Raw genomic sequence first — 52,087 nt, 5'->3', positions numbered from 1 at the left:
CCAAATATTTGAAACATGCTTTGTTAGCTCCCCTGAAACTCCTCAGGCAACAGTTGACCCAACTTCACACTTAACAGTAACCCCAGACACAAAAAAACCTGCTTCAGGCAGACATCATACATTTATCGCACTGTAATCTTCTGTACAGACAGTCTGTCAACACCCTCTCAGCTTCCCCCTGGGTGTTAACAAGTTATCTGTCCCAAAAAACTTTGTTTAAACGAAAAATTTTCACCGCCCGATTGCTTACAATTGAGCGCATACATTTGTTGTAGGCTCACGCCTATAAAACCTGCATGCCAGACCCATTACACTATCAGAAAGCTTGTGAAACATTAACTAGGTTGCGTAGACACGTGTAGCCAAAGAAATACCTGACAGTATATGGGCAATCACAGCACCCTAATCATGTTTCATGGCTTATTTAACCTCTCACAAACACAAAAGAAAGTATTCAAACACAAAATTGGGAAACTCAATAAGGAATTTGCTGATGGCTGTTGCTTACATTCACAGGGATGGGCTCTAAATTTGAAGGATGGACCCCTTTTGTAGGGTCCAGTTGGCTTTATAAGTACACTAAAACCATCCCTATTATCAAAGGGAGGAGTCAACGTTTTAGACGTCTCGTTCGACGGTGACCTTCAGGATCACAACTAGGAATTCTGGGGTTTCTGTGAATCATTCATTCATTTCATCCCACTACACTTTTATCCAAATCAATACTAGATATTCTAACGACTTATATTAAATAACTGCATTTTATAAAGACAAATATAGAAAATGCCATTTCAGCCTTCGCAACTCAGTGCCAATAAAAAGATGTAAAGCTCACAAAAAGCATTGTACCCAGGCTATGAAACAATATACTTTTTGGAAAGGCTTATTTCTAAATCTTTTAGCTTTTGTCTAAAAAAATGACAACAATAACATTCTGGAGTATTTTTGGGAAAGAAGGTGTGACGTTTCTTCATGTAGCTTTAATTGCGCCCGGAGGGGGGGTTGATGAAACTGTACTTGCATGTTTAGCTGGATCACACACACATGATAAAGGTCAAAGAGTTTCTACAGAGAAAGAAATGATTATGTAACTCCTCAAGCAAGAACGGCTATTTTTGTGGAGGGCAAAGTCGGGCTAGGGACGATTTGAAATTCCTTTCTGCTTGGGGTATATGACATGACTTGAGAAGTCCCTCTGAAGAGCGCCAGAAAAGAATCGAGCGCCGCCCACTTGTGCGAGCCACAATTACGGCGCAAATAGCACAGTCACGTGGAAAGCACAGACACTGGCCAACCTACTTCTACAGTCCTCTAGCGCTTACATAATGTTTCTAATCACAACACCGCCAGAAGGCCAACATGGCCTCAGATCATTAAATGCATGCAGGCTTTAGTTCATAACAAGCGGGTTGTCCCTTTGCACCTTTTAAAAAACTAACCTTTAGAAAACTAACTTTGTTAAATCAACGAGTCCAGTGAATTTTTTTTATTTTCATTTTTTTTAAACAGAAACATTGTTTCTGGAACAGTTTTAAAAAAATCTTCTGCCAGTTTGTTCTTAGTAGAGATGCTATTGAATGGAAAAATGTTGTCACATCATACGATACATTTGCAGTCTATCCTCGAATGTTTAATATCGCTATATCATCCCTGTCCCATATCTACCTCCTATGTTCAAATTTGTTTTTCTTTTCAGGAAAAACGCTGTACTTTTTAAATGATTAAATACTGTGTTGACAAAGTTTACAAGCAATAAAAGATTTTATTGGTTAGATATTTGCAAAACCCAGTGACGAACATAACAGGTGACTTATAATAATGATTTATGATAACAACAAAAAATCATGTGGAGATACAAGGTTCCTTTTAATAGGAATTTTAATAAAAAATGGTGCACGCAAACAGTTTCCAATCAGAATAAATTGTACTTGTGAATGCTGAAAGTTGTTTATAAACACAAATTTATGTTTAATATAGAAATTAAATTATAATAATATCAAAATTCATTAAGAATTGAGCCAGTTCATGATCTGACAGAAATCAGCAATAAAATTTTGCATCCATTCCAAATTTTCATACATTTCTCACTTAATGTGCATTATTTGTCGTTCACTTTTGTTGCAATAGTTTTAAACCTTCTTAAATCTTTCAACAAATAAAAAAGATAAATACTGTACATATGAAGCTTTGCAAGTCACTTTTCACAAAACCATGACTTTCAAACTCGTAAATACCAACCCAGGAGGATTTAGGATTCACAATTGGATATTGGGTGTTGTGCATTTATACTGTAGACAGTTTTATTTTTAGTTTATTTTCAGTTTCATATGATATCTGTTACTTTACCATGTATTTTAATACCACTTGTAAACTCAATGTATCCAGCAGCCTGGACTGAATTATCCTCAAATGTATTACACGATGTTAATTAAATTCTGTGCTGTGCCAAGTTCTTTTTGCATAACTGGGAAGACATCCAAATACCCACAATGAGGAAAAAATGAAATATGAGTATTTCCAGAGCTAAACTTAGATTATGCATGCTGTGTTGCAATATATTTAAATACATATCAAAAAGACTTTGGTTGTAATTGTGTGGTTGGGCCAGTTATTGTTTGTCCTGTTTACGTGACCGACAGGTAATTTTAAGGAAATCCAATAGACAAAGAAATGTCCAAAGTGAATGTCCAAAGAATGAGTACTGGAATCATATGAGCCAATTGCTGATAACACAAAAGTTTCACTCACAAAAGAGTGAATATTAATATGGAACACTGCAGTTACATTTAACAGAAAACTTATTATATAAAGATTTGGAAACTAGAAGAAATCCCCCAAATTTGACACTTTTAAAAAGTATAAAATAATAAAAACATCTAAAAAAGGAATAGTCTGAATGTTCAACTTGAGGTCTTAATGTCTCATAGGTCTCAGGAGAAGATCAGGAACTTCTGCAGAGCTCTCCTGATCTGCGTCTTCTCCTCTGGCTTGCTGTCTGGAATCATATCTGCACTGTGCACTGCGCTCAAGTGTATTTCTGGTCTCTTCTCTCTGACCTCCTGCAGCCCTGCCTTGGTCACGTTGCGGCAGAAGTCCACCCTCACTTCTGCGAGATTGTGTCCAGGGTCCACCACAGCCTTCAGGATGGAGTCCGTCATCCGGGAGCAGTTCTCTAGACTCAGACTACGCAGACCCCTGCAGCTCCGAAGCACCTTGATGACATTGTCATCCGTTATGTGGCCGCATCCAGAAAGAGTCAGAGAGCGTAAATTTGGACACCTGAGGTAAACAGAAGAAGTGTTTGTTTTTTAATTGACAAGTAGTTATTAATAGCGACAATATTCAGTATATACATGTCTGTTTACTCTATAAAAGCCCATTTTAAACTTGCTTAAGCATAGTTAATGAGTAAATGTTAAACTTTTTAAATAAAATAATTTATATGTATATTATAAAATAATATAGTTTTATACATATTTTAAATTAACTTGTTTAATTTTATACGTTTATGCTTTTGTCATTATATTATTTATTTGTTTATTTTTATGCTGCTACACAATTTTAATAATTTTTATATCAGTTTTATTTTTAGTGCCTTAAAGTAATTTCAGATTAATCCTGAGGCAATAGATTTTTGTAAATATTTTGCCCAATAATTTATTTGCTTCTCTTACTCATTTAAATCTATAATAAAAGCCAATCATACGTTGATTCGGAAGAACAATGTCAAAAAAAAATCTGCGGCACTGTCTGCTTTGCTGTTTTTGTTTAGGTGTCATTACCAGTCCAACCCAACAACATTACTTCAACCAATGACATGAATTTAGGGGCGTGGCTATTATGAAATGAGACATTTCATCTTTAATGTCTAGACTGTCAAAACAGGATATGATTTATTCGAGTGTTGCTCCAACAAACACCAAAAATGAATTTGTTTAGGGTTTGTGGAAAACACACTTGTTTGTGTAGTTGTGAATCGACCAAGGAAGCGTCAAGTGGCAGACTTACATATCCAATCCAAGCCATGTACTCAATAGACCATAAAGATTTACATGAATTCATTTAGCAGACGACTTTATTCAAAGTGACTTTCAAATTAGATTTTAATATTTTTAAACGAAGCAAACAATGGCGAAGTCAACATCTAAAGCTACAATGAAGTATTGATATAATGATACAGTATTAAATCAAGGATAATTGCTATAAATAAAATTAAATAATACAAATAATACCTATAAATACCAATGTAATATAAAAATGTATAATACATAATTATAAGAACCTTTTTGTATTAATCAACACTAATTTTTGTTAATGTATTATTCAGTCTGTGTAAATTAATATAAATGCTCTACCCCAGTTTTGCTTTATTGTCAACATACCAACCGCTAATATCTTTATAAAACATTTACTTAATCACAAAGGGTCATAATTTGGGGTTTTATGTTTATATTTACGAGACGGACTGAATCAATTGTAATCATTCAAAATGCCGCTGGGTTTGGGGAAGGGGCGTGTCATAGGATTTAAATCTTGCACGCTAAATGGAATGATTAAAATTGCATAATTTACGATTGCATAGTTTTGCAACAGTGAGCAGTATATATTATCCACTGCACGGTAAGCTGTGGTGTGTACAAGTAAAAACCATAAATGGCTTGCATAGAAATCATATGTGTGCTAACCATAAAGATGTGGCCCCATCAGGCATGTGCATGATATTACACCTAGTGTCAGAAAAACATATTTTTCAATGTTTGCTGTATCAGCTGTTTTCACTGCATAAACACAGCAGGGGCTCTAGCTAAACAGCACCGACTGAAAGCTGAGCCGTTTCTCATGCCCACACCAGCGAGCTCGGGCAACAGGAGTCTTCTGTGCAGGCTGCTGGCGGGTCGCCTCACTGCGACTGTTTTTTTTTGTCTGCTGCAGCCAGCCGGTGGACGAACACAGGGTCAGCACTCACACACAGACAGAGCTAATGGCTGAGGCTTTGAGAAGTCATTCACGTTCACCAATGCGGATTATGTAAAGACTTACATAATCTTACCACTTAAACACGTGTGAGGCGCATTCCAGCCAGCCGTAAGTGTTACGCGCACTGTCCCAATAACCCCGGCAATGGGGCGGGTCTTAGGATGCATGTGCCGTTGCTTCAATTATCACAGACAGGCATCTGTGACAAAGCAGTGTTATAAAGTTGGTTGTAGATAAAGTGTTGTAGCAAGGAGGAGCTTTCGGAGCCGGTTAGCTGAAGTAAACATGTCTGATTAATGCGTCGCATCATGCCCTGGTTACATAAGCGAGACCTCCTCTCGCAGCTCCGCCCTTCCCATGTGCAGACGTTATGTATCATTTGGATTTGCTCGAAACGGACATATCCAGCAGTTATACAAGTTGATTTTCATAATGCAAATCAAGCAATGACTTAGGTTTTATTTTTCTTGGCCTCTGAAATGAGGCTGGAGCGGGGGGACGTCAATGCAACTAATGTTTTCCAGAGCAGAAGCTATGAGGTTTCCTGCATGGGAGTGGCCTGTATAAACATCCCACACGTGGCAGGACGTACATGTATGAAATGCCAGGCTGTAAAATATGGATTTGTACACTAACTGCTGGTCATTTACTAGGCATTTACTTTGAAGTCAGCAGTATTTCAAATGTCTGATGTCGCTCGGGGGATTTTGTCAAGGGTGTGTCTCTAATGCTGAATCACAAGATCTCTTGTAAATCAGCCTTAATAATCCGTCTGCGCCAAGAACGTCCACAGAAACAGTCCCACACAACACATGACTTTGGTGAAATGTAGTTACATTGTTTAGTTTAGTAATTTCCTCTTTCTTTTATTTTCTGAGAGCCTGTTTTGAAGAACGCCTTTATTTATATAGCACAATATCCAAAAGAGATTCACCGGTCATTTGATTCTTGGCAATGGATCCAGAAATGTACAGGATATTAAAATAGTTATAGAGCATTATTATTATTCGTAACCAGCAATCTAAGACAGATGATTAAAAATATACAATACAACCCCGAAGGTTCAGTGATTTAAGACCCATAACAGATCTGTTTTTTTCCCTTGGCAACAGTAAGTTGGCAGACGCTGTTAAAGAGAAAGTTTTATTTGAAAAAGAAAACTAGATCCACGGTTGAACTTAATGACACCCTCTGAGACTCTTCCCCAGGCGCTCAACGTTTTATAAATGTTCCTCCGCAGCTGAAATGTACCGCCACAATGGCGTCAGTGAACGCGCGTGTTTATCTTTATGGGAAAGTGAGAGAAGCACACACACGTGCACACATGCACTGACTGCGACGCACATGTCCATTCCACCCACATCAACAAAGAGCTGATTGTAAGCTACACCTGCCGATGCAAATCCTGAGAGGACGGCTCACAAGGGAGGGACTTTAACCACAGGATCTTTATTAAAAATCTTCTCTAGTTTTGTCGTAATACAATATTAAAAAACGTTTAAATCTCAAAACAACTTTAAAGACTGTACTGTATGCCCATTTGATCTTTTTCAGTCCTGTTAAGTCTGTTCAAAAAACCTGCCTCAACATTTATCCATTTAACTTGGCTGAAAAAACTTTTTTGAAGTACAAAATCCAAGAAAATCTGTCATTTTTTTATTTATTATATAACAAATAACAGTTATTATATCTAAATTTATTAATTATGTTTTTATGCATCTTTGTGTAGTCCTAATTTCATATAAAAATACTATTATCATATTTTATTGATTTTCATTATGTAATCCTAAATGTCAGTTTTCCCCTGCAGTACCCCTGGGGGTACACGTACCCCATTTTAGAAACACTGGTATAAACAACACTTTTTACTTCCCAAAAACATAGTCGAGAATCCGTAAGAATCTTTTTTAGCTTTACAGGGTTCCTAAACTGAAAACCCTTGGAGATTAAAAACGTTTTTGACTGTTGAGTTGTCAAAAGAACTACTAAATAAAAAATGTAAAAGACGGTTATTATTAAAACTGTGGTGCTGCAATAATCAAAAACAACACCAGCATTCATTCAAAAATGAATAAAAGATTATACTGTAAAAAAAACTCATTTTATAAAACGGTCAGTTCTGGTGCTCGATTCTGATTGGTTAAGCAGAGTTATAAGCCGGTATAAAATACCGTGATTCAAAACGGCTAGCCGCATTTTATAGCCTAAACATCACTTTATTTACTGAAACCTTGCTACGGATTAACCGTTTTATAAACCCCACGAAGCAGTGCATACACTGTAACCCACTGCTTCTTGGGGGCTTATTGCTTTATTATAGAATTTTACTGAATATTTTTCTAAACAAATTTGGTGTAAAATATGAGAATAGCATGTCTTTTTTCTAGCGGCAAATTTTTTTTAATGGTATTTTTACAGTGTACATTAAAATGTAAATTTCAAATCAAATAAACATTACCTTAACCTTTAAAATGACAAGAATCCTTTACTTTAAGGACTTTTCTACAGCCAAATCCCATTTTTCCCCTAAGTAAGTTTAAAGCACATAACAGCAGCGGGAGAAACCACAAAGCTCCATCATGTCTTTCGCTATTATTGGCTGCCTGTGAGAAGCTGTGCAGATCTGCCCTTGAAAACTCTAGAGGGTAATTCAGCTGTGCACTGCATGCTACTCCACAGACCTCATGTCAATCAAAACGCCAGGCAAACTACATTCCCAGCCTCAGCACGCTTCCAACGCAAGCCGCGTGTACCGATAGAAAAGTCTGATGATGCACTTCCTAGGAGGTAGAATGTGTTTCTAATGAACTTTGAAGAGATGAAGGTTTAGATCTCCATTACTTAACCCTGAGATGAGATGAATGGCTCACCCTGAAGTAATTTCAAGCTTCCTCTCATTGACGTCTGTTTCTTAAAAAATGTCTGAGACATACGCACGCGGGTTCGCCTCGTTCATCGTGATGCTGCAGAACCACAGATGTTTGTGATTGTTGATATTCTGTCCTAATGTACTTCTCGACACACAACAGAAACTGAGGTTGTGTACTGCGAAGCATCTCTTTGAAGAGATACTTAAGAAAACAGTGGGTGAGTGACAGGCGTGTCGTTCTGTTCTTCAAATGCTCATGGCAAAACAACTGCATTCTTTTCACAATGAGACGCGTGTGTTTACTGTACATACCATACTTTGTATGACAGACTCTCTGTTGACTAGTCTACAGCGGGTTCGCAGCTGTGGTGTGATGGACCAGTTGTTGCAGCCAATGCACTAAAGTCATCCTGTTTGTGTTCTTGGTATGTAGAGTATGTGCATTGTTACATGGACTGAAAAATGCAAGTTTATATGTCAGCACAGGTACACAGAACGTGTCATCCGACACTGAAAGCTGTCAAAAGTTGTCAGGTAATGTCCTTTGTGGACATTTCCTGACAAGTCAATTTGCTTTTCTGTTAAGGTGACACGAAAAATAAGTAAACGTTGTTCATTTGCATATACGATATTGTCACAATACAAAGCTTGTTGAACATCCAGTTCCAATATATGGACATGTTCACTCTTACAATCCAAGCATCTTAAGGAATTTGCTTGACGTATTTTCCTAAACCGTGCAATAAAAATGAATGCGTTCATAATTTAGTTTAGTTTTATATTATATTCACACAATTTTAATTACGATTTTGTGCTGTTCACCCAAAAAATTCAAATTTATTTACCGTCATGTCATTCTGAACCCACATGTCTTTTCTGAGCAGAACACAAGAAGAAGATATTTTGAAGAATGTCGGTGACCGACAGGATTGACCCACATTGACATCCATTGTATGGACCATAGAGACATTTCTCAAAATATTTTCTTTTGTGTTCTGCAGTAGAAAGAGTCATATACAGGTTTTGAATGACATGAGGGCAAATAAATAATAACCGATTTAAATGCTTTGTTTTTTTTGGGTTTTCCAACCAAAATATCACGCGGTCACGCATGAAGACTTGGAATGAATGAATAAATTTTCATTGTATGCTCTATCATTGACGAAAGTGAAAGTGGGATGCATTTACGTTTCCATATGTGGACAAAATGAAAGTTTGTACAAAGTAACACTCACATGTAGCAAACACGCTCCAGGAAGTCACTGACGAGGCTCTCGTGCTTGCTGCAGAGATCCTTCTGGAATGTGGTCTTCATCCAGTCCTCGATGTTACACACTTTCACCCTGCTGGAGTGCCAGCATATCGCCAGGTACCTCAGCGACGGGCCCAAAACAAAGTTGTCCCTCTTTAGCTCGCAGGGAGACCTGAAGTGTAGAAGCATCCATAGCTGAGGGTCCAGGAAGACATCTCGTAGCCGCCAGCAGGTCAAAGACAGGCTCCGGCGACTATCCTTGTCAAGATAAGAAAAAAGGTGTAATAAACACTCCTGATCCAGTTCTATGAGATGCATAGCGAGTTTGAAATGCAGATCATATAGTAACGGACCACCACTTTCACACCAAGCTGTATTCTGGCCCGCAAAGCCACAACGAGAGCGTGGTGTGTGTTACGTGGCCTGGATATGTGAATCTCCTCCAGACTATGGTCTCGCACAGGCCTTGCACAAATAAGGTCGTGAGGAATGGGGGTTATTTTAGGAGGACAACTGCCGGCACGGTCAAAAATGGAAATGTGTGAGGCACATGGTCTCTCCCGGTCCATCTGTCTCCCCGTTTGGACAGGAGGGACGTTTAGCCTCTGTTTATCACTTGTGAGAGGCTTCATTCGGCGTCTTGTGTTGTGGGGGATGGAGCTGACATGGAAATACTTGTATTGTGAATCACTTTTCTTATAAAGTCGGTGTACTCTGAATATGCGGTACACACTAAAGAGTCTTAAGGAGTTGTTGGATTTCCAATAAGGTGAAAGTTTTGGCTTAGGCCTACGCTTAAATGCAACATTTGGTTGACAAATACATATCTGTGTATCAGTATCAACTGTAATTCTGACTTTTTTATAATTGGATGAACTGTACTGAGCGTCAAATAAAGAGTGGCCAACAAGTGCCCGGCGTATGTGGGAACTTCTCGAAAAAAGCATTTCAAGAATGCAAGGAGCTAATGTGAGCTAATGACGGAGGTTTTTAAAAGCACTCGGAATAATGACATCATGTACCCGGGAAGTAGAGGGCTTTAGACCGATTCCAGCCGTTCTCTGTAGTCCTTGAAAAGCGAATTCTGTTAAAGACAATATCTTTAGGTTTCCACAAAACATGTTTCCAGAAAAAAATATTTTTTAAATAAGGCAGACTGTAGTTCTTTCCATTTATCTTCGTCAAACATTCAGAGTGGCCGCTCATATTTGTTTCTGATTTAAATTCAATGCACTGTATACTGTACAATTACTGGAATTTTGTCACACAGTCAATATGTACACTTGATATGGTACCTGTCTAACTGATAACCACCTGTTATCATTAGTTGCTCCGGCGAGAGCCATAAAAGGATTTGGAGAGCCTGCACCAAATGAGTCACTCTCAATGAGTCATGACTCACCAGTGCAACGTGAGATTATCGGCAGCTGTGACCTACGTCCTAGAAAAAAAAAAAACTTTTCTCACCTCCCTACAGACGACTTCAGTAAGACACTTGTGAGCGACAGAGAACAAACCGCGCAGATGTTCCTCCCCGCACTACGGGAGGTTCTTCCTGGAACGAAGCGCTACCACACCGGCACGTGACGTGTGGGGAGCCCCAGTGTTTGTCAGCCCCCTTGTGCTCGTGCGAGGGTGTGTGGGCGGCTGCAATTGATAGAAGCAGCGAGGAGAACAGAAAAGTAAAGCTCACAAAGAGACTCTTGGCACGCCTCTTTTGTTTCTAAGTGGTTTACGTCATCGAAGCTATTTAGCACTTACATTTCACAGCCTGTGACTTTGAAATGAGTTCTTTGAAAATAGAACAAGACGAGCGGGAACTCATAGTACACGTTGCGTCCTTAAAGAGACAGCTACATGACCTGAAGCAAATACAACGGCTGGAAAAGAGATGTACACATTTGCAGTCATGCATTGTGTGATTCTCAGAACCCTCACCCTTAGTTGAGAACATCGAGTACGCAACTGTCCAACCCGTATGATGACATACAAACAGTGCAAAATACACCCAGCAAAACCACAAGCATTTCGCAGGTGTCAGGGGCTTTTAATGCCTGGGTACACACACCCAGTATAACACTGACATGTCTAGTATACACAATGCAAGTTATTAAATAAAACACACCTCTTTAGAGGCAAACACATCTTTTAAAAGGCCTTCTATTTGTTGTTGGGAACAAGAATGAGTGTAATGCATAACAACATATTGACTAATGAGTTCATGGACTCTCATTGCACTGTTCTTGCATTGTTTATCTCAGACGGCACAACCGCAGTGCATTCAATGATCAGCTGATAGATTTCATTTGACAATAACATTGGGTAATCTGAGCTTGGAGACATTTTCAACAATCCTTTGGGAAACAAAAGCGTGTTTAGAGAGTAGCATGTTGAGTGCATCTGAGGTAAAACTCTATTAAAATGGCATGGGAAAATAAAACTGATGAACTGCCTGTTGCCATACAGAGTTTCATGTAAGTGGATTTAAATTGGCCAGTATAAGCTGCGAAGTAGAGCACTTTATGGCGTTGGTTAAATATGAGACTTGGTAATAGCTACATATGCCTTTCAACGCCAGAATAATTTCAACGAAGAAAATAAGAAAAGAAATTCTAGAGAGAAAATCACTATATGCTTTTTAAAGGGACAACATTAAGATTTAAAGGCCCAGTGTATGACATTTGGCCGCATCTAGTGGTGATGTTGCGAATTGCATCCAACAGGTCCATCCCTTTCTTTTGAAGCACTACAGTGGGTGACAAAGGACTGATTGTGGTCACGTTTTCTCTTCGCTGAAGGAGTTAATGTATTCATGAAACTCGCTCTGTAGAGCAGTTTGTCCGTTTAGGGCCACTGTAGAATCAACATGGGGAATTCCATGTAAGGGGACCCGTGGTGTATGTAGATAGAAATAGCTCATTCTTAGGTGATAAAAACGTAACGCTTCATTATGTAATGTCTTAATACCCCCTGAATATCATATTGATTTCTATCCATAGATCCTGCTTTACATTACATAAATCACCTTTAAATAGTCACGCCTAGCAAAATCTTTGTTGTTCAAATGTAAAACGAGATGAGAAAGACTTTTACATTTCAGAGTCATGAGAGGACAACTTCATGAAAACCAGATAAGAACGGTGCATATAGCAAATTGGCATGAACATTTCCTGTCATGATCCAAGAAACACAAATCATGCATTTGACAAAACTCAAATCAAACCAGAGGTGCACAAAGACTTCGGCACAACCTGCATCCCTTTAATTCATAAACGAGCAAAACTGTACAACATTTTCAAGCTTAAAATAAACAAAACACATGAGCTAGTGGACCCTTCAGACAAATGGTTTTCACATTAGTGAGGTGACAGCCGTGTTTAACTACTGCTTTGTGATACAATTTAATCACATTAAATCAAATATTTCAAGTTTTGGCTTTTAAAACCCCCCACATCAATACAGACCTATACGGCAGACTTGAGTACAAGCAAAGCACTGAAACAAGAAGGTGTTTCTGAGCGTAACAGAAATACATTTTCCTGGAATAAGCAGCTTTGGTGAACGGGAGACTGCTGTGCCCTACGCAGAAAAGTGACGGCTGTAATAATTTTAACTGACAGAAAAACAGTCAGAGAGAAATATATCCGATTTTCAATTGTAAAGCTCCTTGTTCAGTCAATTTGTGTCGCCTGTTTCCTCTACAAATGAAACTCCCCTTTTAAACAATTATATCTGGAATCATTTCTCACTTCTGTTCCCAAACCTAACACTGGTGGCGTACGAAAGCCAAAACCAGGACGAAATATTAAAGGAAAAGTCAATACATAAGCAGCGATTAGATTTGTACTGAGGTTGTGTGATGCAGAAATTATTGTGGATAGCATAAAACGGTACACAAAGGTCCATTGACTGATCGGAGATCAGTAGGGGTGTTGTACTGATCTGGAGGCCGTAAGATAAATCTTAAAGCTTGGGTGGATTCGCTGAGACTGGCTTGTCTTGATCGTTGTGCTCTGTGTAGAACAGGATGTAAGCCTTGGCTTTGAGCACGGCTTCCTCGCTGACCGTGGTGACCGTGCTGTCGTTGAAGTGATACCACTTGCCCTCGTGCAGCCCGTATGCCGTGTAATGACCAGAGCCGATGCTGCGGGAGAAGATAGACATGTGTAATTTTACCAAAGAACACAATGTAAGTCATAATCACAGGCCAACAGGTTTTGAATCCAGTGATTTGATTGGAAGGAAAGATCATGATCTACCATCTCCCCCTAGTGGATAATATGGAGAATAAACCACTGACTGATATCATAGGAGTTCTACCTCCGCTTGAAAAACCTTTCAGTTGTCAGTAGTATGAACACAATGGTGAGAGACTTTACATACCCTGATCCATGATGCACCACTACAGCAGCGAGATCATACAGGCATCTTTCAGCTAAGCTGGTTTCCGGCTGAATACAAGATGAGAATTACTTAATGCTAGATGAGCAAAAATCTTTCACAACTATCCCAATATTCTATTTATTCATTGTTGTATTACAATAACGTTATCATTCTATTACAAGTAGCTACTGTATGTATTGCATATAACTAGCACCTTTATTTATCATTACAAGTCAATAAATGGCTAAATCTCACCTCTAACAAGTAGCTTTTCATGTCTAGGCCTCGCATAGGAAACTCTACATAGGTGTCAATCTTATTCCTCAGAAATGCTGTCCAGTGAAACCTCTTGAGATGCAAACAAAGCACCTGCATAGTGGGATATGGGTCAATGATGTATAAAGATTATCAAAATGCCAAATTTACAATACAAATAAGTAATATATATTGCAGTTATTAAAATATTAAGAATGTGGTGTACACATAAATGCTTTGTGTTTTTCAACTATGAATTGGCCAAAGCCTTAAAACATGTTGTGTGGTACGACCGTGATTTATTTTTATCTTGTATTTCCTTTTAATTATTGAGATTATTGGTTGCAGCACCATACGATAAATTACACATCATAGTCATTTCAAAATGTATATATATATATATATATATATAAAATTTATATCACTGCTGTCCATCTTAAAACCTTTTACGCAGTATTTAATCATGGACAGACAGCGACAATATATGAATATGAGATTTATTTATTATTGAAGTTGTACATTTTATATAGACATTTGATAACATTTTTTACGTCTCTCACCTTGGGTAGTTTCTGGATCCAGAACTTCTTGGTGGACTTTTGTCTCTTTTTGCACTTGTGACACATGTAGAGCTCAGTCTCATCCAGTTCCTCCAAATCTGTGAAACTACGAAGGCAATCTACAGTTGGCAGAGAGACGGAACATATTAATGTTAGAGAACAAACCCAACTCAAGCTATTTAAAGCAACAGTACACTCAAATAAACATCAATTTGTTAGACGTTATAACTATGAAGTAGGGTTGCACCGATACTAAGCTCATATACTCGTAATGACACACCGATACCTCATGTGACATACATAGAGCCCAATGATTTCCGCAATGCGGAAGACGCGGACGGAATCGAGGAATCCAGGCATAACACAGAGTTTGCGGTATAACACAGAATGGCACAGAATGGAACAGCTTACAGCTACATTAAACGTAACAGCTAAATAAATATTCAGCTACTGTTTAAATATGTATGCTGCTTGTTTTGCGTGTCTGTGCGTGAGAGTGGCGCGGGGTTGTGTACTGAACGCGTGATGCTTGTAAAGAATTCAACGCCAGTGTTTCACTGTCCGAGGACACGAACACATAAACAAACACCATTTGCGGTGATCCGTGAAATGTAAAGTATGAAATATGAAAGTGTGGATTTTGAAAGTAAGACAGCTCCCACCTTTCAAGGTGCATGTTGGCCCTGGCTCTTGGTCTTTTGTGAACTTGATTCTGAACTGGCTCGGAATGTCCAATGAAAGATCTGAAAGAAGAAAGGATTTAGCATCACCATGGCAACACAGAGCGATGCTTTGATTTACGCTTGGTTGACATCTCACCTAGGAATGGGTCGAATTTTCTAGACTCCGTCCCACATATCAAGCAGTTCACCTCATTCTGGAGGATACCACCGAACACAGACGTAACGATAGTCGAGGTCCCATTTCTAAAAATATAAACAAAACATGGAGTTACATGCCATGCAGAACCATAATGTATAATTACACATGCCCATGTGAGTACAATACAGTTCCTGAGAATCTGGACTTTGTCAAGGCGAGGGTAGCCCATCTATTCAGAGCGGGATTTACACTGCCATTTTATTCATCACAATCCACTGAACACGCCACAACGCTGGTCTCCTTTTCAATAACCCCAGCAGATCCACCCTGGACCGGAGGCTTCCTCACATTGCGTTTGCTATCTGCAGCTATTAATTCAAACACAACAGGGAGGCTCTTCCTCCTGCAGCAGGGAAGTGTGAGAACAGTCGACTCCGTGTCGGAAAGACGCTTCCCTCTGCGCGGTGTAAAGAGTTATCTTTATCACCGCTTCCCACGTACTCGTTAAACTAGCAGGGGAGATATGGAAAGAAAGGTTGCCTGCCGTGATAGTTTTACACCAGTTTCGGAATTTGCCCCCAACCATATGTGTGCTCTTTTGCAAGATAATGAGAATATGAATATATTTACAGGTAAAGTGTGTCATTGTTTTTAATGTTAAAATACTAGTACAAACTAAAAGGCAAAGACAATTATAAGTAAGACTTTAATTGATTTTTCAGAGATGTGTAAACACAAAATTAGTGTTTGGAGATAAAAGGAGGAAGACCAATTTTTAGCCTTTAAAACAAAGAGTTATCTTTCAGATTTTCTAAAATGTCCTCAGTTTTCTGTGACTGGAGCCCTGCGTGGTAGCTTTAGTACTCAAGTCAAAATGAGAATAAAAGTGTTTAGATTGATGTCTTACATGCAGCATTTGCTCTCAGAAGGATGTTTGGGTCGGTCAGGAGACACGGCAGGACTGGGTGAGCCGTTCTTGCTTCCCTGCATCTCTCTGTGGAGATGATCCAGCAGGTAACGCAGGAATTCATGAGCATCTTGTTGCTGGTAACCCCTGCAAGTTTGGTTTAGGCTTACGTTATTTATCAAGGCAGCAATAAACACATTTAATTCCTACACTCTTCAAAACAAAGGTGCTTAAAAGCACAGCGATGCCATAGAAGAACCAAGAATCGTTCAGTCAAAGGTACAGTAAACGTTTTTCGCCACAAAGAACCTTTTTTTGAAACAGAACAGTTCTTCACATGTTAATGGTTCTTTATGGAACCGAAAGGTTCTTCAAAAAACCTTTTGAAACACCTCTTATATACACCTAGTATACAAGAGCATTTCTCAAAAGTGAACAGTATTGTACTGAATATAAATCACACTATTATTAGTAAAAATCTAGACTATGGTACAGAATATGAAATGTAGGACACATTTATTGACTGATTATGAGATACCTGAAACTTGGCATTATTTTCCAGATAACGTAAAAGACAGCGTCTGGGCTAAAGGCGGTCTGACTTCCCTGCCAAAGTGAACAAAGCGTTTTTCTGAACTCCTCAACCAGAGATCTGCAAAACAAAGAAATGATTTTAATTGAGAATACAGGAATCTTATATATACTGTAAAAAAATCTAAACTTCCAAAATATGCTTTAGATTAAAATGCATCAAAATGTATATTTTCAAAGTCAGATCTCATGTAATGTAGTTTGCATTATCAAAATACATGAAATCAACAGGAAATGGAATTTACAACAAATTTTACTTTATTAATATGACTGGGTCATAAAAAGTTCAAAATGTACTTGTAATTTTCTTAAAATCATTTACGATAACACCTGAGCAGGTATAAAAAGGTAAACAGGTGATTTTATTGTTGACTTTAACATCAAACAATAAATTCTGTATAATGTCTGTAAGGAATATACAAGAATAAAAGGATATATATATATTTTTTAAACTGTTCAGTCACCAGGATTTATTTGGTTAGGTAAATTGTTGCCTTGTAAGTTTCTTTAAGAAGGACACCATTTAAACCCAACCCCACCCCTCCCTTTTTGTCATCCAGTGGAGAGGACCTTACACACTGCTGTCCCCTTGACTTCTGGTGTGGTACATTCTCCGTCCTGCCGTTTTCCCGCTTCGTAAGGCCACAGAGGGCAGCTCCTTGAAATAACAACTGAACGCCTGGATGTTACTGGAGATGGGAAACAAAAAACAGCTTTTGACCACATGGAGATGTCACTAAAATACTGACAACAACTGGCAACGCTGAACCAAAATCGACCTCCAGGTTTATACTTCCTAACAAAAATCAAACATCGAAAATGTGGCGAAATATTACACAAACGCTGCCAAGGCTTATTTTCCATGGAATAATACCCGCAAAGCTGCGCAAATGGAAAGGTATTTGAAGTAGATTTAGTGTACTTCCAATCAGGCCATAAAACAAAGTCATGGTCACACAGTTGCATGAGAAACAAAATAAAGAACGAAAAATCTAAACATTTAGGCACCATTTAAATGGCAGACCAAAAATAAGGACCATTTAGTGGTGCTCTCTTTGCACATTTCTATTGTTTTGCAACTTGAAAATACCAGTTCATTCTTGACTATTCCTTTTTGTCCATCGGCTTCCAAAACAATTTGCCGTTCGAAAACCTCAGGAACCCGAAGTTCAGTGAAATAAACGCTTCCTCTGACAAGTTCAAAATAACAGTGGCTGTACGGTGGATGTGATATCTGGCACGAGCCGTTGGCTGTGGTTTATGCGTCAGCTCGGCCAGTGTAAGGTTGGCTGCGGTGAGCAGGCAGACAGCCTAATCCATCCGCTGGCTGCTCACCAAACTTTACTCCCGCCAGCACATTGGCCACAGATGCATCACTGTCTGCGGCAGGTCCCGTAGGCTCCAAGAAAAAACCAGGAGGCATTCCGCCCTCAACCACCCAGGCCACCCGCACAGTCACGCGTCACCGGCTGCCCTCGGCTCGGGGTCACGGCGGTTGCTCTTACCTTAGGGACTGGAGAATGGCGTTCATGAAGCAGGTGTTGCCCAGGTTACGCAGGCCCGTGGCACAAAAGGCGGTGGAGCCTTCCTGTGTGGGGTCATTTATCGAGAATTATGGCTCCAGAACATTTTTTATCAAAACAAATGTTTTTAGTAAATTGTTTATAATTTATAAACACCACGCAGCAGCTCAACGACCAATTACTCTACATCATCGACATAAGTTATGTCATAAGATGGTCATACAGACGTGCTCATATTTGTTGGTACCCCTCCACAAAAAACGAAGAATGCACAATTTTGACTGACTGACAAACTGACTAAAGTAATTGGCATCCACCGTTGTTTATTCCATATTTAATAGAAATCAGACTTTGTTTTTGATTTTTGATTCAAGATAAGATTGTAAATAATAAAACAAACGATAATGTCATTGACAGAAGTGATGGGACCCCTTATCTAATATTTTGTTGCACAACCTTCAAAAGGAAATCACTTCAAACAAGTGTTTTCTGTAGCTCTAAATGAGACTTCTGCACCTGTTAACAGGTGGTGTGGCTCACTCTTCCTAAACAAACGGCTCCAGCTGTCTCAGGTTTGAGGGATGAATTCTCCAGACAGCAAGTTTCAGCTCTTTCCATAGATGTTCCATAGGATTCACATCAGGACTCACAGAAGGCCACTTCAGAATAGTCCAATGTTTTGTTCTTATCCATTCTTGGGTGATTTTAGCTGTGTGTTTTGGGTGGACTGATGGTGTTCTCTCAACTCAACTCAACTCAACTCAACTTTATTTATATAGCGCTTTTTACAATTTTCATTGTTACAAAGCAGCTGTACATGAGACACATTTAATACAAGTATGAATTCTAAAGCAGCCCCCCCGGCCAGGCAGATAGTGCAAAACAATATGCAAACGGTGGTGAGGAACCCAAAACTCCCATCGAGAAAAAAAAACTCAGGGGAACCCAGGCCCAACCAGGGGATTCCAGTTCCCCTCTGGCAAAAGCTGCTGCCTCTGCACAAGCTCAACAGTGCTTGCACAACAGTGAACAGTGAACAGTGCTTGTTCCCTTCTTTAAAAGCTTGATTTTTTCATCTGTGAACATAGAGCTGATGTGAATTGCCAAAAAGCTCCCGTTTTGACTCATCTGTCCAAATGACATTCTCCCAGAAGGATTGTGGCTTGTCGATTCCAGTCTCGCTTTTCTATGTTTTTCTTTCAAAAGTGGAGTTGCTCAAAAAGCGACGGATGGTGCGATCAGAAACTGATGTACCTTCACCTTGGAGTTCAGCTTGTCTCTCTTTGGCAGTAATCCTTGGTTCTTTTTCTACCATTCGCACTATTCATATGTTCAATCTGGGGTTGATTTTCCTCTTGCGGCCGCGCCCATGCAGGTTGGCTACAATGCCTTGGACCTCAAATTTCTTAATGTTTAGAACTGTTGTCACAGGAACATCGAGCTGCTTGGAGATGGTCTTGTAGCCTTTACCTTTACCATGCTTGTCTATTATTTTCTTTCTGAATATGTGTAATTCTAATTAAGAAACTAATTACCTTGAAATCTCACTATAATCCACTGATGTTTTATCTTTCCTGAGGGGTGCCAACAAATGTGTCCAGGCCATTTTAGAATATCTTTGTAGAATAAGCAACAATTCATCTCTTTCCACAGCTTCTTTGCTTTATTCTATGACGTACCAAAGGCATCCAAGTATACATGACACAATAGCTTTAAATTTTATCACTCTTCATGAGGAATGAAGCAATATTTCAAAGAGCTGTACCAACAAAATTTGAGCACGTCTGTATAATGTTTGTCTGAACCATATCTTAACAGATTGTAAAGTTATATGGAGCAGTTTAAAGGTAAACAACGCTAGTCCAACGCTGGTCCAAAGGAACTTTCTGTTTCAGTTTTTGAACACCACACAAACATTGAAAAAAATACAACCAACTGAAAATTTGTAACTGAATCAAAATGTTAAACTAATATCTTCAAGATTTAATTATATATGTACAAACAAATAAATAAAAACACTCTTAAACCAGAAGTGCTTTTGGACCAGTGTTTACATCTTATGAGGTGGTCTAAAGATAGCATTTGACAATTGATAGACTTACACCATCTTTCTTCAGCTTGCTGTCGGGAGATGAACTGTCTGAAAGTTTTCTCTTCCTTTGCCTCTCAGTATTAGACACAGAGCTGAATGGAGTGATAGAAGAAATCATTTTTAAATCATAAATTTGCTTTCGATTCATTCGATAGAATTATGTAGAATAAACCCAGATTTATTAGGCTATTTAACATGATTTTTAAAACATTGTTCTAATTGCTATTCATTTGAGTTATTTTAGTTTAATGGCTATTTAGCCATTTCAGTCATTTCAAATTTCACCATCACGACTTACTTTTCCAAACTCTGCAGATGCTCTCTGACCCTCTGAACGTGCCCCAGTTTTGTGTCGTTCACTACAAATTCATCACATCTGTAACTGTAAAAACACAGTGTGATGGTCAACAAGGTTGCTTGCAATTAAAGTGACAGTTCACCAAAACATTTAACTTCCATCATTTACTCCATTTGTTCCAAATTTGTATCGATTTCTTTGTTCTGATCAATACTTGTAAGAATTCTTCTAACCAAACAGTTTTCGGCCACTATTGACTACCATAGTAGGAAAAATGACAACGGTAGTCAAAAGTGCCCCAGAAACTCTTTGTTTCCTACATTGTTTAAAATATCTTACTTTGTGTTTAGCAGAACAATTTTGTTCCACTATGGTAGTGAATGGTGGCCAAGAATAGTTTGATTACAAGCATTCTTCCAAATATCTTTCTCTGTGTTCATCAGAACAAAGAACTATATACAGATTTGAAACAACTCGAGGTAGAGTAAATAAAGATGTTACTTTTATTTTTGGGTGAGATTTAACTAACCAGAATGTGCTATAACTGTTACAGTCCATACACACGGAGTGCTGCTGACATTTTTCTCGCTCTGGCTTCCTTTGACTGCCAGGCGGAAGCTGTATGTCCTCGAAATGCTTTTTCGCATGTCCATTAACATACCTGCAGGATGACAACAAAGCTCTTTAATGACGTTGTCTTACTATAAACAGCTTAAATATCATTTCTCATAATTAATAACGCAACAACCTATACGATTACTTCAAAATGCATCATTTAAATCATAGAAAAGGAACGAGACCACACACAGACTGACAATATCAATTTTCTGTTGGTGTACACACACAAATGCTCACCTTCCACAATGCACGTTCAGACACGTCAGGCAAACCCAGGGACTTTTGTTTGATCTGCAAACTACAAAAATAGACACGTTTTATAGCCACGGTATGATTCAGTCTGTTTTGTTTGGCACGGCCGGTATGAATAAAACCAGACCCACATGGCCACGACTCGCTGCAGTAAACATGTTTGTTTGATTAACAGTTCTTTGTGCGGAGATAAGCATCACGTTAACCTCGTGTCAGTCTGTTTTGAATGTAATCTCTAGCTTGCCTGCTGGGAAAGTGAGCTTGGTTCTAATTGCCTTGATCACCTTCCCTGCCAGCTCACGGCTAGCATCTGAATTAGCCGTTGCTAGGGAACGCTCAATTCTCGTGAATGCTGTTCTGTGCACGACCCAGCAAATGTGGAGAAAGTCAATAGACCACGGCTCTTCATACCTGCTGACTGCTTGCACGCCTATAATAAAAGCTCCTTTATCAAATCGAATGCAGTGATATTGTAACATGCTTTATATAATACTACAGAAATGAAGCGAATAAAGGATGGTAATGATAACCATAAAGATGAAGTTTTTCTTAGTAACATGATAATCCAATGTGTTCCTAAAAAAACGTAAGGCATTGTTCAAACTAAACAGGTAAGGCCTGTGACACACTTTGAGATAAGTCATTTATATGCTTTCTTATAGGCAACTCTTTTATCCAGATCACATTGTCGTAATTACAAATAAAACATTGATTGTGTGTTTTAAATTTAGGAGATCTAAGAAAAATGACTTTTCGTCTATACTTAAAGTCTCTGTCCACAAAAGACAAAGTTGAAATGTGCTCTTCTGAAGCATGAAATGTGTTAAACAAGATATATGGGGCAGTTCTCAAGCCCGGGTTGTGCTGAGGGGCCGCTGGGTGTAACACCCTATATGTTCATATGCCTTTAGTGTAATCTGTCGATGCATGCAATCCATATCAGTGTATGTCGAGTTACAAAAGTACTTAACATAAGGTGTTGGACACCTAATTTCACATAACATGAAAACAGTATCAGGGCATCGCAATATAGTTTATATGTATATGCTGTTTGGGTGAGATTATTATCATTGCAGTAATGCTAGATCAGACACCAGATTGTGCCTTGCTTTGGTGTTGCCACGAGACCTAATGGGTTGCTCCAAACCCTTTAATGGTGTCCTTAAATGTTTCTGAGAACATTTTCTGCATGCCCTTGACAGCTGTCTCCAAAGAACCCCAAAAATGCCATTTACACGTTAAAGCAAACTATTTTTATTCTTCCCTCCTAACAACAGTCACACCAAAACAAAATATGGCAAAGCAGAGAAGATATAAAGGTAAAACTTCGTGCATTTCAGTGTTTTTTAAGGTCGTAGACATTGATACCGGTGTTGCAAAGCCTTCATGACGCATGTTTGCAAACATTATTTCCGGTTTGTTATATTATCAATGTATACCGTCATATTTTCATTTATATGCCACAGCATCAAACAATGTTGTTTATAAATTATTGTTACATATAAGATCAACACCTCAACGTAAAAGAGAGAGAGTAGAGCAAAAATACGAAGCAGATTAAAAACGAGATTAAAAGCCACGAAAACAAAGCTCCCTCACTCCTTTCGCTAAAACAAACACAGAGAGGACCATACAAAGTATTTTTACTTAGACTACTGTATTTATTGTTGAATGTTTTAAATGTTTACAAGTAACGTTTGATGAACAATGAACGTGGCGCTTTAACACTCAAATGAGCGAATTTGACTTCTTGGCGATGTGTAACGTTAACTCCTCCATGCTGGGTTTGACACAAGCACTTTTACGGTTTATTATCATAATTATAAAAGTAATGTCTTATTTTTCTCAAGTCCAACACTATAGCAGTAGCCTACATTAACTACAAAAGAAAGTGTTCTAGCCTAAACTGGTGAGCAAGATGATGGCACTAGCCGGTTAGCTAGCTCGAGCTAACTCGCAAGAAACCGACTGCGGTGTTACAAAATAATATTGAGAAATCGTCCAAATGCGAATATAACTCACCGGTACAACACCATGAAGAAGGAGAACCATTGGGAAACCGGGTCGGGTCCACCGTGATACAGACGCTGGAGTTTAGGTGAGGACACTCCATGAGTCTTGCTAAGCTAACGTTAAACGCCCGCCTGTACCTGGCCTGCGCTGGATGAATCGTTATTTTAAAAAACTACAGTTATATGGAGTCTAAGCTCCCGCTTTAGGTTACAATATGTGGCTTTTAAAATACATATAAGTAGGATTCGTAAAGTCGACCTACAGTTTAACGTTAATTTTATGAGGTTTGGACAGAAGTGCTATTTGCACTAGTCAAGCCGTGTCTCAAAACCTACTGAACTGACTACCTAGTAGCAAACATTTTTGGTTAACTTGGTCTAGCTTTGTCTGTAGTTTAAACTTAGACGAGACATAATTCATTGAGAGTACTAGTAAATATGTAAAATGCATATGTATTATAGTTTAATGTTTGAAACGTGTTTTTATAAATTGTATTTGTAGTTGTTGTTATTTATGTGCCATACATATAATACAAATCAGAGAAAACTATATTTGTTTTTGCATGGTTTTAAGATGGCCAAAATTATATATTTTGTATAAAACATGAACTTAATCTATTGTAGCATCTCCGTGATTGGCTAATTTTGTTGCAATGCATTGTGGGTACAATGGACAAGCTCCCTCTTGAGGAAGTGCCCTGATGTATGGTAAAAAGACAATTCTCTCATCATTTACTCACCCCTGGTTGTTGCAAAGCGGTCTAAATTGTGCTGTTCCACTGAACACAGAAGAGATCTAGACGAATGTTTGTATTTAAACAGTTCTGGGGCACTATCGACTTCCATAGTAGGGAAAAAACTACTATGGTAGTAAATGGTGCCACATAACTATTTAGTTTCCCATGTTCTTCAAAATCAACAGAACAAATAACCTTGTTTTTCAAACCTGTATACATTAAATTGTTCCAATGAACACAGAGGAAGATATTTGGAAGAATGTTCGCAATTTTCAGTTCTGGGACATCATCCTCTACCATGGTAGGAAAAATATAGAAAATATATATATTTTTTTTAAAATGTACAATGCAAAATGAAAATTAAAACCGCAAGATCAATACTATAGTCACTCCAAAAAAAATAAAAATCAATCTTTCCGTCAAGTGGATCTCTTTGAATGGATTATCAACATTTATGGTTTAACGATCATGTGATTGATGCTTGTACTCTACTCTACTGTACTTTTTACATTTATACATTTGGTAGACGCTTTTATCCAAAGCGACTTAAATTGCATTATCCTATACATTTATACATAGGTATGTGCAATACCCTGGTATCGAACCCACAACCTTGCGTTGTTAACGCAATGCTCTTACCATTGAGATAGAGGAAATCTTTTTAGGGCTAGGGGGGGGCCCAAGAGCCTTGACACAATTCAAACACTGGACTATACCATTTAATCCTTCCCACTATGGTAGACAATGAGGTCTCGGAAGTGAAAATGACTAGGGGTGTTGATGGGGTGTAGGAGTGCAGGAGAGTGTGGAAGTAAGCCGGTGCAGATCCAGTGATAGTCCTGTAGACAAGCATTAGTGACTTGAATCTGATACGGGTTGCAACCGGTAGCCAGTGAAGAGAGATGAAAAGGGGAGTCACGTGAGCCCTTTTGGGCTGTTGGAAGACGAGGCGTGCTCCTGCGTTCTGAACCAGCTGAAATGGTTTGATAGCCTTTGCAGGAAGACCAGCAAGGAGAGCATTGCAGTAGTCCAACCTTGAGATTACCAGGGCCTGGACAAGGAGACCTTGCTTAGTGAGATAGGGTCTGACCTTTCCAATGTTGAATAAGGCAAATCGGCATGACCGTGTTGTCTTTGCAATGTGATCATTGAAGGACAGCTGTTCATCAAAGATGAGTCGAAGGTTCCTGGCTGTTTTGGAATGGGTGATTGTGGTATTGCCAAGATGGATGCTGAGATCGTGTTGGACCATAGGGTGTGCCGGAAATACGAGTAGTTCTGTCTTGGCAGGGTTTAGCTGGAGGTGATGCCCTTTCATCCAAGCTGAGATGTCCTCGAGGCAGGCTGTAATGCGTGCAGCTACAGTGGTATCGTCTGGGTGAAACGAGATGTAGATCTGGGTGTCGTCGGCATAACAGTGATACGAGAAGCCATTTGCCTGTATGATGGGTCCCAAGGATGTCGTGTAGATGGAAAAAAGCAGCGGTCCAAGCACCGACTCCTGAGGGACCCCAGTGATCATGTGGTGAGCAGTGGACAGCGAGCCCCTCCATGACACCCTGAAGGATCTGTCGGAAAGGTAGGATTTGAACCAGCGGAGGGTAGAGCCTGAGATTCCTAGTCATGACGGGCTTGCTAGCAGTATCTGGTGATTGACAGTGTCAAACGCTGCAGATAGGTCTAGCAGAATCAGGACAGAGGATTTAGATTCCGCCTTGGCTAGCCGCAGTGCTTCTTTGACCGATAGCAGTGCCGTCTCAGTGGAGTGGTTTGTTTTGAAGCCAGACTGCTTGTCATCCAGTAGTTTATTCTGGAATAGTTAGGAAGACACCTGGTTGAAAGCTGCCCTTTCAAGTGTTTTTGCTATAAACGGGAGGAGAGAGACATGTCTGTAACTATCGGGAGTAGAAGGGTCCAATGTTGGTTTCTTCAGTAGGGGCGTGACCTAGGCCTGTTTGAATTTGGATGGAAAAGTGCCGGTGAGCAGGGAGGTGTTGATGATGTGTGTGAGTGCAGGTGTGAGCGAGCTGGATATGGCCTGAAGGAGATCGGAAGGGATAGGCTCAAGGGGACAGGTGGTGGGGTGGCTGGAGAGAAGTCTGGTGACTTCAGTGTCCGTAAGTGGGGTGAACGAGGAGAGTTCGATGGTAGGAGTGTGGGAGGTGTTTCCCGAGGTCTGAGGTACCGAGAATTGTTTGCTGATAGATGATGTTTTGTCAGTGAAAAATGTATTTATTCAGGTATGAAATTACAAGAGCGTGTGTATGACAATGATGACAGAATTTTCATTTTCACTATCTCGTTAAGCAAAGTTTCGTGTTTTCCTCTAGAGGGACCGCCTAAGTTTAGTTGATTTTCAAGTAAAAACCGATGCTGTGCAAGGCAAGAATCTGTTTTTAATGGATGTTAAGGACAATAAAATATGTTTGTGTTTGCATAGAGGCCTGTAATGGCAGATTCATCCTTACGCCCTATAATATCCCACAATCCTGTATCAATTGTAAATAGCAACCAAAGGCACATTCAAAAGGAGTACATTCATTAAAAAATCATCACTCAGTTTTTATCACAAATCATTGCACTATAGTAACTAAATATTGGTAAAACTTTTTTAGATCATTAGACCCAAATTTAGTAAGCATTTACTAAAAATACCAACAAATCTACTTTAGTTCTTTATTGTGAAACGTCAGCTTCCAGGACACACAGTATAAAAACAAATGTTACATCAAATCAAAATACAGCAGATAAAAGCATAAAGTACAAGTGACAGTCAATGAGCCTCATCATTCCCTGTACACAGTTAACATTTTAACAAAAAGTATGTGGTAAGTGACGATGTCACTTAGTGATGTTTTTTGTACATTTGTGGTGTAAAATTTGTTAAAATATGAAACGTAGTGAAAAAAAATCCTATAAAGATGATGAATTAATGTTTCACTAATGATGAGAATGATCTACTATGGCGCTGAACTTGACTGTGCGTCTACTCCGGCCATCTCAACTTTGTCTTCTTTTAAAGGCTGTTCTGACTTGCCTTTATCCTTTTTCTCACGTTTTTTTGAACTAGGCCTAGAAATGATAATGAATAGAATTGATATACAAATCCATTTGAACAACAGCAGGACCAATCACATTAGAAGACTGAAACTGCTTAACTGTAATATGAAATAAAAGGAGATGACGACAAAATTGTTTGACATATACAGACAGGAATATATCACTTACTTCTTCTTGACAGCAAAAACAATCACCACAATGAGAATAATTGCACCTATGAGGCCCAGAACAACACCCAAGATAATCCCTATAAAAGTAAATTATAGATGATTATCAATGTTTTGAATGATAGAGTTGAAAACATGTTTTCTGTGGGTAACTCGACTCTGTAACTTACCGACTGGTACATCTGTTTCATCAGAATGATCCTCAAGACCTGCATCTATTTAAACATGTGTCACACAAAAGATGTTCATTCAAATGTAGTTTTGAAATAGATCTAAGGTTAAAATGTCCAACAGCCCAATTTAAAGCACACCTACCTGTTGCTTTGTAACACGTAGCATTGCAGTCGTTAAATGAAAGGAAACGGTTTCCATTGCCCACACAGCCAGTCCAATAAAACGTCTTACATGTGTGATGGTCAGGGCTGTAGTAATATCTGAGGTAGCCGCCAGTACATAGCCCTATTTTTAATGGAAGCGCGCAAGCCTGAGTTCCTAGAAAACAAAAGCACATCAAATACAACATAAACAAATCTTTTCAATTACTGACACCTTTAATTACTGAGTTACAAATATAATTGAATTTATGGATGGTTGGGTGCAAACATACATAGACATGGTTTTGTTGTATTTACCACAGGGTGGCAGTATTTCTTAAGCCAGATGTGTTCAGTCTATTTACTGCATTATTGTATTCAAATATATGAGGATGACTTACTGTCCTCTGGGAACAGCTCTGCAGCTTTGTTAGAACAGTTTCTCATGCAGTCTCTCTCATTTGTAAAGTGGTTTCCCACGCCACCATTTCCACTGTATCGGAACGGGTAACAGTTGTCTTCCTTCTGATCATAGAACATGTAAATCTTAACATCAGTTGCTGTTCCATCATCTTTTTCAGGCGCCATGCTGCAGATATCTAGATTTTGGAAATAAAACATGCACATGTTTAAATTCTTGTCTAAGGTGTGTAAAAGTACGCAGTCAAAGATTTCAATAATAATTGCATTTTTGTCAAATCTACATTATGATAGGGTCATGTAGAAACTTTAATTAATTTTTAACTAATCTGGCACAGAACACACCTAGTTTTTATGATGGTCGTAAATGTCTTCATTTTTTACAGATACGGTATCCTTTTAGACGTTAATGAGTAACATGTTACGCCTGTGCAACCAGAACTGTCACAAACATTAGACTAGAGTGGAGTTAGTACAAAATAGTGTGTTTTTAGTCTTGTGTTTGAAAAATGTAATCAGTAACGCTTAAGGGTTATGTTTGTTAACATTAGTTAACAGCATTAGTTGACATACACTAACAATGAAGAGCACTTTTTCAACTTAGTTGATGTTAATTTCAACATTTAATCAATTCGTCTGTTCACATAAATTAATGAAATTAACATCATGAAATAACATCAACAGATAATGAATAAATGTATTGATATGAAGTCAATACATGTTGTAAAAATATGTTGCTCATGTTAATGAATGGAACCTTACTGTGATGTTTTACCGAACAATCTTCTTTTGGATCAGGTGTGTGATTATTTGAGGAAATGGTGTTCAATATACAACATCTATGTTACTTTCTGAATTGATTTTCTTAAATATAACTACATGTAATTTGAGATGCTTTTTAATCTCCTTCCATTTACCTGCCAAAGATGACTCTCCAAGGTGTGACAGGAAAAGCAAGTTCAAATAATAACCTTTGCTCATACTTGCATATTTATACTTTACCACATTGTATCACTGAAAAAATATGCTTCTGTTTAGTCTGTTCGGTTTCTTTATATTTTTAATAGTTTAATGACAGTTTACTCTTCCAAGTGGCTCACAAGGTTATACAAAATGACATACAGAACAGAGCATATCCAAGCAGATTTGTTTTTACTGATGTGTAAATAAATGACTATTTCTGTTATTACTCTAAAACAAATTCTGTAGCTTTTTTCACAAGAATTCTGCCCCATATTTTAAAAAATATATAACTTGTAAATTATTGTGGGGCCCTCTGCGCCCTGAGCATTTAAAATTGCTCCGACCTTTTACACTTATATGCTTTTTTGTATTCCATTAAATGCGTTTTAAAAGTAAATATAACACTTACCCGGTTTTCCATTTTGGGCCAGAATATTCTGATACAGAGCAAAAATGAATAAAATAATGCCAAGATCCCTCATGGTGAATCACGCAGTCTTGAGAACACTGGTGAAGATGAACGATTGAATGAAAATTATAATGAGCGAGGGGAAGATATTTTACCCTTTGTACTTTCTATAGATAAGAGCAATAAACTTCCTGTAGGCTACAACACACCCGTATCACTAGATTCACTGTGCTGTCCGTTTAAAAGAAACTCTTTACTTTTTGGTATATATTCAAAACTGTACATAATCTATAAATATATATTGTTTCTAGTATAAAAGTAGATCTGTAATTTCAGTGCAAAATGAGCTGATATACTGGAAGTCATGTTACATCATATCACACCTCACTATGGAACAATTACATTTACATTATGTTTAGTCATTAAGCAGACACTTTTATCCAAAGCGAAGAGTTTAGGGAACAATAAGCGATATAAGGGTCATACAGGAGCAATAATACAATAAGTGCCAATAAAAAGTTACTGGTTTCAATAAAAGCTAGACCACTACCTGTTGATAGAAACAGAGAAGGATCGTATATTTGTTGTCTGTCAATTATTTACAGAAGAGATGGGTTTTAAGTAGTTTGCATTTTGTGACAGATGTGAAGGAAGAATGTTCCACCAGGAAGGAGTTGTGAATGAGAATGAGCGGGAAAGCGATTAACTGCCCTTATGGGAAGGCAATACAAGACGCTGGTGGAGTGCTGAACGCAGGGATCTTGATGGGGTGTAGTAGGAAAGTGTGAAAGTATGCTGGTGCAGATCCAGTGATAGTCCTGTAGGCAAGCATTAGTGACTTGAACCTGATACGGGCTTCAACCGATAGCCAGTGGAGAGAGACGAAATGGGGTGTCACATGAGCCCTTTTGGGCTGTTGGAAGACGAGGTGTGCTACTTCGTTCTAAACCAGCTGAGCAGTTTGATAGCATTTAAAGGAAGACTAGCAAGGAGAGCATTGCAGTAGTCCAACCTTGAGATTATCAGGGTCTGGACACGGAGTTGTGCCAAGGGTCTAACCTTTCTAATGTTGAATAAGGCATATCGGCATGACCGCGTTGTCTTTGCAATGTGATCATTTATGGACAGCTGTTCATCAAAGATTACTCTGAGGTTCCTGGCTGTCAATTATTCAAAGGTTACCAATGAAAATAGTATCTGGCTCCACACAGGGAGATTCAGGTTTCAGCGATAGCATTCACTTATAATGAAGGAGAAACAGTATAGCAAAGGAGCATAAAAACTAATTTAGTCACATTAGCAAAATAGAAAGAATTTTGGTACAGACAGAAGCATTACATTTAACAAGATTATTGGGAGGATTCTCACATTACCTTTCTAAAACATCAAAATAAATTGACTGAAATGCACTCATTGGGCATCATTTATCAATCTATTTTAGAAATGAGCTCCGTGCGAAGAAATCATCTCATGACAGTGTTTACGTGTGATTCATCAAACATTCGTATATGCCGCCAATCTCATCCTACAAATCGATCGTGATTTACATATCACGCTTTAAATTCAGTGTATAGCCCCTAGATTGTGCAACATGGAGAAACGTTATGCGGCCAAAAAGAGGAACTTTTCCATTCCATTCCATTTTCTACCGCTTATCCGAACTACCTCGGGTCACGGGGAGCCTGTGCCTGTGCCTATCTCAGGAGTCATCGGGCATCAAGGCAGGATACATCCTGGATGGAGTGCCAACCCATCGCAGGGCACACACACTCACTCATTCACTCACGCACTCACACCCTACGGACAATTTTCCAGAGATGCCAATCAACCTACCATGCATGTCTTTGGACCAGGGGAGGAAACCGGAGTACCCGGAGGAAACCCCCGAGGCACGGGGAGAACATGCAGACTCCACACACACAAGTCGGAAGCGGGAATCGAACCCCCAACCCTGGAGGTGTGAGGAGAACGTAGGAACTTTTCCGATTTAGAAATTAAAGTTTAACCTTACTTCAAAGGAAGTAAAAAAACATTTTGAAAAGACATCACTGCTGCGGTCAACAGTGTTTGTTTAGTGAAACGCACTCCAGCAGAGGTTTGTATTTTTTATTAGTTATTTATTGGATATTTATGTTTAACATTTTTTTACCACCGTTTCACTATTAGTTATTAGTTCACTATTATTTTTTCTCTTTCAGATCTATCAGAGGCAGGACCAGCGGTCTTCAGAACCCACAAACAAACCGGCCTGGAGCCTGCCACCCAAAGCCAGCCAACCTCGAGCTGAGACACGGGTCTTCAACACCCAAGTGAACATTCTTTCCATTTGAATGTATATTTGTCAAATAAAGACGCTATCATCTTGCAAACAGCTAAACTTACCCATTGCTTGTTATATTGATTATACGTTTTTAAATGATTTACTTTTAATTGTGCAACATTTTTGCACAAAAACACCCTTTAGCCTTGTTATTATCAAATAATGAAATTAATTAGGCTAGAAAAAAATATTTTATTAATGTAATGAAAATAAGAAATCCCATCGGAATCTATATTTACATTTTTATACTAAACGAAAAAATGAAATCTTTCTATTTGTCAATATTTCTTTTCAGTTATAAAAAGGCTAAAACGTACAGAGACCTTCACCCTATCTCAAAACTTGCGTACATGAACTGAGTCCTGACGTGTTATTTGATCACGTCCATTGATAAATGGTAAGTTTTGCGTGGAAACGTCCGTACGACCAGTTTTTTGTATGTGTGTTAATCATTACATGGCAGATAAACGAATTACTACTTAAAACACTAAATCTGTACAATTGTCGATATCACAATAGTCAACACATTATGAGTCCGGTCTTGTCACAACAAACACTGATTTAAAAATATGTTTTTAAATACAGTAGAAAAACAACTTTTCAACATACTATTTTTTGAGCAACATTTAGGCTAAACAGTAAAACAATATCTGCTTATATGCTTTTTGGTAATTGCACTTTTCGATTTAAACTTGTGACAACTAGCCCCGGTCTCGCCTGTTGCGTTAAGTGTAGGTGGCGTTGGATATGTCTCGAAACGGTATGTGTGTGAACGCACGGACAGATTCCCGAAAATCACTGACAGTGTGAATGAACAAAATCTAACGATCCCGGGAAAAATTCCTGGACATATTTTCCATGATTTTGTGTGCAAAGGGCTCTAGAAAGCTGTCTTAGACAGCATATTTCGTGCGTGTATTTTTAGACTTGAAAGTCGCGCATGCAGTCACAGAGACGCACACAAAGCTCCGCTGAGTCAGCAGGCAATGCCCCTATGGGGGTCAATTGGCCAGAATTTGCGACACAGCAACAGTTTGTATGAAGTCAACGTGACCGGGACGAGTATTGCGATGGACTTCTCGGTCATCGCTCTGACGTCATTGTTTAACAGATCGAGCGGAGCATGAATGATAGCATATATATAAGCCGGATGGACACTCACTTCTGAGTCGACTACTGAGGGAGAAATGAAAACAAATACCCGACATCTCTTTAAAATGACTTTAACACTTGTGTTTATCATCCTCGTGGGGTGCCCATTCGCCTGCAGGGGTAAGTTTATCTTTGACATTTTTTCCGAGTTTACCTAAAAGAGCATTTAAAAAATATTGCATTGGCTATATACTTTTGTATATAAAGTGCATAAATAAATCAGTTAAGTGATTTTAAGCATTACATTTTTTGTAATAGGGCTAATATTTTAAAGTGTTCTTGGTTAGGAAAGGTGACAGTATATGTTTGCATATGAAATATGGAATATTTAAATATTTGTGAATATTTGTGTTTTGTGTAAAAGGTCAATAAAGCAAAAACCTTTAATCATTTGCGTCACTTTTAGTGGACAATATCCCTACATCCCAACTCATTATGTAAATCTCATGAGAAGGGAAATTGACTTTGCATTAAAACATAATATAAAATTAATGAAGAATGTTCACTTTGGCATGCACGTTCATTAGTATGTCTGGGTTTTTATCAGTATAATCTGTGTAGGAATTGGTTAGGTGACCTTATTCGACCCTGCTTTAAGACTGTAGGTGAAACATTTGTCACAGGATTAAGACCCGGGGGGTGATTTAATTGCACAGTTAATATCTTGTCTGTTTATTTCTTCGGACTTGTAACCCAAATGTTGCCGGTTTGAGCCTCAGTACTAGCAGGTATTGTAGGTGGGGGGACTGGATGATCAGCACTCTCCTACACCTTCTATACCATGGCTGAGGTGAGAGCCTTGAGCAAGGCACTGATCCCCCAACTGCTCCCCGGGCGCTGCAGCAATGGCCGCTCACTGCTCTGGGTGTGTGTTCACGGTGTGTGTGTTACTCATTTGGATGGGTTAACTACAGAGCACAAATTCCCATGGAACACCATACTTGGCGTCACATCACTTTAACTTTCCGCAAAGGGTCAGGTCACGAAAAACATAAGGTCCCAAATAATTCACTTTTAACAAGTTGGTATATGTCTGGAAAATATCATAATTTCCAGTTCAATAAAAAAAATGTTGCGCAATATACCTTCATAATACTGTATTGATTTACACACCGTCTGGGTACTTCATTAGCAGCCAGAAATCTCTAACAAAGACTCAGTGAGTCTTTCGGTTCATTTGACTGTCCAGAGCAGCAGGTTGTGACCAGAATGGAGTCAAGCTGCATTGGAATGAATTATCTGACAGATTAATGACCGCACTTGTGTCATTCCCTTAGAAGCGCACGATAAACCTAAAGGGATAAAAGAGCTGGTTTCCTTCTCAGATTTGACTCATCATCATTCTTTTTTAACAACATTTAATGTTTGTTTCCTTCTTTTTTTCAGGGGCAAAATGGACATACAACGGTAAGTGGATCTACTTGTGTGACACTGCTAGTCAAATTGTTTAACTTCAAAAATATGAACATATTGCAAAACTTCTTCCAAAGACGAAAGAAAGTCATACAGGTTTGAAATTACATTTGTGTGAGCAAATGATGACAGAATTTATCAATTTTGGGAGGACTCGCCCTTATAAAAGAGGGTTTGGATCGCAGCACCCTCGAGTTGGAAAGATCTTGCAGGGTTATATTGACTGTGAGAAATAGCTGGAGGAGGCGCATTTTAACGTTTCCCTTTAAAGACCAAAGCAGTAGTGTTCGTTCAATCATCTGCTACAACGAGCAGGAGAACATGCTCCTTACACTGTTAAAATAAACAAACACCTTTAAAATAAACATGCCTAATCACGACCGCTATTGCAACGTTCTGGTCTGCTGCCCGCAACCGGGTCACCGCTTCTGGTTACCGTCCTCATGAGTCAAGACTATTCCTGGACAGGTTGGACTGTTATCTCGAGCAATCCCAATATGCCATACCAAATTCGACATGGAAACCATTCGGCAGCCATGACGAAGGTATCAAAGCACACGTTCCTCCTGGTGAAAAAGGGAACTCGGGTTGTTGAAGTGACCTTCTTGTGACCCCCTTTGGCTCACTTGCCTCAACAATTATTCCCAGCATGTTTGTCATGTCATTTCTCTTAGCGTTCCTTCCACCGTCAGACGGGGTCTCAGATTGCCTGCAGGTTTGCAAGGAGACCCTGTTGAATTATATAAGGTTGATACAGCACAGTGGCATTGCGTTATGAGGGCATAAATAAGAGGCCATGGGGTTAAAATAATGTGGCGTCAAGCTGTATATTTAGGATGTAATTTGTACACCTTGTACTTCCAAAATGCAGATATTTAGTTGTCAGAACAAATTTAACTTGCAACATCTTAAAGTGAAAGTTCACCCAAAAAAGAAAATTCTGTCTTTCATTTGTTCACCCTCTTGTAATTTTAAACACGTATGACTTTCAAAAAAGAAGACATTGTGACTTTTGTATGTAAGGCCGGTGCCAAGGTGTCCACACCAAAGGGCACACATCCTGAGAAACACAGAGCTTCACCCAATACAATGAACTCCCCACAGAGTTTGCATCCCCATCTCAGACGGCATACAACAATGAATGATGATCGCAAACTCACACCTTCACATTTGTTCTCTTCTCCCCCTCTCCTCTTTCTCTCCAACTAAGCTCAGAGCACATCAAAGCTCACCTTGAAACTGGATAGGACAAATACCATATTTGATACAAACAAAGACACGTTTGGTATCCTTTGAAATGTCTCGGTGAGATTGGTACACTGGTCTTATTTCCACAGCAGTAGAGCAGATCAAAACATAGATTTGAGAGTTAAAGATATTCTGTTCACTGCCGAGGGTGTGTCCTTCCTGGGGTTTTCATGTAAATGCCCATTTGTGGCCTGATCAAATCCTTGAGAGAGTCCTTTACAATGTAAATAGTTTTTGTGTGGAGTAAGGGTATTTTGGTCTGGGTATTTAACAGAAACGGGTAAAATGTTCAGAGGGATTCTTACTGTGATGAACCCCACAGGGCTGTGGGTTCCTTTGAAGACACACAGCACTATGTATTTCTCTTCCAATATGCTTTTCTGAATTTATCATCCTAATATCATGGATGTATTAAATTGGCTGTAGGTTTACTTTTTGGTCTTACCTGACAAATATATTGTAATTGGAAGTAAATTGTTATTTGAGTTGTTATTTCTATGTGCAAATTTAATCTTAAGAAACTTATTGTCAAGACACAAAACCTATGCAACTCAATAAGTACCGCTGTTGTGAATAAAAAAAAGTTTAAATCTACAAATTTGGACATATCTAACATACAGAATATCACAGAGATTTAAGGGTTTCACTGTTTTGTCTTAGGCCACCTAGCAACCACTCTAAACATACTAGCAAAACAATCTTGCGACCACCAACAGCACTCTAATATTGTGATATAGTGCTTTTTCTTTACAAGAATGTTAAAAATGAATTGTAAAAGAAATGTTGGAATGTAAGTCAAATTTAGTTTTAATATGTAACTGGTTTGAAATAAGATATGATAAATTAAAGGAGCCTCGCCTGCAAGAGGGAGCCATATAATGGCTTTTATTTTAGGAAGGGCTTGTTATTTTAATTGCTTGCCTGTGTAACTTCACAGCTCCCCTTAGGTGAGAACAATGAGAAACTACTTTTCTATTATTCTGTCTTTATGTGTGACACATTGCAAGTTGAATCTATATCATCTTTTTTGTGAGACTGTATTTGTGAAATTAAATTTGGTACTGTGTTGAGATTTACATTGCAAAGACATCCATAATATCCAACACATTCTCACAGTAGTTTGTAACTATATTTGTTTTACAATCTGATTCGTTTATATTAATTAATACATGTGCATTTTGGTCTGGTTTTGTGCCAGTGAGCACAGTTAGCTTGGGGGTTACAGGTGAGGCTTAGTTACAGAGTAAATATTTTGTGACGTTTAAGGTCCTACTGTGGTATATGGAGTGTCCAACAACAAGTTTACGTACATGCACGGTGTAAAAAAACTTAAATTTTCTAATAATAGGCGTTTTTTATTACCTCACTTCTTGACTGACTCTCAACTGATTAGTTTGGCGATTCAATGGTTAAATCCCCTCCTTTCTGTCAGCCTACTCTGATTGGTCAGATGGTCTAGTCTGCTGTGATTGGTCGTGTGCAGTGTCGCAAATGGAACCTAAGCAATCACACGTAGTGACGCAAATCTGACCCTGAACTGAAATTAGAATGACAGACAACTCGTTCGTGTAATTTTAGAGTCGATTTCTTTATTCCCAAGCCAATAACTTTGTTATTCGTTCATTTTCGGCTTTACAACTTGGCGGAGCTTACATTCACACACAGCAACATGACACACTGCATGTGATGTAAATTTAGGGACATTGTAATATTATCTCATTAATAATCGTACGTTTTCTGGTATAATTAACTTCATACAGATTTAAACAAAATAGTCAACTCGTGAAATACAACTGTTTAGTAGATGAGGCTGGAGCATCTTGTATTGTGCTGTATCTTGTATGGTCCTACTTGACATTTTACACTGGTGCCTTAAGGGGCTGTCTAAAAATGTGTGGTACATGCGGAGCGCCCCGCTGTCTTCTTTTTTCAAACCGCTTGGGAGCTTGCGCTCTCTAGGCGCCTTCCATTGCTACGCAACCATGAAAATAAAATAACAAACTAGCGCATGCAAAAGATGCTAATTTTTTTGTGAGATGTTGCCTTGGTAGTTAAAATATTACAATGCAAATACAAAGCAATGATAATAGAGTTAAGTGGTCGAAGCAACAGAGCACTGCTTGAAATACCACAAGCGATCGCTGTACAATCTCGAAACACTGCAGTGCTTGTGTCGCCGTAGAGCACAGTGTAGATATTATCATCTCTGTCAAACAAAGCTCATATGAGTACTGTCCTCTGTGCCAGCTTATCCTGAGAACTCTTGACATTCTCGGCTGACTCGTGCTGAGAGAAGGCCTTTCTGGCTCTCTGACAGAAGCAGAATGACAGATCTCACTGCCTGAAGCTCTGGAGGACACAATATGATATCACATACGCTTATTGTCTTGAAACGTCATAACCAATTAAAACTTAAAGGTCTCATGAAGTGTGCTTGTTTATTGTTTTTATACTGTTATATGTGGTCTACTTATGACGTTTGCGTAGTTTTTACATTTAAAAACATCAAAATCTATACGTAATAGTCTATTTTCTACACGGGTCCAACTACATGCGCCCTTCTGTAAATATGGTTAGAGACGTTATGCTAGGTTACACATTAGCACCATTTACAGTTTTCGCACGGCATCAGTATTATCTGGAGGCCGCCTGTGATTTATAAATGAACTCCCCACATCAGTATGTCATGTGACGCAATCGCACGGCATGATTTTACTCAAATTTACTGACTTATTTCCCGAATGTGATGGCAAGGCTTTGCGTATAGTTAGTATAGCCTATAGTTGTTTCCGTTTAATGATATATGACCATACTTTTTATGTGACGGCATTTAAGACCCGTTAATGCAAACCGGAAGAAAGATCACCGCGATCGCGGGACTCAAATGTTACGAGAGTTTCCATGGTAAATAAACAAACGGGAGACTCCCGGTAACAAAAATGTTTTACTTGCATAAGACTGCTGCACCATTCCTATCAGATCCAATATTTAAGACACAGCACTGCTTTTAACTTTTAGTCATTTCACAAATCCAGTGTCGATCTCTGCCTTGTTCAAGAAAGAATCCTCTGAGAAATGAAACGAACATACGCTCCGTGTTTTTCCCACATGAGCTGGAACGTCTTTAAAATTATAACTTTAACCCTGCATTACTAATGTTGGAATCCTAAGGAAGGTTATGCAGCGACTGTATTCTTCCATAACCTTCCATACATCTTTAATGGCTCGCTAGCTCTATTTGGAATTGTCATGTGTGATGTGGGCAGGGCTAGATAAGTTGTTGTTGATATTTTTCTGTGGAGGCGGTGTTCAACCTATCAATGTCGTCACAGATAGGTGGATTCCAAAACCTTGCGTTTGCTGGAACAGATGTCATTTCACTAACAAGGGCGTTTTCAGTTCGAACACTTGATGTGCGGGTGAATATGATTCCCTCTTATATAACAAAAGCTCTGGTTAAAATTGTGATTTTAATTCATCACTCCTTTAAATGTGAGCCAGGTTTTTTTTTACAATTACCGTACATCAGATATGTTTTGTGAGGGTCAGCAAGATTTTTGCCGGTCTATGGGAAACAACATTGTTGATAACTGGAAATATGAATAAAATGTATAAGGTCAGAAATAAAATATTTACAGGTAGTCGTCCTTTCCTGTATCGGCTCAATCCAGTTGCAAACAATGACATTTTATATACTTATTAACTGTCATAACTTTAAAGAATTGATTATGTATTTGGAAAAATATACAGTAGATGGTTTCATCAGATGCACGCACTGGCCCACATTTTATCTCCCTTCTGTGATTAGTCATACTGTTACAATTTTTTTTTTTAATTCACATTAATATTTTTATTTTTATTTTTTAATCATCAGTTATTATTTCTTCCTGTGTTTGTTTATGAATCTGGCTAGTGTCTAATAATATAACTATTTATATTTATATTTAATTTAATTTAATTTAATTTAAGTTAAGTTCTGTTAACATTAATTAATATTATTATTTTATTGTATAATATTTTTTAAAATAAATTTGATTAAATTTAAAATTTGATAATTGGGTCCCGTTGTTTTGCCAATTTAAAGAAACCGAATGGTAAATCTAGCGGTTGAGCTTGGTATCGCAGTCTAAATTTTAAATATTGGAGAGGCAAGTTTAGCCAAGGCCATTTGTTTATCTTGTTGCTTTGAAACTGTATAGTACAATGTTATGAATATAACAGTATTACAATATATTGAATAATACGCAAGATATTGCTGTTTTTAATATATAAAAAAATACAAGCACTTGGTTTTCAAAATATGAAATGTATTATTCAATATATTCCATCATATTTTTCAGCGTATTCCCACATATCTTAGTGATAAGTAATGTCGGCCCCACATTGTGAGAGGACCCATTCCCACAGACGTATCCCATAGTCCCTATAGGGAACGTAGTCATATTTAAAGACCAAAATATCACAGACACTTGGACATGGCTCTTTTGAAGTGGACCCGTAAGAAACCACCCATACCTCCAGAATACACTAAAACCTGTATAAGAATGAAATCTGAAAACCACTCACAACACCTTAGAAAACCAAAATTCCCACAACACCCTATCAGCGTGCAGGCCAGCATTGGACTGGTCAACACTTACGTTCTGCTAAAGGAGACTTTTATGGTTTCGCTGTAATTTTGAAATCACATAGACTCAGCATCCAGCAGTTCCAAACCAGAAAGTTGCAGTTGTCTTAGCTGTGTGTTTATGCTGGTCTCATTATGACTACATAACAGGTCAGGGTGACAGCGGTTAGATGTCCATACAGCAGACCTCTGAGGGCGGACCATGAGCGTCTGTGTTATTATGATTGAGTCCTAATTAAAAGGCCTAAATGAACTGGACAGTTAGTAATTATAACCATACGGGAACAATGTGTTTCTTTGGCTGCCTTTTTTGCCCATCGTGGCGTTTCAAAAGGTACTAAAAAGACATGTTTCATTTCCAGATTTAAAACAGTACAGAGTACAGAAGCAGGACAGAAAATTATGATTCATGATTGGCATAGCAACCACAACAACCGTCTTAAGGTCAAGACTGTGTAAAGTAACAACAAACATGGCCATTAACAAACCGTAAATCTCTTTTTTACCTTTTAAAAGTTTTGAACTTGATTTAAGGGTTCTTCTTTATAATGCTGTAGTATTTTGTAGTCTTTGAAGTCGGCTTTGAGGACGAACAAAACGTTATATTTTATTGTTGGGTGTGGCATTGATGTAAGAGTATTCATTTAGTAAGGCAGTGTTTTGTGACAGCTGACCGTACCCTGCCTTACCAGAACTCATGGCTCTTCAGTCCAATTTTGGTCTGCCCAAATATGCAAAAGATGACTGAATAAGGTGGAAAATAAACTACAGAACGAAAATGTAGATTACATTGGCTTACTGACCTAAATCAAAAAAGTCCACCGTCTATTTTATATGATTTTATATATATATATATATATATTTTTTTTTTTTCATCGCAACAAACTGCACAATAAAACAATAAGCCAAAATAAGCTGTGGTTTAGGTTTACCAGGTCTTAATATTTTTATTAAATGGTTATTTCATTTACGTTTTCATAACATAAAACATAGCAAATAATTTTTAGACGTATTATAATTTTTTTTTTTTTACCACTGTAGTTCCTTAGAAACATCATAGTCTATAGTGGCGCAGTGAAACTTATGTAATGTGGTGTATGTTTTTGGGAATTTTACAATGGCATACAACACTGTTATTCTGTTTATAGATTTTCCACGTAAAAGTAAAAAATGTGAATTTGACTGTTTTTACAGATTTTTTTGAAATACGGTCAAAAACTTAAAATTACAGAGAAAAGAAAGTACAAGAAAACGGGGAAAAGATGTAATTTCACAGGGGAAAACTTTACTTTTTCTTTTGTAGCGCCCCAGCTGCCAGAAAAAATCTGTTTTTATTTAAGATATTACTTTTTACAGTTAATTTTTAAAATACGGTCAAAAACTGTAAAATTACAGAAACACGGGGAAAACAATTTATTACATATCCTCATATCCTGTCATTTTACAGGAAAAATGTTATTTCACTGTATATTTCTGTTGCCTCAGCGGACAGAAAAATGTAGCTTTTTTATCAACTTTTTTTTTACAGTACACGGCACAACCATCAGAATCAGAATCAAAGACTAGAACCATGCCTTTCATCATATGTGTTGTCTGGGTAAACCTTAAAACCCAAAGTATAAGCAAGCACCACTTATATCTGATCTGCTTCACTGATCACAATCTTTGACGTGTGTTCCAGGACCTGATGGAGAACACCACTGGCCCAGGAACTACCCGTTCTGTGGTGGAGCGTTTCAGTCACCCATTGATTTCCAAACACAGCTGCTGAGATACGATCCAAACCTACCGCCAATTCAAGTCCAGAACTACAACCTGTCAGCCCATGAACAGCTTACGCTAAGCAACAACGGACACTCTGGTTGGTAAAGCCACCTACAATATAATTGTTTTAAGCTTGTTTTGTTTTAAAACCTGAAATTATTGTAAGCCACACTTGCAAGTGTGTGCTTCACGTCCAGGAACCAAAACACCAGATGCCTTTACAGTAAAGAAGACATTACTGTAAAAACACATGGCGAAGTCATAGCCGCTATAATAAATGAAAGGATTTGTGGTTGTTAACCACGACAGGCACGGGTTAAAAAGTCTTTCTTCTCAAGCTTAATTTCTAGGTAAAGATCGAGGAAATAACAGGAGGATGTACTTGTATGTCAGCTGCAGCCATTTTCTGTCATCACCCTCTTGTTATGATAAAGCAGCAGCCTGTTTATACTCTTGTCTGGAAAATATGATCAAGTTTTGTTTATGACCCAAAGTAACATATTTAATGTCAATACTACTCTTCTTGGTAATGCTTACTTTCACTTATATTTCTAATCAAAAGCATATTATGATTATTATTACTATCCATATACCGTTTATGACTTGACGACGTGAGTGTATTTCTGACAAGCTGAGGTTTATTTACTCTTCACTTTCCAAATAACAAATACTTCACTGAAGGTAAAATGTGGTGTATTTTTCTTTTGTGTTCACAGTGCAGTTGTCTTTGCCTCCACACATGTACATTTCCAGCTTGCCTCACAGATATTCAGCGGCTCAGCTTCATTTCCATTGGGGTTCATCCAATTTGCTCACCGGTTCAGAACACACCGTTAATGGAAAACAGTTTGCTGCAGAGGTAAAGTCAATATGTACATGTCCACCTCACAGACCTCAGGCATTCATGTAAACACTTTTAGTGCCTGATCAGACCTTTTTCTGTGGCATACGCTCCCTTTGAAAAGCATTTAAACCATGTGTGATAGTAGCAGTTTGGTAGATAAATACGCAACCGAAACAGGACCTGAGGCCATGATGCAATGTTCAGTAATGTCTGTTGAGGTGTCAGAAATATAGCACTCCATCTCTGTTTATCATTTTAGGATGAGGTGTGTTGATAAGTGCAACTATTCTTATATAACCACGAACCAGACTTGCTCAAAGGGATAGTTCACCCAAAAATAAAAATCTGTCATCTTTTGCAAACCTCTTTGTCATTTCAGACCATTATGACTTTCTTGCTTCCGCAGAACACACGATATTTTGAAGAATGAAAGAACTTTCTCACTAGGCCAAATGAGAATTTATGGCTTTTGTCCAGCATTCATAGGCAAACACAGTTGGCATATGCGTTTTCATTGCATCAATGCTTTTCACATCATCAGATGCACTTTTGTTTGTAGTGTTTAGATTCTTTATAGCAGTTTTGAGATTTCACTTTTTGTTTAGTTTGTTTCGTATTCATTCATGTTAAACATGGATACTTATGATCATACAGTATAATGCAAAGTTTATTTAAAGCATCTTTAAAGGACAACTATGCAATAAGAGTTGCAGCCCTTATTCTTCATTATTTACTTGATTGAGTGCCCTGTCATTGAATTATTATGTAAATGTTGTGAATAGGTTTCTCAAAAGCCTGTATTTCTGTTGGATGTAGATGCATGTTGTGCATTTCAATTCTGAAAAGTATCCCAACATCTCCATGGCAGTGGACAAGCATGATGGACTGGCTGTGCTGGGAGTTTTTATTGAGGTAAGTCAAGATCTCAGACAACTTGGATTGGAGTAAAGCTAGGATTTAGGGACGGCTTGAAAGGTCGCTAGTTTGATCCCTGCGAAAACTGACTTATGGGCCATCATCGCCTTACACTTAAGAATAAAAAACATACCAGGTTGTTAAATATTTGTTGACATTTTGCAATACATTTCTGTGATAATGTAAGATTCTATTTTAATGCTGATAAAAAATAAATATCCCAGATGGTATACAAGAACTCGACTGAAACTTTGTTCAACTTTTTATGCCAACCATTAGATTGGAGAGTACAACCCGGCTTTCAACAAATTTTTCAAGTACATCAATGGAATAAGATATAAAGGTAAGCTTGTGAAGTTTACAAAAAAATCTGTGATTGTGATCACCAACACAAGTTAACAATGTCTCATCCCCAACACGTGAACTAATAGGTCAGAGAATACAGGTTCCTTCCTTTGACATCCGTCAGCTGTTACCAGCCGCTCTGAATGAGTATTACCGATACGACGGTTCTCTGACAACACCTCCCTGCTATCCCAGCGTGCTGTGGACCGTGTTTAAGAAACCTGTCACCGTTTCACACAAACAGGTAAATTCGTGTTCTTTCTCGTGTTCTTTTTCTGTGACTTTTTGTCTTAAATAATCTTGAGGAATGTGTTTTTAGTGAAGTTTCCAGTTTACATATTTCACACACAGCTAGACATAGAATTAAAATGGACCATGCTAAACACTCCAAAGCCACATTTTTAAAGGGCATCTTATCATTTTTCAAAATGCCTGAAAGAAAAAACCATACTGCAACATATACTATTAGTGAAACTATAACTTCTTTAATGGCTTCTATTGTTTTTTCAGCAGGTAGTGGTTTTAAAGGGATTTGTATTAGTTTTAATGGAAACTGTAGTGACGTCTACTGGTATGTGATGGAATATATTGGTCTGATGTTTAATTCTACAGGAATAATGCCCAAAACACACTAGAAAACATAATTTTTTAATGGTTTTAATGCTAAAGGTTCATAAGGGTATTTGTAATAAGGTTCCTTAAAAGGAAGGAAAATAAATAAACAATAATACGTAAGTAAAAGGCCGGCAGCCACCTCACGGTCGACTGCCGGCGACAAGAACAGAAATACAAACGTAAATATATGTCCAGTCCCGGTCCTCTCTCATCAGCAGTCCTGTCCCTTGTCCTTTTATGCTCCCGATGTCCTCCGTGAGATATGTGGGACCGGTGTGCGCACAGCTGATCCCAACTATCACTCACGCCACCGGCCCCGCCTCACGGCTCCCGTCCCGCCTTCCTCACCACAGTATTCTGTAAACCATTGGAATTTCTGTGATGGTTTCTATTGGGTTTCTATGGTTTTGTCAGAAGGGATGTCAGCCCTAAAAAGTTATGATGGTTATAATGGTTTTAAAATAATTTTGTAAAGGTTTTAATGGAAAAGGGTAATTAATAACCATTACAATTTCTGCAATGGATTCTTTTGGGTTTCTACTGTTTTTTTCAGCAGGGTACCTATTAAAGAAGTTGTAATGGTTTTAAAGGGATTTCTATTGGTTTTTTAATGAAAACTGTAATGGTTCCACTGTTATGTAATGGATTCTGTTGGTGGGATGTTAAATCCTATTGGAATGATGGCCAAAACACACTACAAAAAATAGTTTTGTAACGGTTTTTAATGGAAAAGCTAAAGGATCATATTGGTATTTTAATGGAAACCATTAGAGTTTTCAGTAGGGTTTGTGTTTTGGGCGTTATTCCAATAGGATTTAACATCTCACCAATACAATCCATCAGATACCAGTAGAACCGTAGTTTCCATTAAAACCAATACAAATCCCTTTAAAACCATTATAAGGATTTATAATGGTATTTTAATTGACACCATCAGAATTTCAGTTCATTTTCTATTGCTTTTTTTTAGCAGTTACGACACTTTTTAAGGCACTGATGCTATAAAATTGTCTATTCTAGATAAACTCATCAGCCTAATTGACTATAAGGACATTCACAATTCTATACATTGGCTAACCACCATAAACAATTGTTGTGTCTTCACAGTTTTTGGCATTGGCAACAGCTCTGTATGCCACATACTCTCAAGACTCGGCTCCCATGCCTCTCCATGGAAATTACCGGAAGCCACAACTAACAGACAGCCGAGTGGTACTGGTGTCCTTCAATGACGGTGAGTACAGCGTGGATCACAGCAAGCTTATATTAAAAACATAAAATGCTTAACCACCTAGCCACAGCATGATTTCCCATCATGGAATTGTTAGAAAGATGAACTTTCAAACTGGTCTTTTCTTGTGTCATCCGCGTATGCGAATGGCCTCCGTTTACACGCTGTTACTTTCTTTCCCTCAATGAAAGACCTTCATCACGACTGCAGTGTCCTTTAAAGCCAAAGCTGGGTTCTGAATTAAATGCTTCAACTGACATAAATCTTTCGCTCTAAACCTGGTTTTAGAGTTGGTGCACCACATTGTTCCTCTCTAAATGTCAGACAGTCTGTTGCTGTGAGATATCTTGGTTCGCTGTCATTCCCATACGCTTTAGCACTATAGTCTGCTTCAGTTTGGCTGGTATCTTTGCATGAAGGTTCAATTCGTCGATATCCTTTGCTTCCCATCTTTACTGCATGCGAGGAAAATGGCTGGTCTATTTTCCCTAGTCAAGCCTTGACACGTAGCCTGCATAGAGTTGTGCACTGTTAAACCTGAACCGCTCTCTACGTTGTGTCTGGTACAGGACTGCATGGTATTTTTTCAGTCACATCTCCCGCTGAAAGAAGACGAGTCGTTCAGAAGCTTCTGATGGGTGACCTGGCCGATCTGGCTGACGATGGCCTCCACCAGCTTCTACCAAATCTGAATCCTCAACCTGGGGCGAATAACAAATGGAAGGCCACCAAAACACACGGTCTCAATAACCAGGCCACTCAACATCAACAATGGCAAAAAGACCCGAAAGTCCCAAGCGACACCGTTCGCACTTCCTCCATTGGGAAGTACTTGCCAAGACACGGTTCTAGAGAGTTATGCTTTGAATCCCTGGAGAAAAAAGTTTTACATCAGCTCCAGAGATATAATGCAAAGGGACAGACGGTTGAGGCTTTGAGAGACGTCGTGTTCCCGGAGTTGAACCTCAGGAGCTATTTGGATTGCAAGTCTGAATTGGACCTCCAGACCGTGAGGCAACTCGTGCAAGGAAGATCCAAGGATGAGGCCACAGAGCTCGAACAATCACTGACTAAAGCCATGTTGAGACAGATGAGGAGGCAAATCTGGTTGAATGGACATCCAAACCAGAAAAGCATCATGGGGCATCCTCAAGCTACATCTGTGAAGGACTTTAGCTTGGGATCTGCTTACCACAAACCTCAGCAAGTGGAATGGGAAGATTAAATCTAAGACGTCCCCTGAAGCTTCCATTTTCGCTGTAGTCAGTCATGCACACTCAGAATATTTAGTCAGCTTGACTCTTAGGGCCAGAACGACGATTGACTAATATTAATTAAGTGTGACGGCACTTCTCTTGCGCTTTATCTCAGAGACATGGAGAGGTTTTGTTGTCAGCTAGTTTTTCTCTTGTTGCTCTCAGATGCAGGTATACAGGCAATGGGGTGGCTTTGACTTGTTTTGTTGTGCCTTTAGCTTATAAAAAGTTTAATGTGACCCTGGAGCACAAAACCAGCCATAAGTAGGACGGGTATATTTGTAGCAATAGCCAACAATAGGCTACATAGAGGTCAAAATTATCAATTTTTTATTTTATGACAAAATTCATTAGGGTATTAAGTAAAGATATTTTGTTAACTTACTACAGTAAATATATAAAAACTTTATTTTTGTGAGTGGATGCAGCAAAATGGTAAACAAAAATTGGCTACAAACACCTACAAACATCGCTTGCTGCTGCTCGCTCTTTGGAAATTAAGTTTGGTATCTATGTAAAGCTAAGAATTTTCACTTTCGGTTTCATCTACTCTTCACAATGTCATTACACCGGTAAGTTTATAGAGAGCGTTAAAACTAACCTGTTTCTTTTTAGCAACAGCCTGCTAAAGCGCCTCTGATGGGCAAGTTTAAAAGCGATCTTCTCTTTTTGTGCACCCCCAGATTTCAGATTTTCTTAAAGTTGTATCTCATCTAAATATTGTCCAATCAAAACCATATTTTCCCAAGAAACCATACATCAACAGAAAGCTTATTTATTCAGATTTGACACATTGACACAACATTTGCCAGATTAAATGAGTTTGGAGAAACCACAAAGTGGAAGTTTTTCATGTTACGTGAACATCTGGATCCGAAAGCTCGACTGGGAACTCTTGTGGGTCGGTGCAAATCTTAATAGATCATAAGCAAGGCACAAAAAAATGCGAAGTCAAAATGTTAAGGGCATATTTTTATATTTTATGGGAAAGTTAAAGAAATGTAACGTCAGAGTAATTTACATTTCGTTGGCAGAAAGAGTCATTCCAGAATTTAAAGGCACATGGGAACAAAATAAGAACTTAAGTATTTAAACACGGCTGCATTCTACAACAAAAAAGAATCTATAAATTTTAGGGTGTGATCAGAAAACTAAGTCTTCTTTGTAGGCGTACTTTATATGTATTTTGGTGTCTAGACTATGGATTGTAAAAAATAAAAGCAGATTTACTGTATATGACGTAAGTGTCGTTTCTTCACCAAGTAGAGGATGTACAGTATATTATACTGTATGATGCTGAAAAGTTATGTCTTCATATTATGGACATGTGTCTGTTTTTATCTGTATGACAAGAACAAAACTTTTAAAAATCATCGTAATTATAATACAACTAAATTACGAATCAAGGGTTAAATGTGCACTGTAAAAACATAATTTTACTATCATCTTTTTACAGATATTTCATGAATAATGTTCAATAAATGTAACTACGGAATTTTATAAAAATCGTTAAATTACAGGAAAAGTCTGCAAATTTACACATTTTTATTTTGACGGAGTATTTAAGTTTTTAACTGGAATTTTCTTTCACGGAAAATGAGCGTTTCATTACATACATTTGTACAAGATCATTTCGATGTCGTATTCAGTTCAGTAAAGTCCTGTGGTGTGACAACTACATATCGCTGCTGTCCTTCTGAAACCTCCATATTTTGTGATTATTTTTTGTCATAAATCATTATTATTAGTCACCCTTAATGTTTGTCACAGGGTTTTGCAAATATCTAACCGATAAAAAGTTTTTAAAAGTGTTTGTCGACTTTAACAACAGTGTTTAATCATTAAAAAAGTACAGTGTTTTTTCCTTTTCCTGAAAACAGGAAATGTTTGTTTGTCAAGAACCTTTTCTCACCTTTATTTCCTTTTATTTCTTTTAAACATAGATGTCTTTTCTTGGATGAGCTGGGGTATGTCGCTGTTTGTGTGTGTAATGTATGTGTGTGATGTCCGACGTTTCCTCACCTCCGGCTAACAGACGTGATGTGTTTGTGACGTGATGGTGGTCATGCAGTGAAGTGTGGCTGCAGTGTGCCGTCACCCCTCTCCACACGGCCGCAACCTAACTGCTGTTGACATAAGACTCAACATATGTGAGGGGGCATGTTTGTGCTTTTAGTCTTAAGGGACTTTATCACTGACGTATCTATGGTTTAGATCTAATTGTAGTATATGCGATGGTGCCTGAAACATAGCTTTATCTTAAACCACTGCGCCCGGCACACGTGCATGTTTGTCTCATGTAACATAACTAGATTTTGTCAACACGGGTGCAGTCATCGCCGCATGTGTGTTTGTGCATGATGTCAGTTGTGTAACTAATCCTTGATGAGTGTTTGTCAATAAGTTACTGTAAAATTACTGCAAACATATGATATACAGAGAATGAAAACAATGTATTCTACATAACACACAGTTAACTATGAGGTCAATTTCTTTACAGGTGCGCTGCTCACACTAACAATAACATCTTTGGTTGGAGCTGTATTGATTATTATAATAGCCTGGTGTCTTCTGAAGATGAGGTAAGTGTTGAATGATCTCCAGAAAAACAGTGTGATGAATTTCCCGGCAGATTTGGTTTTTATTTTGTTATCAACTTCACTGTCTAATAAATGAAAAAGTTACATAAAGCTAACATCTAAACTAAGTTAAAATTGTTAAAACGTTTTTTGCAAAAACTGCATTTACAAGACACCATCTTATCATCTTATGTATACGGATGCCATGCTGCTACCTTATTTATGCATACAATTATTTATAAACAAACAATGCTCAAACCAGAATAAGACTAGAGGAAAACAGATAGGATTTGATTGACCAATGCAGTGGTTCTCAAGCTGGGGACCCCAAAATGGATATGGGGGGCACAGATTTTGTGGCATTTTATGAAATATAGAATTCTAGCATTGATTTAATACAATCAAGCATCAGTAAAATAAGCCCAGCAATTGAAAGAATTGATGTTCCAGCATTGTGTAAATGAATATGTTTTTGGTTTAATTAAAATTCTAAGTTTAAGATTATAAGTCTTTATTTGAGGGGGGGGTGCAAAGCAATGCACTCTACACAAAGGGGGCCTTATAATGAAAATGTTTGAGAACCGCTGGACTAATGTTTTTTTAAAAGTGTGATCCCATAGTTGCGAAAGTTATTCAACATTCCACCGAAATGACTTTTTTTCCTTTTTCAAAAAGGTCAGACATTGGTGAATTTCTGACGATTTTTAGGTGCATTTGTTCTTAGGAAAGCAGCACCTGTATATTTATATATACCTGGCACTGTATACAGATTAAATAGAGTCAAAAATGACCTAGTCATGAGACTGTCTTAACATGTGACGCTTACATAACATTGTGCTTTTCGTTTGCTTTTCAAAAATATAATACTGTCCACTCATCTTTCCTTTAGATGTAAATGTGATGGCCAGAAAGAGACGAACAGTGAATACAAGCCGGCGCAGAAGAAGAAAGCGCCTCCAAAGTATAAACTTCACATCTAATGAAACCTGACTACCTGCTGCTCTCACAAAAAAGCACAACGTACATTTTTCCGTAATTTGTGTGTCTGTCCTTGACTTATGCCACTGGTTGGTTGCATGCATAGAATATTTCGATCAATTGACTGAAGTGCACGCGGCGTCCCAACAACATATATTTTAGAGCTGAGGATTTTTCTTGTTCAACCACAAACCTGAGACGACACCGAAAGAGAAGACACAGATTTTTTTTTTCAAAAAGTATGCTGCTCTTCTGAGGTACTGACCACAGCATTTTATAAACCGGGCACTTTCAAAGACCAAATCATTATGGTTTACAGAAGACGGTGGATGTGCCCGGGTGGCCTTCCTTTGCCAACGGATGAAATCACGGCGCTGGGCATACAGTACGTTGTGGGAAAAGACAACGATTGCCCGTGGCAAAGGGGGAGTTACGGTTCAGCTGAGCATGTGGCGTCCTCAGATGGGTAGTTGCAAATCCCGCCCTATATTTACCATTGTGCCGGGCGGGCGATTAGAGTAATGAAAGGATCCGAGAAAAGTTCCCACTGAGCGGCCCATTGTTTCCCTGGGCTGCGTGTAGGTTGACCTTTGACCCCACTTTGCCTGACCAATCATGAGACTAAACGCCCATGCACATCCAGTGATATCCATACACATAGAATGTACTAGTGTTAGACTGCTACTGTGAATTTACCGTACTACTGAATGAAGAATGCACTACACACTGTATGCATATTCAATGACTTGAGTGATTGGGTTGATGAAGAATGGGTGCTCAAAACGTCCTGCTTGTCATTATAAGAGACTTGATGAGCCGTTTCATGTGTATTTGATTTGAGTCGACATTGCAGGATGCTGTTGTGGAGGATATGAGTGAAACGATAATATACAGCATTTACAGTGATTATGATCTGACTGTGAAGATTGCAGAAAAATCTGATTTTGCTCTGATTTGAATCTGCCACCAAGCAAAAAATGTCCAAAACACAAATTCTCATAATCTCATCATGCTATATGTATGCATTCATCAAAAATGTATCTGATTTGCAATGCATTCAATACAATTATAGTTTTTTAAACACCTAAAATGCCGTTTTTTAAAACCAATGTGGCAAATTGCCATATGTCATTTTTCCTGTTTACCAGCCAAACACATCTGTTTGCTTTACTAGCATGCATATTCTGTCGAAGCTGTTTTGTCAAAGTCTTGCTGGGTAAATTGGTTAAACACTGTGGACACCAGCATCTTACAGTATTCTTGACCCTTGGTGAGGTCAGCTCTTCACAGCATTCACCGGCATTCACATAAACTCACTT

General features: G+C 38.3%; 4 protein-coding genes across 7 annotated transcripts; 1 reads left to right on the top strand and 3 right to left on the bottom strand.

The window, feature by feature from the left end:
- Nucleotides 1-1,742: 1,742 nt before the first annotated feature.
- Nucleotides 1,743-12,199, bottom strand: fbxl22 (F-box and leucine-rich repeat protein 22). 4 transcript variants are annotated; one of them, XM_056739898.1, is made up of 3 exons: nucleotides 10,121-12,199; nucleotides 9,082-9,351; nucleotides 1,743-3,279 (listed from the first exon to the last, which is right to left on the bottom strand). In XM_056739898.1, exons 2-3 carry the CDS (start codon nucleotides 9,285-9,287, stop codon nucleotides 2,931-2,933), a joined length of 555 nt encoding a protein of 184 aa, XP_056595876.1. In that variant the 5' UTR covers nucleotides 9,288-9,351; nucleotides 10,121-12,199; the 3' UTR covers nucleotides 1,743-2,930. The 4 variants fall into 4 exon arrangements, with proteins under 4 accessions (XP_056595876.1, XP_056595875.1, XP_056595877.1 ...); XM_056739897.1 differs by having other exon boundaries at nucleotides 9,082-9,356; nucleotides 10,566-12,199; XM_056739899.1 differs by having other exon boundaries at nucleotides 10,566-12,199.
- A 139-nt stretch (nucleotides 12,200-12,338) lies between these two features.
- usp3 (ubiquitin specific peptidase 3) lies at nucleotides 12,339-23,777 on the bottom strand. Its single transcript, XM_056739892.1, has 15 exons — nucleotides 23,422-23,777; nucleotides 21,385-21,445; nucleotides 21,059-21,190; nucleotides 20,530-20,613; nucleotides 20,242-20,323; nucleotides 18,122-18,204; nucleotides 17,192-17,305; nucleotides 16,564-16,677; nucleotides 16,026-16,172; nucleotides 15,116-15,222; nucleotides 14,959-15,039; nucleotides 14,297-14,415; nucleotides 13,737-13,850; nucleotides 13,482-13,549; nucleotides 12,339-13,242 (listed from the first exon to the last, which is right to left on the bottom strand). Exons 1-15 carry the CDS (start codon nucleotides 23,510-23,512, stop codon nucleotides 13,062-13,064), a joined length of 1,578 nt encoding a protein of 525 aa, XP_056595870.1. The 5' UTR covers nucleotides 23,513-23,777; the 3' UTR covers nucleotides 12,339-13,061.
- A 3,033-nt stretch (nucleotides 23,778-26,810) lies between these two features.
- Nucleotides 26,811-30,116, bottom strand: si:dkeyp-73b11.8 (BPTI/Kunitz domain-containing protein). The gene is made up of 6 exons (XM_056739895.1): nucleotides 29,482-30,116; nucleotides 28,091-28,288; nucleotides 27,691-27,867; nucleotides 27,546-27,590; nucleotides 27,377-27,455; nucleotides 26,811-27,220 (listed from the first exon to the last, which is right to left on the bottom strand). The coding sequence occupies exons 1-6, from the start codon at nucleotides 29,552-29,554 to the stop codon at nucleotides 27,109-27,111; spliced, it is 684 nt and encodes a 227-aa protein (XP_056595873.1). The 5' UTR covers nucleotides 29,555-30,116; the 3' UTR covers nucleotides 26,811-27,108.
- Nucleotides 30,117-32,430: 2,314 nt separating this feature from the next.
- On the top strand, nucleotides 32,431-48,501 carry ca12 (carbonic anhydrase XII). Its single transcript, XM_056739893.1, has 9 exons — nucleotides 32,431-33,073; nucleotides 34,340-34,360; nucleotides 41,923-42,102; nucleotides 42,722-42,864; nucleotides 43,666-43,761; nucleotides 44,044-44,107; nucleotides 44,196-44,353; nucleotides 45,832-45,958; nucleotides 46,525-48,501. The coding sequence occupies exons 1-9, from the start codon at nucleotides 32,989-32,991 to the stop codon at nucleotides 47,178-47,180; spliced, it is 1,530 nt and encodes a 509-aa protein (XP_056595871.1). The 5' UTR covers nucleotides 32,431-32,988; the 3' UTR covers nucleotides 47,181-48,501.
- The last annotated feature ends 3,586 nt before the right edge of the window (nucleotides 48,502-52,087 follow it).

The sequence above is a fragment of the Triplophysa dalaica genome, chromosome 24 (assembly GCF_015846415.1).
Source record: "Triplophysa dalaica isolate WHDGS20190420 chromosome 24, ASM1584641v1, whole genome shotgun sequence".
NCBI classification, from domain to species: domain Eukaryota; kingdom Metazoa; phylum Chordata; class Actinopteri; order Cypriniformes; family Nemacheilidae; genus Triplophysa; species Triplophysa dalaica.
Note: the sequence above shows the minus strand (reverse complement) of the source record. Positions and strands in the feature narration are given on the sequence as shown.

Bases quoted from the DNA above. Each gene is read 5' to 3' on its own strand.
- fbxl22 (XM_056739896.1), bottom strand. From the start codon at position 9,416: ATGCATCTCATAGAACTGGATCAGGAGTGTTTATTACACCTTTTTTCT. The intron at 3,280-9,081 runs GTGAGTGTTACT...TGTTTACCTCAG, and splicing joins CTGGAGCGTGTTTGCTACAT to GTGTCCAAATTTACGCTCTC.
- usp3 (XM_056739892.1), bottom strand. From the start codon at position 23,512: ATGGAGTGTCCTCACCTAAACTCCAGCGTCTGTATCACGGTGGACCCG. The intron at 16,678-17,191 runs GTAAGGTCCTCT...TTTGTTTTGCAG, and splicing joins AGTCAAGGGGACAGCAGTGT to ATCTCTGGTTGAGGAGTTCA. The intron at 13,851-14,296 runs GTGAGAGACGTA...CCCACTATGCAG, and splicing joins GGATCCAGAAACTACCCAAG to GTGCTTTGTTTGCATCTCAA.
- ca12 (XM_056739893.1), top strand. From the start codon at position 32,989: ATGAAAACAAATACCCGACATCTCTTTAAAATGACTTTAACACTTGTG. The intron at 33,074-34,339 runs GTAAGTTTATCT...TCTTTTTTTCAG, and splicing joins GTGCCCATTCGCCTGCAGGG to GGGCAAAATGGACATACAAC. The intron at 43,762-44,043 runs GTAAGTCAAGAT...GCCAACCATTAG, and splicing joins TGCTGGGAGTTTTTATTGAG to ATTGGAGAGTACAACCCGGC.
- si:dkeyp-73b11.8 (XM_056739895.1), bottom strand. From the start codon at position 29,554: ATGAGGGATCTTGGCATTATTTTATTCATTTTTGCTCTGTATCAGAAT. The intron at 27,591-27,690 runs GTAGGTGTGCTT...ATGTTTAAATAG, and splicing joins TACGTGTTACAAAGCAACAG to ATGCAGGTCTTGAGGATCAT. The intron at 27,221-27,376 runs GTAAGTGATATA...TATCATTTCTAG, and splicing joins GTTTTTGCTGTCAAGAAGAA to GCCTAGTTCAAAAAAACGTG.